At 34.9% G+C, this 72,089-nt stretch overlaps 6 protein-coding genes across 7 annotated transcripts; 4 read left to right on the plus strand and 2 right to left on the minus strand.

Moving 5' to 3' along the window:
- Positions 1 to 1,615: 1,615 nt before the first annotated feature.
- On the minus strand, positions 1,616 to 3,562 carry LOC133297581 (uncharacterized). Its single transcript, XM_061496748.1, has 2 exons — positions 3,307 to 3,562; positions 1,616 to 3,255 (listed from the first exon to the last, which is right to left on the minus strand). Exons 1-2 carry the CDS (start codon positions 3,560 to 3,562, stop codon positions 1,616 to 1,618), a joined length of 1,896 nt encoding a protein of 631 aa, XP_061352732.1.
- A 12,525-nt stretch (positions 3,563 to 16,087) lies between these two features.
- Positions 16,088 to 17,382, plus strand: LOC133297583 (uncharacterized). The gene is made up of 3 exons (XM_061496749.1): positions 16,088 to 16,309; positions 16,446 to 16,499; positions 16,717 to 17,382. The coding sequence occupies exons 1-3, from the start codon at positions 16,088 to 16,090 to the stop codon at positions 17,380 to 17,382; spliced, it is 942 nt and encodes a 313-aa protein (XP_061352733.1).
- Positions 17,383 to 25,587: 8,205 nt separating this feature from the next.
- Positions 25,588 to 26,775, minus strand: LOC133297584 (uncharacterized). Its single transcript, XM_061496750.1, has one exon. It carries the CDS (start codon positions 26,773 to 26,775, stop codon positions 25,588 to 25,590), a length of 1,188 nt encoding a protein of 395 aa, XP_061352734.1.
- Positions 26,776 to 29,604: 2,829 nt separating this feature from the next.
- Positions 29,605 to 30,350, plus strand: LOC133297579 (small ribosomal subunit protein eS17-like). The gene has a single exon (XM_061496746.1). It carries the CDS (start codon positions 29,690 to 29,692, stop codon positions 30,116 to 30,118), a length of 429 nt encoding a protein of 142 aa, XP_061352730.1. The 5' UTR covers positions 29,605 to 29,689; the 3' UTR covers positions 30,119 to 30,350.
- A 4,667-nt stretch (positions 30,351 to 35,017) lies between these two features.
- Positions 35,018 to 37,496, plus strand: LOC133297586 (uncharacterized). Of its 2 annotated transcripts, none has more exons than XM_061496753.1 (3): positions 35,018 to 35,182; positions 35,503 to 35,775; positions 37,161 to 37,496. In XM_061496753.1, the coding sequence occupies exons 2-3, from the start codon at positions 35,617 to 35,619 to the stop codon at positions 37,326 to 37,328; spliced, it is 327 nt and encodes a 108-aa protein (XP_061352737.1). In that variant the 5' UTR covers positions 35,018 to 35,182; positions 35,503 to 35,616; the 3' UTR covers positions 37,329 to 37,496. The 2 variants fall into 2 exon arrangements, with proteins under 2 accessions (XP_061352737.1, XP_061352738.1); XM_061496754.1 differs by having other exon boundaries at positions 35,587 to 35,775.
- Positions 37,497 to 55,172: 17,676 nt separating this feature from the next.
- Positions 55,173 to 57,311, plus strand: LOC133297578 (elongation factor 1-delta-like). Its single transcript, XM_061496745.1, has 8 exons — positions 55,173 to 55,214; positions 55,436 to 55,546; positions 55,642 to 55,758; positions 55,987 to 56,080; positions 56,169 to 56,295; positions 56,398 to 56,511; positions 56,802 to 56,963; positions 57,101 to 57,311. Coding segments are annotated over exons 2-8 (702 nt in total). The 5' UTR covers positions 55,173 to 55,214; positions 55,436 to 55,460; the 3' UTR covers positions 57,103 to 57,311.
- Positions 57,312 to 72,089: the final 14,778 nt, after the last annotated feature.

Genomic DNA, 72,089 nt, shown 5'->3' on the forward strand with positions numbered 1-72,089 from the left:
GGAAAATTGAGTCTCTGTCTGTGATGATTGATCTTGGAAGACCATGAAGTTTACAGACCATAATTGCAAAAAGATTTTCCATTTTAGATGTTGTGTACAGCTGGGGCAGTGGGCCAAAATGAGCCTGTTTGGATAAGCGGTCCACAACTACAAAAAAAGTAGTAAAGCCATGTGAAACCAGTAGGCCTACTATGAAGTCCATTGACAAATCTTCCCATATTCTTTTGGGAATGGGAATTGGTTGTAACAACCTGGCAGGTGCTTGTGTCTAATATTTAACTTGTTGGCATACCATGCAGGAACTAACTAAGGCTTTGACATAAGCTCTCCAATTGGGCCAAGTGAAACTAGCAGATACTCTGGTCATTGTCTTTTGTATTCCTATATGTCCACTCATGAAGGTTGAGTGATTCTCTTGTAAAACTTGCTGAATTAGTGGGGATGAAGGATCCAATAATAGCTTCCCTTTATAAAATAGCAGTCCTTCATGTACTTTATACTTTGCATTATTACTAGGATCTTATTCAATGTTCTTATAAATTTGCTGAAAGAAGGTTGAAGACTGATTCTCTCTTCTTAGTGTTTCCAACAGTTCAACCTGTACTGTTGCAGCTGCCATCAGTGACATGAGGACAAGATATCTAGATAAAACATCTGCAGCTTGATTTTCTTTCCCTGGCTTGTAAACAATGGAATATTCGAAACCCAATAGCTTGGTCAAATAATATTGTTGCTCAGGTGTTTGAATCACCTGATCTAAAAGACTCCTCAAGCTTTTCTGGTCAGTTCTTATAGTGAATCTCCTTCCTAACAAATATTGTCTCCACTTTTTCACTGCTTCTGTAATTACATAAAGCTCTCTAACGTAGGTCGAAGACTTTTGCATCCTCAATGCTAGCTTTTTGCTGAAATACGATATAGGGTGTTCCTGTTGGAGAAGAACTGCACCCACTGCCAAGTCGGATGCACCAGTTTCTACAATGAATTCTTGATTGAAATCGGGCATAATCAGTACAGGTGCAGTTGTCATTGCAACCTTGAGATTTTCAAAAGCCTTTTGAGCTGCTGCACTCCAAAGAAATGAATCCCATTTCAATAATTCAATGAGGGATGTTGCAATGGCTGCATAATTACAAATGAATTGTCTGTAGTAGCCTGTTAATCCTAAAAAGCCTCTTAGTTCTTTAAGGTTCTTTGGAGTAGGCCAATCCAGCATGACTTGTATTTTGTTAGGGTCCATCCTTATTCCCTCTGCTGATACCACATGGCCTAGATAGTCCACCTCTTTTTTTGCAAAAGAACATTTACTCCTTTTGATGAAGAACTTGTGCTGCTGTAAAGTAGTTAGGACAATCCTAAGTTGCTGCAGGTGTAGTTCAAATGTTGGACTGTATACTAATATATCATCAAAGAATACAGCCACGAATTTGCGAAGATAAGGTTGCAAAATCAGGTTCATGGTTGCTTGAAATGTAGAAGGAGCATTGGTTAAGCCAAAAGGCATTACCAAAAACTCATAGTGACCTTGATGAGTTCGAAAGACTGTTTTGTGCACATCAGCAGGGTGAACATGGATTTGGTGATAACCATCTCGCAAATCCAACTTTGAAAAGTATTATGAACCACCTAACTCATCCATCAACGCATCTGTTGTTCGAATAGGGAAGCGATCCTTGATGGTGATGTTATTCAAGGCTCTATAGTCAATGCAAAATCTCCAAGTCCCATCTTTTTTTTTAACTGATAGCACTGGAGATGAAAAAAGACTAGTGCTTAGCCTTATGAATCCAGAATCAAGCATCTGTTGGACTTGCTTTTCAATTTCAACATTTTGATAGTGAGGGTATCTATATGGCCTCACATTAATTGGAGAAACCTGTGGTTGTAAATGAATCTCATGATCCAATACTCTATAAGGTGGAATTTCCTTCGGTTCATTGAATAACTCTTCAAAATCTGAGAGTATGAGTTGAACTTCAGGACAATTATCAGGAGGTGGTTCTGATATAACCGAATCCAACAGTGTTAGTTGAAACAGAGAAGCTACCTGTCCTCTGTGCTGTAATTTTCGAAATTGATTTAAGGATATAGGACCTGCATGTTTATCTCCTTGCAGTTTGATTGTCTCTCCTGCCCATGCAAACTCCATGGTTAGTTTGCTATAGTCTAGCACCACTGGTCCCAGAATTTGGAGCCATTGAACTCCCAACACCATGTCTGCCCCGTGAATTGGAAGAACATAAAAAACCACTAAGAAGATGTGTTGTTGTATTTGAACAGGTACACCTTGCCAAAAACCTTCACATTTGAGGGTTTGGCCATTTCCAACCATGACATCAAATTTTCGATCAGAAGACATAGGAAAATTGAGGGCTGATACTACCTTTGGTTGTAAGAAGTTATGAGTGCTGCCACTATCAACTAGCAAGCTCATTTTTGATTCGCCAATGTAGCTAAGGAAGCGTAGTGTTTGAGGTACCATAATCCCAGATAATGCATGGAGGCTAATTTGTGGTGTTATTGATTCACTGCAATCAGTTTCAATGCAAACATTGGGGTTTGGGTCTTCTGTTATGATATCAGAAGAACAATGAGAAATATCTTCATCTGGAACAATCAGAATATGGGCAGAGGCTTTACATTTGTGGCCAAAGAAATATTTTTCACCACATGTAAAACAAAGATTTTTGTCTCTAGGTTCTTGTATTTGGCTTTGGGTTAGTTTCTGGGTATATGGTTTCGGTAGATAAGTAGTATTAACAGTGGTAGTGGTTTTAGGATTGAATTGATTTAGTGAGGTTTTTGGAGTTGGTAGCAAAGGTGGGTATGGAGAGTGCAATTTAGGTGGGTATGGGGAGTACGGTTTAGGTGGTACCTCTTTGAGTGACAGTTTTGCTTCTTGAATCTTGGCTAAGGATATGGCTCTAGTCATTATCGATGGACGAAATGAAGCCACTTCTTGTTGAATTACTGGTTTCAATCCTGATACAAAGCAACTAAGTAAGAAGGATTTAGATAAGCCATGTACCTTATTTGAAAGTGTCTCAAATTTCTCTTGATATTCCAGAACAGATCCTTTTTGCATGAGCTTGGATAACTGTCCTTGGTAGTCTTCTAATTCTGACGGACCAAATAGTACTTGAAGTGCTTGTAGAAAAGATTCCCACGATGCAATATTGGTGTTCTTGCATAGCCATTGATACCAGGCCAGAGCTTTTCCATCAAAATAGATTGGAGCAATCCGAAGCTTCTGATCTTCATCAATGTTGTAAAATTAAAAGAATTGTTCTATCTTGAAGATCCAACCATGAGGATCGCATGACCCATCGAACTTGGGTACTTTGAGACGTAAATTATGTGCTGCTTGGTTATCTTTCAGATTGGAGTGATTGGATGTTGAACCTGAAGTTGCCGTGTGTTCTCTGTGGTTATCAAAAATGGCATCTAGCTTGCATGCGATTTCCTGAAATTTCTTTGTCATTTGTTCCTTCAAAACCTCAATTTTTGCTTGTGTGTGATCCAATCTGTCATCAAACGATCGTGATCTAGTTTCAGGAGCCATGTTCAAAGCTCAATGAAAGCACCGATTGATAGGTTGAACCTATCCGAGATACATATTTGAACAGGGAAGAGAGAAGGGAACTCAAGAGAATGAGATGAGAAAAGAAAACAATCTTTATTTCAGAGAAAAGTTTATTCAACAACCGATCTTAGTTACAAAGACTCTTATTTATACATGTTCTATTTTTGGCCCAATGTGGGTGACACTAACTACTAAACTAACATGGTCTCCTTTGACTATCTTTGACCCACAACCAATTACACCTCAGTTCATGTGAACCTCTTGGGTTTTCTTATCACCCTTCTAGCTCTCCTTCCAGCAATGCTGTCATCTGTTACATTCTTATTCTCCTCTTCTCTTTGTTGGGCCTTAATTCCTGTTTCAGCCAATGGCCCAACTCCTACTTCTTGTATTTCACTCGTATCATAGTATCTCTTTCATAGTTAGTGTAGAGACAAGAGTTAGCATTCCAAGTGCAAACAATGGCGAGAAAAAGATACCTGTAGTGGATAGCATTGTTCGAGATCCCTCTTCGATATTGATCACATTGTTAACAGGTTTGAGACCACATATGTGTAATGGTCGTGTTATACAAATACAAATCAGGTAAAGTTAAAATCAGTTTACGATTCGGGTTATGCATAGCTATTTTTCAAGGCCAATATGTTTTATTTTGTCTTTGTTTAATAATTGTTCATGAAAATTTTAGTCAAGTAGAAGCTCTAAAATTTAGTGGGATCAAAATATTTACAGAAGAAGATGTGAACGGATAGTGCATGGATTTTCTTTTGACTTCAAATAGGAGAACTTTTTTTTTTTTTGGAAACACAAATAGGAGAATTTTAGTGTTGAAGTCAAAAGTTAACGGGCATTAAACTCTCTTGATTCATGTTATTAGAAAATTGATTAACTCCATTGATTGGCTCCATTATGATTAATAATGGAAAATTGACTGACTCCGTTATTAATCGAAATAATGATAAATTTATTGGCTCTACTATTCACTACAAGAAAATGGGTAAACTTCGACAGCCTTTCTAAGGCGGTTTCGTTTTAACCGCCTCAAATGTCCAATTAGAGGCGGTTCTTCTAGCGTCTTCGTTGGACCGAGGTAGTTAGATAATAATTGTATTTAAACAATAATTAAGGGCAATTATTTTAACCATCTCTATTATACATTTGGAATCAGTTACGATAAAACTGACTCAAAATTGAGCAAATAGAGGCAGATATGCAAGCGCTTTTGAGTTTCGCCTGAAATTTATTTTATATCTAAGATGGTTCCCTAAAAAATGCCTCCAATCGTAAACCTAAGGCGGTTGTAGTAACGTACCCCAATGAACATTTTTTGGCGGTTTGGTAGGAATTTTTGAAGGTAGCCTCAAATTTATGTGATTCCTGGGGCGATTATACATTAATCGCCCCAACATGTATATTAGATGTGGTCATAATAATCGCCTTCAATGGACAATTCTAAGCAATTCCTTAGGCATTTTTGAAGTTCGCCTCAATATTATGTTAATTCTGAATTGGTTACGATAACCACCTCCAAATAGAGCATTTTAAGGCGGTTATATAAGAATTTTGAGGTCGTTTATATTTATTATTTGTTTGTAAAAAAATAAATATTTAATTTTCATGTTTAAATTGTAATTATATACCCATTTCATATTTTACCATGTTTGTCTCGTTTCGTATTTAAATATTTGATAATTGATACAAACTAATTATATCCTGTTATTAAATCATAATTTACTTATTTTGATAGTTAATGATTGATAAAAAAAAATTACCATGTTTCAAGTTATAAAATTAATTTGAAAAAAAATGTGAAATTACAATTTAAATTAAAGTTCGAGATTGTAAATCAAACAACTCTGAAAACCCAAAAAATGCGGGGGCTGCCTATAACACCTCATAGTTTTAAAACATATATTTATAGTTTGAATAAGGATTAAAGGGAAGGATTAGTGAAAATCCTGAATTCTGGGTCAAAATATGTAAAAAGGGTAAAACAGTAAATTGACAAAACACGTAACTCTAAATAGTGAAATGTGAGTAGAAGCTCTCAAATGAGAAAACTAACCCTGGAAATGGATTCAGAATAAAAAATGAGTGGTTAGGCAGGTTTCTGAAAATTTGATAAATAGTATTTTTACCAGGTAAAAATACAGCGGTATAGTTGCACCGAAAAGCGTGCAGAGTGAAATTTGAACTCTAGGTTTGAATATAAGTTGAAAAAGGTACATGGGACTAAGATTTATTTATTTTTATTTTTTTTGTAATAAAGAGGGGCAAAAGCCCCAAACAAAACAAAAATTACACGACGCGAGAACTTAAAAGATCTACAGAAGCATCCTGAAGAAGGAGCTCTAACAAAGGAGGAGGAGGAGAATGATAAACAATAAGATTATTATCATCCTCAAAATGGCTAGAAGCAAACCAGTGAGCACATCTGTTATTTTCTCGAAAGGTGTGGACCCAACGAACATCCCAATCTTCAGCAAGCCATTTGTGAATACGGGAAACAACCTGAGAGTTTCTGTGATTGTTGCTCCCTTCTTGGATAGTGCTAAGAGCAATTTCTGAGTCACATTCCAACTCCACTCTCCTAGCACCAGTACCCCAGGCCAACTCTAAACCTTTGAGGATACCCCAGAGTTCTGCATCAAGAGGATTACAGAAACCTAATCTGAAAGAGAAACCACCCAGAAAAGCACCATTGTGATCTCTAGCAAGGCCTCCACAGCTAGCATGCTGCCTAGATAGGGAAGAAGCACCATCTGTGTTAATCTTCAACTGACCAGGTTCAGGACGACACCATTTAGTAGGCTGATGGGCATTAGGGAAGCTGCCAAGAATGCTTCTATTCTTACCTCTAGCTTCAATTAAATGCGCAATAAAATCAGAAATGACACGCTTATCATTGCTTGGCCTTCGAAAACTATCATCATGAATATGATGATTACGCCAATTCCAAAGATTCCAGCAAGTAGTATAGAAAACATCTCTCCAATCAACATGAATTTGATAATTCCAACCCTTACTCACTTATTTATGAATTTTGATTAAAATTAGGGTTTTTGGGGAAACGTGTCCACAGTACACATATCAGTTTAAAACTGTGATTTCACTGAATTACCGAAAATCTCCGGATTCATCTGCTCAATGGCAATTATAGGACTTTGGTGAATGTTAAATTTTGGAGTATATAAATAATTTAGGAATTATTTGGAGATTGGTGGTTTAAGTAGGAGATTTGAAATAATTTGAAATGAGTGATGTGGCGGCTTTTTGACCATTATAGTCTTTATTTAATAATTAATTATCAAATTGACCTTGATTATAAACTATTTCAAAAATTTAACCTTGTTTAAAAACATAACACCAATATACCCATGTTTGACCGTTGACCATCAAGCCTACCCGGGTATCCCCTCTCTACCTTGGTATTTTTTGAAAATTTTAAAATACCCGGGTAGAAATGGGACTACCCGAGTATATTTCAAAAAACTTTGAATTATTTACCCGGGTAGGGAAGCGGCTACCCGGGTAAACATCTTGCAAAAATTGTAATATACATGTTTCATTTCCAATTGTGTTTGACTTACTACGAAAGCTGAACGGATTAGCTCCTCAACATAATCCATCTGTGAAAATCAACTGGTAAGAGGTAATACCTATCGTTTGAGTTGATTATGTCATCCAGATCAAAAGCATACTGAAATCCAGAACATCCACCAGTTTCTACACTCAAACGAAGCATTTTTCCATCCATTGATGATTCAGTGGTTCCGAGTTCCTTCATTCTCTGTTACATAATTAATAAGTTGGAGAAATTATATATAGCTTCTGAGCTATATGTAAGATAATTACAAGCACAGGGAAGGACATCCATTAACCAAACCTAATGTAAATTTGACGATTTTTTTTCTCCATAATGAACCATTCTAGACACAGCAGATTTTGGAATGCATTTGCTGCAAAACATGTTTACCCGGGTAGCTGCCACCCTACCCGGGTAAATAATTCAAACATTCTTCAGTTTTTTGAAATATACCCGGGTAGCTCCATCCCTACTCGGGTATTTTAAAATTTTTAAAAAATACTCGGGTAGAGAGGGAGATACCTGGGTAGACTTGATAGTCAACGGTCAAACATGGGCAGATTGGTGTTATATTTTTAAACAAGGTTAAATTTTTGAAATAGTTTATAATCAAGATCAATTTGGTAATTAATTATTAGATAAGGGCTACAGTGGTAAAAAAGTCGTGATGTGGCAAGTGGGACTTACCCCACTTAAAATGACTTAAGACACATGTGGGTGCATTATTCACTCATATTCCCCCCTCTCTCTCACTCTCTCTCATGAACCCGAGGCCTTCCCCTTTTGGCTAGAAAATTTTCTTCCTTGATTTTCATCATCAAATCTCCATCAAAACTCAACTTCCACTATATGAAATTTTAAGTAAATCAATATCCAAACCCAACCAAACTATTGGTAGTCCTTGAAACCTTCTACATTTTGAGAAATCCTCTACCCATGCCACGAATTTTTGGAGGAAAAGTGGTGTTCTTGGAGTTGTTTGCTGGAGCTATTGCTTGAGTATTACTTGAAGAAGTCCCAAGCCTTGATCCTTGATAAGTTTCTCTACCTATTGTTGAGTATTTTGGTGGATCAAAATTTGAAAACCTAAGATATTTGTGGTTGAATTGATGTGGTTGGGGACCTCAAATTGAAATTGTGCATTAGATAAATGTGTCTTAGAATGATGTTTTATGATGATTAAGCTCATAAAATTTATTGAGGAAAAGTTTGATAAATCAGGAAATTTTGGATGATGAACTTAAGACTTTGTGAAAATGGATTGTTGTGTGATTGGGAAATTGAGTTTTGGGTTAGTTGTAGTAGTTAATTATATGATGTATGGTGTGCTTGAGGTATGAAAATGGGTTGAAAATCCATTGGTGTCATTGCATGTAGATTTCAGCCAAGGAGGGAAAAGTGGGAAAAGATGGTTCAAAAATTGTGTAATTGATTGTGTGATGATTTGAACCAAGTTTATATAGGTTGTGTGATTGTGTAATGCATGTGAATTGGAAGCAAAATCATTGGATGTTCCTTGGTGTTGTATCCGGCCATAAAGAGGAAAAATTAGGGGAAATGGTGTGAGTTATGATTAAGGAAAAATATTTTCTCATGTTGCATAAGAATTCAATTCTCATGTTGTGACTCTTCGATTTGCGTGCAAAGCTTTTTTTTTAATAAATGTGGAGCCCACCACTAGTTGAGTCACAACATAAAAATTGAATTCTCATGTAACATGAGAAAATCAAACCCCTATTATTAAAAGCAATTAAGGACTTGAATTGGGGTTGTGATGGGATAAGGAAACCATTGGGAGGATATGATAAAATTAACAACATGGTTGAGTAATTATGGCCTTAATGGCCGAAACCTACGTGTGGGTGAAATGATGTAATTGTTTTGCATTTTAATTTGTGTAACAAGTTGGTTAATGATCCAATGTGATTATTGTAGGTTGCCTCTCACGGACGTGATCCTTGAGGATTGAGCTTGGTGGATTTCCTTTGGTCTTTGACCAAATGGATTTGGGTAAGTAATTATGTAACATTTGCATGATTGAGTTTATGACCAATTAAGTGGTCTTTGTGGTGTTAACGTATATGGGAATGACCTTTGTGTAGGCATTTCTGGTTGGAATAAGTTACGTGGTAACTTGCATTTCAAGCTACCTAGCTTGGGAGCTTCAAGAAGGTAATCTCTTGGTATTGGGGTTAATCCTCGTGTGTGCTCCATCATACCCATTGGGGTAGTGGTTGAAAGTTGTTTGTATAATGGTGTGATTATAACATGTTCATGCATATGTAAATGTTTGGTACATAGAGTTGTACCGTATCTCTGGCCAATAGATAGTTGTCGTATGGCGTTAGGGACTTCCACTGGATAGGTCTCTGTAGGGAGATCTTGGCCTGGGGTCATGAAGATGTTATCTGTTGAGGAGAACTCTAGGAATGTCTTGGGTGTTATGAATGGGGGCGCCTTGAATGATGTTCCGGGAACACATTCTTGGATAAGAGCCTGTAGGCTATATGCCGAGGCCAGTAGGTCGGATGGTGCATGGTTTTGGCTCTGACCATTCCAGCTCCATCGTATGTCTTTGTCTTTTATGTCCCTATCTCTCTAAATCTCTTTATGTATCCCTCTCTTTGTTATATCCCTATATCTCTAAATTCCTTGCTATATCCCTATGTTGTTATAATTCATTATTGTATGTTACATCTGAGTGAGCCCTTGGACGAAGTGATATTCTAGAACCTTTGGATTACTGAGATATATTCGTATATCTCACCCCACGTTATGGGACTATATCTCACCCCGCGCAAGAGGCCCATGGGTTGATCCTGTGGAGTGCTTGGAGTTAGAGGGCTATTTTTCATTTTGGATCATATTTGGCATAGGCTAGACTTAGAGATGAACATTGTATATTACATTAGTGATATATATCATGCCTTATTTGTTCATGCTATATTTTGGCCAAGTCTAGTGTGGTATATTTATTGTTGTATTTTAAGGTACTCTATTGTAGTTATATTTGACATTTGGATAATTTAAATTTAATGCTTTATGGACATTGTGTAAATTGTAAAGAATGTATGTGATGGAAAGGCAATAGGCCTATTTTAAGTTGTGATTTTATATGTCAATTGTTACGAATGTATGAAATGGAATTATGTGATTGTAATGAGTTTAAGTTTCAATGAAGTTAAGTAATGGATTGTAAAGTTAATGAAAATGATGTCAATTGTATGGGTTGGAAGTGCACCAAGCCATTGTTGATCCTTGTGTGCCACCCTTGTCAATTAGGTACCATTTGAGGTTTAAAACACATTTTTGATAAAGTGGGAGATGTTAAATAAACAAAGGAGATGCCAGCAAAATTTATAATAAATGAACAATTTTTAGGCTGATTTTAAGAGAGAATATCTCCCTCCACAGAGGTCCAATAGGGACGTTCCATATATCATTTTGAAGCTTGAGATGTCAGCTATGTTGTGTCAAAATTTGGTACCATTTGAAGCTGTGTAGCGCCCTATAGGTTCGATTGAGTAGAGAAAGCCCAAAGAGGCCATGTGCAGGGGGTTGTCGGGTCTGCACTTTCCAGGAATTGTTTCTTCCTCAATTCTTACTCAAAATAGGCTCATGATATATAAAATTAAAGCTCAAGGTGTCTATTCTATATAAAAATTTGAGAGAAATTGGTTTAGTGGTTTTTCCAGCAGAAATGGTGACGGATGTTTGTGTCCTATTTTGGGTTGGCTGGCAATTTTGCTTGTCCAACTTCAAACGGTGATAACTGTAGCTAGAGAACACCAAATAAGGCATATGATACCTTTTTGGGAAAGTAATTTAGTCTAGATTAACATAATAAAAGATAATAGCTTATAGTTTGGGGGTTGCGCACAGTGACCAGAAAAAAGAAGCATGTTCAATTATAGAAAAACTGTAAAAGTGAGAATTATGCTAAGTGGAATTGTCTATACTGCAAAAAACAAACTTGCAACCGAGAGCAATGTAACTAAGCAAGATGGTGAAATTGTCACATGACTCAAAAATGAAGAATGAACTTAGAAAGAATCCAAAAAATTTAAAAATAAATTAAACCGAGATATATAACTGTAATGAAATTTCCTTCAAGAATGTAACCAAAAATCAAAAATAATTTCTTCAAGAAACTATTTTTTGAAGCAGGAGGAGCCAAGATAATGCATGGCCTCTGTCGAATAGGTTCTGAAATACACATATCCAATGACATGAAACGATGCCTGTTCAAAAACTTCAACAAACCAGATTAGGAAAAAAGTGCAGAGATGTATGAGGAACAAGTACAACTACTGTAAAGTTGAAAGGTACCCTTTTCTCATAAGCATTCATTCAACACCAAACTTGCAAAGAAATAAAAAAAAAAGTTTAGAAATTTCAACCAACCCAAGATTTGAAAAAACCACAGCAACTGGTATTTTATAATATTGTGGGAAGATGGAGTAAAATATTAACATGATATGAAGATAAGGAGGAGAAACCAGTTTTGTAGGATCTTTGGTTCATACTTCATGGGTAATCGTAGGACCTCTCCAAATCTAGAGAAAGGGATCGTTAGTACCACAAGTTCTGGTTCAATGGTCGGATTTGCCTTTGGAAGATTCGACATGGGAAGATAAAGATGCGATTTTGACAATAGGGACAAGTAGTTTAACCCAAAACTAAGCAGAGACACCATTTTTCTCTACGGGTGTTTGTCGGACTAACACCTCTGTGACCATGCCAAACTTAGCTGACAACAAAGGAGATATTTTTATAGAAAGCGAGCTAGGTGTTCCAAAGACTGGCCATAGCAACACAAAGACTAAGAAGCAGTGCTTTAATTTGGCTGAGCAAGCAAGGTGTGATAAAAGTAGAGGAAAAAGGAGGGAGAAAATTGCTACAAGCCAAGACACAAAAGAAAGAAAACTACGAAATTGGATAAGGGCAAAGCATCGGAAGCGGAGGCAACAAAGACTTGGAGGTTTCTAAAAAATTGAACCCATTTTACTACAATCAGATAAGCCATGTGATTTTACTAAACCCGAGGAATAACTAGTTTCTATTAACAATCAACGTTCAACGGTGCAAATCAGCCCTCCTATGTCGGCAAATTATGGGCCGCAAGATTTACAAAGTGGATTATAGTTGGCACCTACTTTTTCTTGGAAATCAACAGCTGCAATGTCGACAATACCAGCACCTCCCATCATTAAACCCAACTTTCTAAGAAATCCAACAAGTTCTAAGTTCATTCCTATGCCAACAGCACCTACATCGTTGGATCAAAAATTGGCAGAGCATAAAACAGCAATTGGGCTAAAAATGCTAGTAAAATTGGGCTGGTCAATAAGAGAAAAGGAAAGATACTAGCCCACTTTAAAGACTTTGTATTAGGTTAGGCAAAAACACCTTTCGATAATCCTGAATTCCTAGATAGGCAAAACTATCAGTTCTAAGAACAATAAATCTACTAAAACAAAATAATAAAATTGAGTATTTACCAATAATAATAATAATAATAATAAAATTGAATGACACAATTGGTCAAACTTTTAGTCCACTTTAAACATAGCATGAGCTATTTACCCAAAAACAATTATAGCATGAGCTCGTTTGTTAAGTTTTTGTGATTTCTTAATCCAAACATACTTATATTAAAAAGAAAATAAAACGAAAATATCATAGAGATATTGTCTAACTTTTGTTTCAAAATTTCATAAAATCCACAATCAGTGAATTTATTAATGACAATTACATAATAAGCGAAACATTTAATCATTTATTTTGTAAAAAAAAACTTTTCATCGCATAAATCAATGTCTCAATCTTGGTAACCAATAGTAATAGGAAACCACCCCTGATAAATCTCTAAAGCATTTGTGAGGGAATAAACAGTGATGGTGGACTGGTGGAAGAGGCAAAAGGCATAAATATTGACCAAGAGAGGAGCATTCAAGAATAATAAAAGAAAATAAGATCCAGACAAAGCTTTAATCTCTTACTTAGTTATTAGTTAAAGAATATAAACATGTTATTTTAAGTTTTAAAAAATTAAATTTTTTAATTAATTATGCATACTTTTTATTTTCAATTTAATTTAAATTTCATTAAAATTAATTATCTATGTTTCTCTTATAATTAAAATTCATGAATTAATTTACTTTGTTAATTACAAAATAAATATGAAGAAAACAATGAGAAAATGAAAATGAAAATTCCACAAACAGCATCTTGTGCTTTCCTGCTTCTCAAACAGTTAAGGCAGGTTAAATGTCTTAAATTTAAGGTAACCTCCCATCGTTATTCAGTTTTTGACACTCACTGAATATGAAGAAGCCTAACCTTCAATACTTTATAATGCCTAATTTGCATTAATTGAATACACTAGTAGTATGTATATTAGAAGAAAGTTTTGGACTAAAGTAGTAGGGTTTATATTCGCATAGCTAGGATTAGGAGATATCTATATTTTAACACAAGTTTGTTCTCCACAGTGATAACACCTCGTAATCCACAATCAGTTTTCCCTCGCTCTCTCGCTTCTTCGTACCCCCTCACACATCAACACCAAACCATCACTGGCCTTCAACATATCAGCAGACCACAACCCTCCTTCATCGCAGAAGTTCTTTCGTTTCCTTCCCTCTCTCTTTCGCATTCCCACTTGCACGTCAATGTAAGTTTGTTCTTGATTCAGTCTCTTAAACTTAGCCATGATTTAATTGTGACACTTCCTGTATATACTCCTCTAGAACAATCATTCAATGCGAATTCATTTGCTTCTCATCATTTCTCTTCTTTCTCTCTATCCTTGCTTTGCTGATACCTTTCAAGTATTCTGCATAATTGCATATGAATCCTCCCATGATTATAATTCTGATTTGTTTCATATGGGACCTGGACTAACTAATTAGTAGGGTTGGGCTTCGCTTAAAGGGGCAATTAAAGTATTGTTTTTTATCTCCTCTATATTTCAAATCCATAACTTTTTTAGCATTTGTTGTAAAAAAATTACACAATAAAATATTATAATTTTTTAGATAATTTTTTTAAATATGAAATGTTGTCATTTTAATTAAAATCTATTGCAATTTGTTATTTTATACAAGTGATGAAATTTGTAAACAAAAAGTAAAGAAATAGATTTATACGGAATTTTGATTCTCAGAATAAAAAATAAAACGTGTTATCAAACACAATTCTCATTCTCAGAATAAAAATAGAACATGTTATCAAACACGTTTTTTTTTCTTAGAAATTGTTCCAAGGCACAGAAATAGAAAAGAATTGTTTCTTTTCAGAAACAGTGCCAGGGAAGAGAATGGTTGCCATGCACACCCTTAGCTTGAGCACTTGCCTCTGCAACTTGTATATCTATTAAAAACATGATTTGAGCTTTCAAAAAGGTGCTTGTGCTTTTTCTTCTTTTTTATTCGACTGGTACAGTGGTATAGTATGTCTCTTAATCGAAGAGCTTTGGCCTTTGTGCTTTTTTTGTTGAGGTTATTGAATATTGATTATTTTATTTGGTAATTGCCTCTGCAGTGAGACAAGTAAATAGTAAAGAAAGAGAACATTTATAGCTGCACAACAGAGGAGGTATCTATTATTCTATTCTCCTGCATTTTTTTTCTCTAAAAAAGTATAAATGAAGGCATTTACAAATCACAATCGCATTTATTGGTTTCGTATGTAATTATGAGCAACCTGTATGATACAAGAAAAGTGTAAAGAGTATGAGTTAAACTTGATTGCATATTAGTTGATAGTAATAGGCATTTGTTGTATAGTCAATAGCTTGATGGAAAGTTATAAGAGGTTGTCCATTATTTTTTTATATGAACTATGAAGATTACAATAATGCAGTAGGTGTTACGAAATGAAAAGATAGAAGAATCAAACAAAAATATATTTTGTAAATAAAAAGTATAATGAAAGAGAATCCCTTTGACTCTAAATGTTGTCTATATGCTTTAATTTATAGTTAATATCTCAATTGTAAAGTTGATGTCTTCCTTGATATCTTAATTTATAGCAAGGCTTTTTTTATTTAGTATTTAGTATTCTATTTTTATTTATTTATTTGCTACGCTAGTTTTTATTTGTTATTTTTATTGTCACTAGAGAATGGTCTTTTCTTTTCTCATTGCAGTTCTTATCTTGTTATTCTGAAACTTGGGGACTTCTAAAGTATGGGCAAGGATAAACAGGGAAGTATAGATGTGTTCTTTAAAAAGAAAGTAGTATCTGAAAGTGAATTAAGTAATGCTCCTTCTCATAAGTAACCTTCTTCCAAGTGTCGTAGAATTGAACGTATTGATGACATTATTACAATCAAAAATAAAAAATTTGAACGTGATCCAGGAAAACGTAAGCCAATTTGGGAATATTCAGCTAATGAAGTCGATGAGATACGAAGAGCTTATTTAATAGCTGGGCCATATCAACCTCATTGCTCCTATCCAAAGGAGAAGCATCCTCGATATTTTCAAGCTTCTTGGTTCAAAGAGTTTTCTTTGTGGCTTAAGTATTCACCTTATATAGATGCCTTATTTTGTTTACCATGCTATCTTTTCACTACAAAAGTCGGTGGGCGACATGGTTGGGATGCATTCACAATCAAGGGTTTTAATAGTTGGCATAAAGCTCATTGTGGAAAGTATCGTACTTTTCCAAGTCACATGGGAGATGATCCTTGTTCACAACATAATAATGTACTCATCTCATGTGCAACCTTAATGAATCAGCCTTGTCATATTGACAAAGTTATACATACTCAAAGCTCCCAACAAATTGAAAAAAATAAGTTGAGTGTTAAGACTTTAATTGATGTTGCTCGGTGGCTTTCTTTTCAAGGATGTGCTTTCAGAGGGCATAACGAGACTATTATTTCAAGAAATAGTGGTAATTTTATTAAAATGATCAAACTTTTGGCATCTTACAATGAAAATGTTTTAGATGTTCTTCTACAGAATGCTCCATTGACAGCCAAGTATATCCCACCTCAAATACAAAAGGAGATTTTATATGTTCTAGCAAACAAAGTGCGAAAACAGATTCGCAAAGATATTGAGGTCTCTAAGTTTTGTATTACTGTGGATGAAGCACGTGATGAATCCAAAAGGGAACAAATGGCTCTTGTCTTGAGATTTGTTGACAAAGATGGTTTCACAAAAGAAAGATTTTTTTTTATCTTTATCATGTTCAAGATACACATCTATGACACTTAAAAATGCTATTAGTGAAATATTCTCACATCATTGCCTTGATATCCAGAATATTCGTGGCCAAGGATATGATGGTGCTAGTAACATGCGTGGTGAATGGAATGTATTGCAGGCATTATTTCTTAATGAATGTCCTTGTGCTTATTATGTGCATTGTTTTGCTTATCGATTACAATTAGCCTTGATTACTGCTGCCTCTAAGGAAATTTCTTCTATTTATCAATTCTTTCAGAATTTGAATTCATCATTATATCACTGCTTCTTCTAAGCGCCATGATCAATTCCAAGCTGCCCAAATTTCTGAATTTGAACATTTGCAGGCTATTGGTGAGCTTGAAACTGATACAGGTTCTAACCAAGTAGGTACATCAAAGAGGGCTAGTGATACTAGATGGGATTCTCATTTTTATTCTATATGCAGTCTTCAACGAAGGTATAATGAATCATGTTCAGTACTTGAAATAATTCGTAATGAAGGCTCAAATTACTCTCAAAGAGAAAATGCTACTGCAGCTTATAAGATGATCACTTCCTTTGAGTTTATCTTTAATTTATTTTTGATGAAAGAGATAATGAGAATCACTGAAATTCTTTGTCAAGCATTACAACAAAAATCTCAAGATATTTTGAATACTATACAATTAGTTTCAAGTACAAAGGAGCTTATTCAAGAATTACGAGATGATGATTGGAAAATAGTACTTCAAATTGTTGTTAATTTTTCCAAGCTTCATAAAATAGATGTTTCAGATTTTGATGCTCAATATACTGAAGGTCGCGGTCGTCGACAATTTGATCAAATAACTATTGAACATCACTATCATTTTGATATCTTTAATTCAACCATTGACTTTCAATTACAAGGTTTAGATAGAAAGTTTAATGAGCAATCGATGGAACTTTTATCACTTAGCTCTTCATTAGATCCGAAGGATGGTTACAAAGCATTTAATGTTGATGATATTTGTAGTCTTGCAGAGAAATAATATCCTCTTGATTTTTCTAAGCATGAGAGAATTAATTTGAATTGTCAATTGAAGCATTTCCACAAGGACATCCCAAAACATTAATGTTAAGTACTTAAAGTTAGAGTCTTGGGAGTTTCCGGGTAAAAAATTTGACGACGGAGTAGTTAAAAATTACACCGGGTTTCACTAAAGGACGAGTGCCACTAAAGTGACATGGCACCCCTAATTAGGACACCTTCCTCCCATTTTTCTGATCAGATTTGCAGCCCCCATTTCTCCTTCTCTCTCTAAATTTCAAACTTCAAACTTTGCTCTCACTTCTCTCTAAGATTTCATCTCCAAAACCTCACCAAATCACCAAACTTCCTTCACAAAGATTGTTTCCCTCACTCTCCTCTTCACAACCATACCATTTTCATTGTGTGAATCAAAAATTTTGTGTCCCTTATCATCTCAAATAGCCACGGTTTTGTGAAGAGCAAAGGCTATGGAGTTGTGTTCTTGAGCTTTCTTGAAGAACCACACTTGTTTGCTTTTTTCCTTTGATTTTTGGGTAAGTGTTCTTGATTTTTTCATGTAAAACCTCATCTTTTCTTCTTGTGTTCTTGAGCCTAACTCATGAGCATGTTCATGAAGGTTTGTTCTTGCTTAAAGGAGGGTTCTTGGTGGAAAAAGGTGGAGACTTGAGCTAAAGGAGGAACCTTGAAGATGTAAGCTCCCACTTGGGAAATATGAACCAAAAAGCCTCCTCTTTTCTTGTTGAGTGCCTCAGTTTTGATATGTTCATGAGGAGAATGTTGTTTAAAATTTTGTAAAGTAATGGTTTGATGAAGATCTTTAAGGGGGTGTGTGTTTTGAACCATGGAATCATGGATTTGATGAGTAAAGGTGCCACCTTTGGACCTTTGTGTGTTGTTCATGTGAAAAGATGAACATGAACCCTATATGGACCCTTGATGATTTCAGCCATGTCATGTAATAATAAGGTTTGATGATAAAAAAATTTGATTAAGTTGTTAAGTGTGGAAAAATGATTAGAAAGATTAACTAGGTGGGTTAACTCTAAGTAAAACTCAATAATCATGATTAATAATGGCTAAAAACTCTAATTAAAATAGCTCATCAAATCTGCCCCATAAAGTATATAAGGGTTTAGTTGTTTTAAAATTAAGGAGATGATGAATTAGGTGATTAATTAAGGGTAGGGATTAATTAACAAAAGTAATTAAGGATTTAACTCTAAAATTGGACTAAAGTAGGGTTTAGGTACACTAATTAAATAATTAGTAAAATTTAAGTATCATGACCTAATGGGACTAAGGATATTTCATAATGTGACTTAATAATAGAAAAATCCAAGAATTAATGTGAATTAGGATTTATAATCAAAAGTAATTAAGGTTTGTTAAGTAAACACATTTAAGGCTAAATAACCAGTTTTTAGGGAAAATTGGGGAGAGCATATCTCCCTCCACAGAGGTCATATAGGGTTGTGCCTTATATCAAATTGAATCTTGAGATGTTATCTATGTGGTGTCAAAATTTGGTATCAATTGAAGATGTATTCCGTTCTGTATGTTCGTTTGAGTGAGGACTGCACAGGGAGGCCATGTGCAGGAGCTGTACATAGCTGCAACTTCCACGAATTTGTTCTTCTTATGTGCTTACTCAAATTAGGCTCATAATATGTCGAATTAAAGATAAATGTGTCTAGTTGTCTACATAAAAATTTAAGAGCAATTGATTTAGTAGATTGTCCAGAATCGCAGAAATGGTAAAGGATGTTTAGGGCCCTGTTCGGAGTTGGCAAACAACTTTGCTTGTCCAACTTCAAATGGTGATAACCGGAGCTAGGAAACTCCAAATGAGGCATGTGATACCTTTTTGGAAAGGTAATTGAGTCTAGATTAACATACTAAAAGATGAGAATTTTATAACAAGTGAGTTACGCTCAGTGACTAGAAAACAGAAGCGTGTAAAGTTATGGGAAAACCGTGAAAGTGATATTTAGGCTAATTGGGCTTAAGGGAACCCTTAGCAATTTATAATAATTAATGTTCAAGGTTATGAAGGATATATTTTGATGGTAAATTTTGTGATTAGTTGTAAGTTAAGTGAAAAATGCCTTAATCTAAGAGAGTTTATTAATGGACTAAGGGTCTAATGAGTTATTGTGGACTTAGTGAACAATTCCTTATGAACTAAAATCATGTAATTAAGTAATAAATGGTCTAGACTTGTAATGGGCATATTATTGGCATATAAGTATGGAAAGTGGGATCATTAAATGGTTAAGTCTTGTATATGACTTGATTAATTACTATGTAATTAATGATGTGAATGGTTCATACTCTAGGTGTACCTAGAGAACCTTGCACATGAGGATTTATTGGAGCATACGTGTTTTACTGTTGGAGTTGGGCTTGTGATAAGCTCATGGAGGTAAGCTCCTAGTTCTAGTTGACTCTTCTATCTTGTGGCCCCACCATGATGGTGCACATTATGGTTGTATTGTATGAAAGTAAATGGTATAATGTATATGTGCATTCATTCACATTCATATAGATGTTATATGATCTTGATGTTATGATGATGCACTGATGATATATGTTATGAGGATCCTGGCCAGTGATCATGGTATGTAGGTTGCCTATAACTTGACTCTGGGAGCTATTTCATACTGAGGTTGTGTTGACTGTCTGTGGCTTGACCCTGGAAGTCACACGTGTAACCGTCTATGACTTTGACCCTGAGGTTACACAAGGATGATATGATGATGCTATGTTTATGTTGTATGTCTGTATTATATGCTTTATATCTGACTTGTCATGCAGGAAGTGGGCTCAGGGGTTAGAAGATCCTCTATGAACCTTGAGCTTACTGAGATGTTGTTATCTCACCCCGTTTGGGGACATCATTTTAGGTACCCAGAGTAGTGGTGATGCTTCTAGGGGCAAGGCCCCCGCATTGGAGTAGTTGATGATGCAGCTGATGATTTTATATTATGTTTAGATTTGATGTTGGCATGTAGACTTGTTTACATGCTTAATTATTTTATGGAGATTATTATATGTATTTATTTAGGCTCATGATTGTATTCTTAGAGCCATGGATTATTTACTGATGCTTTTATACTTTGAATTAATATAGACTTGATGCATGTATTCAGTTAATTTGGGCATGGAGCCTTATTATTTGTATTGACCCATTGAGGGGATTGCAATCCGTGTGGGATTTGCAAGCTATCTTTTAAATTATTGTATCAATTAGGTGATCTGTATGTGTGGGACCATATTCCTAGTTATCCGAAATACAGCCGTTATACTGTTCGTGAGACTCGGTTAGGAATGACACTTGATGTCATATCTTGATGGTCAATGGGGCCACTAATACTGGCTAATAGGAGTAATTAGTGGATGTATGTATAGATTTACGCTTTTGCAGTATCTTACGTGAACGTTTTTAGAAATGTTTTTATAAAATGTTTTGGAAAAAGTTTACTCGTATTTTTCTAAAACGTGTTAGTATTCTTTTAAAATAAAGCCTTCCGCTGTGAATGTTAAATATCATGTATGTTAAAAACCGGATTACTACGGGGTGTTACAATGATATTTGTAGTCTTGCAGTGAAATAATATCCTCTTGATTTTTCTAAGCATGAGAGAATTAATTTGAATTGTCAATTGAAGCATTTCCACAAGGACATCCCAAAACATCCAATACTTCAAAATTTATCTTCAATTTCTGAGTTGTGTCAAGAATTAGCTAAGACAGGAAAGTCAAATTCCTATAATTTGGTTGATAGGCTAATTCGTCTTATTTTAACACTACCAGTTTCAATAACAAGTGGTGAACGTGCATTCTCAGCAATGAAAATTGTGAAAACAAGGCTTCGAAACAAAATGGAGATTTTCTTGCAAATAATTTGATTGTGTATATTGAAATAGAGGTTGCTGAAACTTTTACTACATATTCTATCCTTGAAGATTTCGTCAGTTTAAAAGAGCGTCGTTTACAATTTTAGGTATGCATTTTTTTTATTATATTTTAAATTATTTATTAAATGTTATTATGCATATATTTATTATATTTGTGTGTTTTCATATCCTTAGGACAATGCTTGGTTCATTACTTATTATGTTGTGGGAGGAAAGTGAAATTCTTATGTTTGAAATGCTTATCGAAAATGTTAGTGCTTTTTTATATGTTTGCTTTGATATATAATCATTGATAATTGTTTATTTGAATTTTCAATGTTATGTGACATTATTTAATACACAATTTAAATAACTATGCTAGAATTCATAGTAAATTTATTTCCTGATTAATTTGTGTAATTACAATAATATTTTGATAATTTAATATGTCAAAATTTTTTAGCACCACCTAAATTTTTGGTCTGGTTCTGCCACTGAGTATAATCCTTGGGAGGACTTTAAACTTTAAAGCCTTATGTCTGGACTAGCTTTGAGCAGAATTGTCGCCCTTGGAGGAGGATACCTGTAGTTTATAAAAAAAAAAAAAAAAAAAAAAAACACTCCATATTAAGGATGTGCATGACAACCTTTCCAAAATGAGTTTTTTTTTTTTTTTTTTAATTCCTGTTTTCAAAAACATCAATGGATAGAAATAATGTTTGGTTAAATTGATTTATTTTTTTATTCCCAGAATAAACTGATTTAATTTTTGTGCTAAAAAATATAAAAAAAAAGAATAATTTTTTTTTACTTTTCCGTTTCGGTACACTGAAAGAAAATTAATTCTCTCTCTCACTTCTTCATGCCCACTCACATACCAACACCAAATCATTACCGGTCTTCAACCATATCACCATACCACCACCCCTCCCTTCACCGTGTCACACGAAAATTAAAAAACAAACAAAAAAAATCCAACTTAAGTAACGTTTTTTTAAAAATAATTTCAATTTTGTTCTCATTTCGTAAATTCCACCTCTTCCACCATGTTTGTTCACAAACTAGTTTTGTATTGGTAAATGGTATTTTATTCATTTCATTTTTTTATATTTTCAGGTGTAAATAAATATTATTAAATTTTATTAATAATTACACAATCAATTATGTAATTTTTTTAAATGTATAAGAGATGTGATAGAAATATATTCCATTCTTTCCTTCCTATAATCAATCTCACAAACCCTGATCTCGATTTTCAAAGAATAATTTTAAAAATGAAATATTTTTCCAATTTTTACGAATTTAACTAAAATTAGTGGTACTCTATTATAATATTTATTTTAATAAATTTTAGTTGCATTCCCGTAGCATTCTCGGTTGTGAGTTGTGACACTTCTAATTTGTGTATATCTCTTGATAGATCATTTGATGGCCTAAACAAATGAAATGCCTGGTTCTTATTGGGGGAATTTTCATCCGTTACAAAAAAAAAATGATTAACCAAAAGAAAATTCTTTGCCTCTATAGTTTCTAATATACCTGATCTGGAACATGATGATATGCTGTGAGCGCCAAGTACTTGCAATACAGGGAGTGGTGACAGCTCCCTTGTGGATGCCCTTACAAATTGAGTAACTATATAATTTGACACATGTACTAATAGTTCCATGTGGTTGCTGAAAGGTTAATCCAATTGCTTCATGATATGGAAATACAATATTTATGCTGAAAATAATTACAACATGCACATAAAGTTAATATATATGTTGTACCGTTAGGTTCTGTGAGCCCACTATGTACCCTATAGGATAACGTTACTATATGGATTATACCACTAGGCGAGGTAATGACCAGACTAGTAGGTATAGTTCCAAGAGGCAAGAAAGCTAATAGCAATGGCAGATTAATAACAGGAGTATGACTTGGAAGTAAATGGACATAACAACAGTACATAAAAGATGCCTCTAAGGTGTGCCCAGGAGGGCTATTTATAAGGGAAATGGAGCGGGTTGGTGAGGGAGAGGTCAACTCTCCTTGGGATTTACTCCCATGATGCAGTGTTAGGCGTGCTGGCGCTGTCATTGTGGCAGTGTTGCGCCCTCTGCACTCTGGCGGTGTCAGCGCCGGGCAAAGGGGGAGTTTCCCTTTGTGGTGCGCCTTCAACGGTTAGCGTTCCAAGATGGGACATTTTGGTGTATGCCTTGGGCCTGCTGCTACGTTGGGGGTTGATGGGGTCCATGTCAGCCCTAAGGGCTGACGTGGGGCAAGGCTGAGGCTGGGCTTGAGTGATTGGGCCAGCTGAGGGTTGGGCCTGTGTAGTTGGGCCACCCCAGTACTTGGGCCATCCAGAACAGGAGCCCCCCCAGCTTGGTAGCAGCCGTGGGGTGGTGCCAAGTTAAAGACTCCGGACGTTCTCGTCAGGGCGGTATGCGTCCTTCAAGGGGAAGTTACTGGCGCTTTATGGGTATAAGTTGGCGCCTTGGTAGATAGGATTCGGCGACCCATCGTTTGGCGATGTGAAATGCTTGAGCACGGGCGATTGCTTTTGGTGATAACTGTCCTACGGTCATTGATGACGGGGATTGGTAGGTGACGGAAACGAAAAGTTGCCTCTTAAAGGTACTTTAAGAGGCTTTTCGGTTTCCGAGGAGCCGTAATGATGAGTTATCCCATCATTACTATTTACTGCAGGTATCCAAGCGTCATAGGGTTCGGCGCATTAATGCGACGCGACTGGTGATTTGTCCCTTTGAAGTGACCGTTTTGCCCCCTCTCCTTAACCGCTCATCACACGATGAGCATGCCATCGTACGGTTAAGTGAGGGTTACTTACACGTGTCTGTGTGAGACTAGTGTGACTTGCGTAACCGCTCATCCCATGATGAGCATGCCATCGAACGGTTAAGTGAGGGTTACTTACACGTGTCTGTGTGAGACTAGTGTGACTTGCGTAACCGCTCATCCCACGATGAGCATGCCATCGTACGGTTAAGTGAGGTCTCTCTTTCCCCCCCCCCCCCCTTTTTTTTATAAAAAGGGGGAGCCCCCTTGTTAGGGCTCTTTCTTACGCGAAACCTACACTCTTGCGCATTGCTCAGAGCCTTTGTTCCCTATCCTCAGTTTGGTGTGATAGTGTCGGTCTTCTTTCTCTTCTTTCCTGCGATTCTCAAGTATAGTCCTTCTTCTCTTATCGTTTCTATTCTCATTTCTGGTTGTCTTCTACTCTTTTTTCTGATGTGCCGATGGTTAGGTTTACAGAACCTATCCCAGGCCTCATACTCCCTGAATTGGAAGTAGAAATCAAGGAAGAGGAGTTTGACGAGACTTTTGAGGCAGTGGGGGATAGTGCGGTGGGGCCAGCGATGCGATAGTGTCTTGCTAGTTGCGCCCCAAGTCGTCCCTTAGTTCCTGGGGTTGAGAAGTTTCCCCACGGGAAGGTGCCCGAACTTCTGGGTTTTAGCGAAAAGGAGATTCAAAATCTCCTTCCCGAGAGAGCTTTAGGTCCTATCCTACCGTATGCTGGTGAGGCGTCATGTTCAATTCCCCGTAGTGGGCGCCGCAGAGGGCGCCACGATTTGGTTGGTGATAAGAGCTCCAGATCTGCTGGGCGTTCGCATGCCGCCTCTAGGAGGCAGATGCTCGCTTCACGCCGTCCCGTTTCTCGGCGTTCTGATCTTGGAGTTGGGCGATTAATTCGACCCGTATCGTCAACCGCCTGCGTCAAAACCGTCCCTTAGAGTATTATTTCCACCCTCGCCCTTCTCTTGTCGCCCTTCGTTCCTCTCATGGTAAGTGGCCCCAGCGTTTTTTAGACCGAAAGGCATCATTGTATAACAGTAATTGGCGTTCTGAGTGATGAACGCCGTTTTGTCTTGGTCTTCTAGAAGTGGGATCTGATTATAACCAGAGTATACGTCCATGAATGATAGCATTTTGAATCCGGACGCGTTGTCAACCAACTGATCGATGCTAGGAAAAGGGTAAGCATCCTTTGGACAGACTTTGTTTAGGTCGGTGTAGTCAACGCACATTCGCCATGCGCCGTTTGGCTTTTTAACCAAAACTGGGTTCGATAACCAAGTTGTGTACTTGATTTCCCTGATGAACCTGGCGGTGTGGAGCCTTTTGACTTCTTCAGCAATCACCCTCTGGCGGTCGGGACCGAATTTCCTCTTTTTCTGGGCGACTGGCTTGGCTTTGGGATCCACCGACAAACGGTGGCAGCAAACGTCTGGATTGATACCTGGCATGTCAGAGGGCTTCCATGCAAACAAATCTTTGTTTTCCTTGAGCAACTTGATTAACTTTCATTTCATCTCTAGGTCGATGGTGACCCCGATGGTTGTTGTTTGATGATCTGCATCTCCTAAGACAACATGTTCCAACGCTCCATCAGGCGTGGGTCTGTCATGTTCCACGCGGGGATCGTCTCTAGCATCAAATTCTACCAAAAAACATTGGTCACGCTCCTTTGTCTTCTCGCCTGGATTTCTTTTTGCTGGCGACGTCATCCCCTGCTTGAGCGCCCTTTCATCGTTGAAACTAGCTTTGGCTATTGGCCGTAAGGATATGTTGTAGCAGCTTCGAGCTATCGTCTGGTCTCCTCGCACTGTGGCGACTTTGTTGTCCCGGGCAACGAACTTCATTGCCAAGTGGGGGTGTAAAATGCTTGCCTCGAAGGCAGCAAACATCCTTCTACCAAGAATGGCGTTGTAAGCTGATGGGGTGTCGAGCACCAAAAACTGGATGTCTGCGGATCGTGAGGTGGGTGGTGTTCCAAGGGAAAGCCGCAAGGTAATCACTCCCAGTGGCTTTGTGGTGGTAGCATTGAAACCTGAGAGTTCACCTGTAACAGGAGTTAAACTATCAACAGTGAACCCTAACGCTTTAAAGCATGGTAAAAACAAAATGTCGGCTGAGCTGCCGTGGTCAATAAAAACGCGATTAACGCCGAAGTTGGCGATTATAGCTTGAATGACGAGCGGATCATCATGTCCTGGGAGGACATCGCCTAAATCGCTGGCGTCCCAAACAATTTGAGGCCTTGTTGGACCAGGACTGTGCTTTGCTTTGCTGATCACTTTGCCAGCGACCGCCAGACACTGCTTCAAGTGTTTCTTTCTGGCGTTCGCAGTCTCTCCTCCTCCGCTCAGCCCGCCTGAAATCATGTTTATCACTCTGTGCTTCACCGCGGCTGAATCTTCGTCTACTTCTTCTCGCATTCCTCTGCGGTTTGGACTTGCTTGCGCTCTGTGATTCCTGGGGGAATCTTCTCTCCTGTCACGATTGTAGGTGGTTCTGGATCCAGATTGACGCGTTCTCCTTCTTTCAGGCGATTTGTTGCGCTCCCGATATCGCCTCCCTGCTCCCGAAGGGCGTGAGCCGTCTCCTCCTCGCCTCTGCACTCCGTTTTTGATGAGTTCATCGATTTCATCTTTGAGGTGCCTGCACTGCTCAGTGTTATGACCGTTGCTACGATGGAACTTGCAGTACATGGTGTTTTCTTTAGGCGGGTTCTGAGACTGTTGGGTGTTCTTGGATTCTTCCTTATACTCCGTTTGCAGGACGGCGTGTGTCTGACGTCATGATGTATCACGCCCGGGAGGGCGGTTTGAATATTTGGCTGGTTTGTTTCCTTTCTTACTTTCTTCCATTTGGTTTTTTTGTTTACTGAGTGCCTTTTCTTGACCGTGGGCGTCATCGACTCGACTTCCTTTGTACTCTTCGATTCGCATGTACTCCTGGGCCACCCTCTTGACTTCTTCCAGGTCAGTGATCTCGTGGCGGGCGAGCTCGTACGCGAACGCACCTTGCCGCAAACCCGAAAGAAGTATATATACCTGTACTTTTGGGTCCAGGCCTTGCACTTGTAGGGCCTCCTTATCAAAGCGGTCTAAAAAGGACCTGATGGACTCGCCTTGTTGTTGGCGTACTGTTTCTAGAGAGTGGACGGATTTCGGCACAGGGCGACTGGTTGCAAAGTGAGACTGAAACTTGCTCGCCAACTCATCACATGAAGTGATACTACCAGTCGGTAGAGTGGTGTACCATGTTAAGGCTCGTCCCCCAAGTAGTGTGGGGAAGGTCTTGCACATGAGGAGGTCAGTTTCACCATGGAGAGTCATGGCCGCCTCAAACTTCTGGATCCATTCAAAAGGATCGGCATCTCCGACATATGTGGTGATATTGGAGGGTCCTTTGAAACCAAGGGGTATGGGAGTTAACCGGAGGATATCAGTCAGGGGTTTGTTGCGCCCTGACGTATGGGCTGGCGTGACTCGTAGGTTGTTGTTTCGGCGGGGCCGGTCATTTTGCGGTTGAGGAGCTTCAACGGAGTAGGAGAGGGCTGGGGCGTGATTGAAAGGCTGTTGGGCGGCGTATGGTTGCTGACCCTGGTTTTGATAGGACACTTGGTGTAGTGGAACGGCCGGATTTTGGGGTTGGGCAACGTAACCTTGGAAAGGAAAACCAGTTGGGTAAAGCTGAGGGAAAGGGGCGTATGGTCCCATAGGGAACGGGGTGACCATCGGTGCTCGGTAATCGTTGTGCATGGCTACTGGTAGACTTTGGGCTCGTAGTGGACGATGGGCTCGTGGGACGGGAATGACTGGTGTGGCAAAAGTGTGAAGAGGCATTCCAAAACGAACTCCTGGGGGCGGGGGTTGGTCTTGTATCAAGTTTTCTCCTTGCATTTCACGCATAGGTGCGTGATAGTTCAACTGTGCTATCCTGGGTTCAACTGCTTGCATTTGTGGACCGACGGATTGTAGTACTGGCTGGAGCATCTCGCCGGGGGGTCTCTCGGCTGGGGCTAAATGCATCGATGGCGGGGAGTTTGAATGTATTGTTTGTACATGACCGTCAGGAGTAACAGCCCTGGTTTGTTCTGCTCTTCTGGTTGTGACAACCATGTTTGTTACCAAAACGTAAAACACGTCTTGTGGATCTTTGGTAGGAGAATGAGAATAGAAGTTTATAGTTTTTCCACAGACGGCGCCAATGTACCGTTAGGTTCTGTGAGCCCACTATGTACCCTATAGGGTAACGTTACTATATGGATTATACCACTAGGCGTGGTAATGACCAGACTAGTAGGTATAGTTCCAAGAGGCAAGAAAGCTAATAGCAATGGTAGATTAATAACATGAGTATGACTTGGAAGTAAATGGGCATAACAACAGTACATAAAAGATACCTCTAAGGTGTGCCCAGGAGGGCTATTTATAAGGGAAATGGAGCGGGTTGGTGAGGGAGAGGTCAACTCTCCTTGGGATTTATCCCATGATGCAGTGTTAGGCGTGCTGGCGCTATCATTGTGGCAGTGCTGCGCCCTCTGCACTCTAGGTGTGTCAGCGCCGGGCAAAGGGGGAGTTTCCCTTTGTGGTGTCTGTCGTAGTCGCTTTCAACGGTTAGCGTTCCAAGATGGGACATTTTGGTGTATGCCTTGGGCCTGCTGCTACGTTGGGGGTTGAGGGGATCCATGTCAGCCCTAAGGGCTGACGTAGAGCAAGGCTGAGGCTGGGCTTGAGTGATTGGGTCAGATGAGGGTTGGGCCTATGTAGTTGGGCCACCCCAGTACTTGGGCCATCCAGAACAGATACTTTGTTCTTCTTGTTTTTATGTGTGTAGAAATCTGTCCCTCTGGTGTTTAACTTAAAGACGCATACATAATGCCGCATGATATTTGAATAAACTTTCGAGAGCTTAAATTTTTTGAACTATAATATGTGTGCATAAATGTACCAACTAGGATAATCCAAACTCTAAATTATTTATTTTTAACAAAGTTTACAATATTCACAATATGAATTTCAAAACAAACTGAACAAAAATTGAGCAAATCGAAAAAAAGAAAAAAAGAAAGACACTGAGAATCATCCCAAAACAACACACTTTACACCCCTAATTCCAAAATAACAATAAATTGTAACAATTTCTATTACCAAGGAAGGAGCCACGTTACCGAAAGAAATTATATTTTCAATCATCCAATTTCTTCCTGAGATGATTCCTTATAGCTTCACTGCGAGCTTTTGCGTGAGCCTGTTGAGGAGCTATGTTAACGAAAGACAGATAAGCTCCGAAACCAATCAACGAAGCTCCGAACACAAAGACGCCGGCGGTGACCGCCACTTGCCTCGCCGTCGGCGGGTACGACCAAAACACCATCGCGATTGGCAACTCCAGCTCCTTTTCCCCTTCTCAACAATAGAACATAAATGTGTGATTAATGGGCTTATCAAATCTGGGCCTAGCCCATACCCATTATAAAAAAACAGGCCCAATCTTATTCACTAAAATCTACAAAACCCTAGTTTCCTTCATTCACCTTATATTCCGTAACCCTTATCTCACAATCTCTGTGTCTTCAAGCCGCGGATTCGTAGATTCACTGTTTCCGTTGCAAGAATGGGACGCGTTCGCACGAAGACGGTGAAGAAATCATCAAGGCAAGTGATAGAGAGGTACTATTCTCGAATGACGCTGGATTTCCATACCAACAAGAAGATCCTTGAGGAGGTGGCGTTGATACCATCGAAGAGGCTCCGAAACAAGATTGCGGGTTTTTCGACCCATCTCATGAAACGGATCCAGAAGGGTCCGGTTCGCGGAATTTCGCTGAAGCTGCAGGAGGAGGAGAGGGAGCGGCGCATGGACTTCGTCCCCGACGTCTCCGCCGTAGGAACCGATCACATCGAGGTTGATAAGGAGACACTCGACATGCTCGCCGCCCTTGGAATGGGCGAAATCCCTGGTGTTGTTCAGGTTGACCCTGTCCCCGTTCAGCAGCAGATTCCCTTTGGTCGCGGCGGCGGCGGACCTGGGAGGAGGTTTTAAGCTTCTTCTTTTTTTCCGGTGATGCTTTGTTTTAGAGGAATTGTTATGTTTTGAATTTTGTTTTACTTAATTTCGGTTTCTGTGATAGGGTTTTGGATTATTGAACTCTGTTAAAGTGGTGGTTGTTACCGGAATTTAATTTTGTTTTGTCTTTAGTAATTCCTATGATATGGTATCTAAAGAGTACTTGATGTTGTTTTGTTCCGCTAATATTAGAACTTTGAAGGGTTAAGATATTGTGTAATGAGGAAATAGAATGGTTGAATTTGTGTACTCAAATCCCATCTAGTGGATTTCAGCTATTTCTCTCTACCTTGGTGTTAAGAGCGCCATGTTGCGGTTTATTTTGTTATTTATCACACATTTTATGTTTGGGCTGGATTTCAGATTTTAGATTAAACTTAATTAACTAAATTTTTCGTTTAATTGCGTTTAGTATATGTGGAAAACCAACACAGATTGCCTTATGATATCTGTGGATTGAGATTTACACAAAACACTCATTGTATGGGGTTCAATGGTGTTTGTATAGTTTGCAGCTTAACATCTGCATTGCTTCCGATTTTGTTGATCATTCCCTATTGACTTTCTTTGTTTTTGTGACTACAAATTGGCTATCTTAGCCTATGAAATGGTCTTTTAGTTTGGCTGGACGATGAAGTGATCTTAGTCATATTTGGATTCTCATTGACATTTCAAAGGATTTTGCCTTTTCCATTTTTTCATGTCTGGTTTTGATTATTTTTGGAAAAGGTATAGCTATTATTTTTTCCTCCGAGAACTAGTTTAAAATAATTTTGATTATAAATTATTTTTGTTGTAATATAAGTCAATTCGAATATATGGTTGCTCTTGGAGAGGTTGGGGGATACCCAATGTTGAATGAGAAAATGTGTGCCCTTGATCAAAGTTGGCCGAGAGAAATAGACCAAAGTGAGTAACTCATATTTGAAAACCATTGCCATTTGGTATGTCCTCTCACATAAATGAAATATGAAAACTTTGTGATGGACCAGCGAATGGTTATTAAATCAACTGAACATCTCATGCCAGATGTAGAATGAGATCACTAATTCACTATGCTACCTGTGGAATTGGGATCTTAACTCTTTCAAATCTTCCTTTACAATTCGTAATCATTGAACGGCCATACAATTATCGCATTCATGTTTGTGAAACATAAAGATCAACCTCCTTCTATAACTAGGTTTCAATTTCATTCATGTTTCAAACCCTTGTTAAAACAATAAAGGGAGAAGTTCAAATACCCTATTGGTTTTCCTTTGAATTGTTACCCTCTTATTCTTTCTTTTTTTTTAATCACTTGGCCCCCAAAATAGTTTTTTCCATCCAAATTCATCATTAGCACTATTAGAAACTTCACAAACATGTTTATTTTACCCTTATTACAAAAATACTTCAGTTATCTGGTGTATCATGTTGTTTCCCCAAGAATAAAATTTCTCAAGTTTCATTATTTAATTTTATTTTACGTCCCACGTTATTTAATTTAGTTTATAATTTATAGCTTGAAACTTAGATATAGAAGTATTAGGTCTTTTATTTTAATCTATGAGTGATAAAAAAAAATTATGGAAGGTTAGTATTTATGATTTTTTAATATTTTTATATATATAAATATGAAGTATTATATGCCTGCAAAAGTAATAAAAACAAGTATGACGTTATCGCTTCTGTATAGCTTTTTGTGTAGTTGGGTTATTTGTTGAATGAGTCCTGTGTTTTTTCTATTATAGTTTTGATTGGACTAGAATTTTTCGATGAGCTATGATATTTATTTTAGCTACACCAATAAAAGTTAAAAGCAATCCATTGTAGACAAAAATTTTTAAATAAACCAACAACCATTAATTACATTGGTTCCATTTTCAATTTGTTAGACATGTATTAATTTGTTAGACAGAATTTTTAAATTTTTTCGTTCTTTTTGTAAAAATATAAAGATTTAAAAAAAAGATATTGTAAGTGGCACTTAGATATCCAGTTTTTCGGTGTGGTCTTGAGCTTACTATATGTAATGTTTTATTAATTAGAAATTAATTTAATGAAGTTGTTTAAATTTTAAATTTTCTAGTATAGTTTGGAATAATTTGTAATAGTGTGGGCTGAAAAATGAATTTAAATAAAAGAAATTGGAACAAAAAATTAGATATTGTAGAAAAAAGAAATTTTATTATATCTAATATTCTCAATTTATTAAATACAATAAATGTTGGCTCTGTAGAAGTAGATTAATTATTTATAAAAATCTTGAAAATAATTGTAAAAGGTGTATACCTGTATCAAATTCACAACAAATGGAGGATAACAAGTTCTAAGAAGGATAGAATAGATATATTAATTAAATTTTTATTAAAGATGGATTTGGATGAAAAAAAATAAAATAAGGAAAGAAGTGATAAAAAAAAAAAGGTATAAAGAGATACATGATTAAAGGGAAACCATAGGAGCTTGCTTACCAAAAAAAAAAAAAAAAGAACGGAAACCATAGGGATTTTTTTGAACTTTTCCCAACAATAAACTAGTTTTAATTCAATAAATTGATGCCAAATTCAAACAACTTCTTACATTTCGTATTGAGACAACAGCAAATTATTGCTACAAGTAGGTTAGAAATGAAGCACCGAGAATTTTAGGTGCATCTTACACTTATAGACTTGATTAAAGTATTAGTAATGTCATTTTCAAAAACCAAAAAATAAAAACAAACTCACATATAACAGAACTTTCGTCTTACCTTGTTTTTCTTTTCTATCAATAGCCTGCCCCTCCCTACCTTCAATAAACTTTGTGAGATTATTGTAATTTTCAACAATACCTATATTGATATTGAAAATCTTCAAATGTGTTTTTTCCTTTATAAAAAAATGATATTTCTGAGAAATTTAACTCTTTGTGTCACTTCATTGTAACTTTGAAAAATATTTAACGATATTTTGCTAATTACAGTCAAGTTGTTACAAGAAATAAGTATCAAAAACACTCTATGTGCGAGTAAAGTTTATCCACATATAATTACCAAAAACATATACATATAATAATAACAAAGGATTGAAAATACTATACGGTAATTTTATTATGTTTCAACTTGTATGTAGAGTTATAGAAATTTCACAAATGTAAAACGAAAAAATAAAAGTTGGAAACTGATTTGAGCTTTTTGTTCAACACAAAAAAAAAAAAAAATAATAATAAATAAAAAGTGTGTGTCATTTTAAAGAAGATAAAATTGTATCATTTTAAGAGAGAAAAAAATAGATAAATGAGGAAAGAGTTGACAAAAAAAAAGTGTGAGTCATATCTCTTTGTGAGAGTTAAAGAATATAAGTGAGGCAAAAAAATTTATTTATTGCAATTTAATTAAATAATTACGCAAATATCACAGTTTGGAAAATATTTACGCATCTATTGCACACTGTGACGTTTCTTTTGGGCGTCACATGTGACGCTCCACTGGGGCGTCTCTCATGAAGAGGAAGACGCCCAAATGAGGCGTCTTTCATGAGGTGGTGACACGTGTCACTTGTTTTTCCAAAAAAAATTAATTTAATCATAAAACTTCTAAAGGCCATAACTTTTGACTCGAGTATCCAAATCAGGTAATTTTTTTTTTTGATTCCACATAACTTTTCGAGATATACGCAATGGTATCTCATTTGACATATTTTATTTCTCACAAACATAATTTTAATTTGCAAGAATGGTATTATAAGAGCGGTTAAACCCAGAAGCCTCTGAGTTCTGGATTTGTGATTTAATATAAAAAATTTGATTTGTGATTTAAATTTTTTTATAATAATTTTCTTTATTATAACAAAATTTTGGTTTGTGATTTAAATTCAAAATAAAAAAATTATTATTAATAAGGAAAACAAAATAAAGATTTGATTTGTGATTTAAACTAAAAAATCAATTTGAAAAATCTGCAGAAATGAAGAAAATAATTAAATAAATATTCTAAATTTCTAAGGAAGAAGGATATTATTTTTAAAATTAATGATTAATGCTATAAGCTTCTGGGTTATTATTCGTGGTCTAAAATTAATGATGGCTTATGAATGTTTTTCAAAAATAAAATTACCTAAATTAGGCGTGATTTCCTCTTGATTGAAACTCAATTTAGACGTGATTGGTGATGTGTTAGGTTTTGACAAGTGTTGACACATGTCACATTTTTAAACTCAGAAGCCTCTGAGTTCTGCGTTTGTGATTTAATACAAAAAATTAATCAAGATTTGACGTGTGATTTAAATTTAAAAAAAATAATTTTTATTATTTTTAATATAAAAATTTTAGTTTGTGATTTAAATTAAAAGTAACAATTATTATTAATAAGGAAAACAAAATAAAGATTTGATTTGCGATTTAAACTCAAAAATCAATTTAAAAAATTTGTATTAATAAAGGAAATAATTAAATAAATATTCTAAATATCTAAAGAAGAAGGATTACCTGATTTAAATTTAAATTATGTTGGTGAGAAATAAAATATATCAAATGAGATGTCATTGTGTAGATCTCGAAAAGTTATGTGGAATCAAAAAAAGAATTACCTGATTTGGATATTCGAGTCAAAAGTTATGGCCTTTAGAAGTTTTATGATTAAATTAAATTTTTTTTAAAAAAAAAAAAACAAGTGACACGTGTCACCACCTCATGAGAGACGCCCCATTTGACATCTTCACCTTCATAAGAGACGCCCCACTGGGGCGTCTGACGCCCAAAAAAAGTGTCACAGTATTCAATAAATGCGTAAATATTTTCCAAACGGTCATATTTACGTAATTATTTAATTAAATTACAATAAATAAATTTTTTTTGCCATATAAGTGATGTCAATCGTAAACTTTTTTTCCATAAATAAGTAAACTACGAGGATAGAAAACCATGGAAGAGAGAGTAACCAACCACCGCACACGCGAATTGAAATAAAACGGAAACCTGAAATTGGGAGAAGCCATAGCACATAGCCACAGAGCAGAGAGAAATTGCCTATGAGGTAAAACGGAATGTGTTATTGTTCTCCTCGCAGCACTTCACCTCGTAAGTTATGCTTCACTTCCCAAACCAAATTATGCGTTTTTTTTTTTTTTTCTGATTAAAGTCCAAGTCTTTGTGTTTTCTTCTTCCTCTGTGTTCTGTTCTCGAACTTGCCAATTTACGCTTCTATGTAAAAAAATTTAATAGCTTTAAGGGTTTTTTTCTTCCTTCATATGCCGTTTTGTTTTGGGTGTGTAAGAAACTTGGAAAAAAGAGAGCTTGATCTAGTAGATAAAGCTAATTAACACAAATGCAGTGCATATATTTCTGTTTATTACAAGAGTTTGTAACTTTTTGTGCTTTTCACTTTACCTTTTCGACAGTGCTCATAACCTGCTGAATCAGATGCAAAAAAAAAAAAAAAATGTCATGAAGTTTGGTGTGTATTACTGCTGTTAATTGTGTAGGAGGTTGTTGTTTGAGAGTTGTTTATTGCAATGTCTAGACCTTGGGCCCTGGTTTGTCTTCTGTTGTTGTTTGTGCTCACATCACAGTTTGAGTGGAAGCAGCAATATCATAGTGAACTTGAAGGGATTCGTACCACCTCTCAGAAAATGAAAAACATATCTCAAAGGGAAAAATCTTTGAAAGAAAAGGTGAGTTCTCGTTTTATTTTTCTTTGCTCTTCATTTAAGAGACTTCTTTTGAAAACCAAATAGAGACCAACAAAACTTTAATGTTGGGCATTGCATCAGAAATTCAGAATGAACTAGGCTACATTGACATTACAAGTTTCCTTTTTTCCCCTTTATTGCAGTTCTCATGTATTTTGGTTATTGTATTGATATAGGTAGAATAGACAACCTTAGTGTTCTTAATTTATTAAATGTAATAAAAAGGGAGCCCTTTTACATCTATCTCCTTCAATTTTTGTTATTTGGTGGCCAGTTTCTTTCGCCTCTGCTCAGGGATCACTCTCTTCAGTAGGAAATGTGAAGTCTATTTGTCATCAAACTCATCACTATTATTCATTCTGATGCATTGCTAACGATCACTCTCTTTAGAGTTTACTTAAACTTTTGAAGTCCTTAGTTATTTTTTTAACATACTTTCTTGCCTTAACACACAGCTCAAGACGTCATGAGTTTAAGAATAAGTTGAAATCCTCCTAATATAGAAAGTATTGAATGCTTTTTATGTTCCTTAGATATTAAATTCATCTAGTCTTTCATTTAATACTTTCTTCATTAAGTATTAGGAGGATATAGCAACACTCTGATTTTGATTCTGGCTGTTTGAATTAACTGAAATTTTCAAGTCTTGAATTCCCAACAATGTGTAATGTGTAATGTGAACCTGGTAAACAATATGTCTATAGCTTCTTATTTTCTACTACTAATAAGGAGAACACTCTAGGAGTTTCCATATTCATACTCTATTAAAAGAATTCCAAAATAAACCTTAAACCTTTCATGTTACTATCGTCTAAATAGGTTTGAATTAAACATTGATATGTCATTTCACCATTTATTATTTATAAAGAAACCAAAAAAATAAAATGATTAAATGCATGCTATTGTCTATGTACTTTCATTATTTTCCCCCTTGTTCCCTCCATTATGATATTCTCTCTTCACTATCCTCACCTTTCTCCTTTTTCTCTCCTATCACTTTTCTATTTTTAGAATATAAATTTTTTAATTTTTCTTCAACTTTTTTTATGCATGCATCTGTGTGTTTTCCCTTTTTCTTTTATCTATCATCCAATTCTCAGCCTAATCTGAAACTGGATTGCCTTTTGTTCGGCACTTTTAATTTCTGTTATATTATACTTTTCCAGCATCTTATCTGTTTGTCGTGGCATCTTATATGTCTTTTAGTTCTCAAGCATCATCTGTGTTCTTATCTTTTAAATATAATGTTCATATGAGCATATTGTAATGGTATGCAACAATTGTGGCTTCTTTTAAGGATTTAAAATTCCAAAATACAGTTCTGTGGTATGAATCAAGTTTCTTGGTGTTATCTTACTTCTGTGCAGATTATTCTCTCTCAAGAGAAGAATATTCAAAGACTTAATGAGCTTGTTCGGAGTCTTCGTGAGCAGTTGCTACAATGTAAGGCTGATTCTGAGGTTTCTAATATCACCTCCACCCCTTTTGCAGAATTCATATCTGAGCTTGAGCAACAGCCAGTCTTAGAGGACTAGTTGTGAATCACACATGTTGAATAACCTATATGTAAGTTTAAAGACCTTGTTACGTTTTCTAAGGAGTTTCTTGAAGAGGTTGTGTGTACATAAATAGCATAAATTAGAAACATAATAGTACATTTGATCTATATATTATGATATATTTTTGTTGAGTAAAGTTTTGTTGTTGGGATATTCAAGTGTGATAAGTCTCACATAATGTGTGTTATTGCATTGTCCCCTAATATGTTTCTGTCTTTGTTGTGATAAAATCTTAAAGTACTCGAGCATTTGTAGTATGTTACATGTGAGGATAGCAAGCCTATTAGGAAGAGAAAGGAACCTATATGGACTAAAGACTGTGTCTTGTAGAGTCAGTGAAAGGTCCAATTAATAGTAGAAACGATTGTGTACGGTCAGTAGCATAGTCTGATGTATAGTTGAGTCATTGAGGTGGGTATTAACCACTATATAATACAATGGGTTGTATGTACAATGGGTATGATGAATAAAGAACTCTTTTCTGTTTTTTGTTAAATCTCTCTCTCTAGTCAGATACAAGTCTGCGTCTTGTATCAAATTGTGCTTTCATTTTGACCCATCAACCATGAGGGTTCAAGATTTGGCCGAAGAATTCACCGCTCACCGTGATCAAGTTCATCAGCGGTTGGATCAAGTGAATGAATCGATTGAAGCACGATTTGTAGTGATGGAGGCACAACTTAGTGAATTTATGTCTCGTTTTCCTCAGTCACAAGCAACAATTCAACAATCGCCATTTACCCAGCCACCACCAACAATGGGTTCTGATGATCGAGGGTCTCTGCGTTTTGTGAAAATGGAGATTCTTTCATTTGAGGGTCAAAACCCTAACAATTGGATCTTCAAATCCGAACTGTTCTTTCGTCTACAACAGACTCCAGATCATCTCAAGGTCCAAATCGCAGGGTTGAAGATGGACGGTGCTGCAGGGGACTGGTTTCAATGGATCTTTAATAGTGGTACGGTGCAAACGTGGGAGGAGTTCACTAAGGCAGTGAGACAATGTTTCGGTTCGTAACATTACAGAGATGTCAGAGGAGTTCTTGCAAAATTGACCCAAATTGGTTCCTTGGCGGATTATATGTGAGAATTTCAAAGATTGATGAACCAGGTACATGATCTCAGTGTTAATCTTTTAATGATTCTTTTCATTTCAGGATTGCAACCTGATCTTCAGGGAGAAATTCAGTTGCATTGGCCCACTAGCTTGCATTAAGCTATGCAACTAGCTTTAGATTATGATAGCCATCATTCTGAGCTTCGTTCCTCTTTCACCAAGCATACCAAGAAATCCTTTCATCGTCCCCACTCACCCACCAAAACTGAGAAAGCTACCCCTTTAGCTATTCAATCATCCCAAACACTAGCCTTACCAGCCCCACCTACACCACCTGTTAGAAAATTATCATCCGAAGAAATACAAAAGAAAAGAGAACTGGGTATGTGTTTCACATGTGATGAAAAGTGGACAACTAGACATAGATGCAAGGCCAAGATGATGCTCCTTATAGGAGAAGTAGAAGACTCGGGTGAAGAGCAAGAAGAAGAGATAGTTTGGGGTTTAGAAGAACCCAAGGGAACCAGGATTGATGCAGCTTTGAATTCTCTGTCAGGGAGTAATAATCCGAGATCAATACAATTGCAGGCCAGTATATTGAATCAAGGAGTGAAGGTGTTAGTAGACTCTGGAAGCTCTCACAACTTTATTAGAAGAAGGCTAGCAGAAGAACTTCGGTTGCCTATGACAAAGTCTTCTAAAATGAGAGTCTTTATGGGCAGTGGAGAATTTCTACTTTGTGACAAAAAGTGTCCCAATGTCAAACTCCAAATCCAAGGCCATGGATTCACTACAGATCTGTGGGTTATTGAGTTGAGTGAACTAAATGTCATTCTAGGAATGCATTGGTTAACTCAACTAGGCAAGGTCACCCATGACTACAATAATTTGTCCATGGAATTTGTATGGTAGGGAATACCAATAAAATTGAGTGGTTGTCAGCAACAAGGAGAAGAGTTATCAACAGAGAGTATAGAAGGTGAATGTAATGCTCTCTAATTGCAACCTGTTGAGGAGGCTCAAGCAAAGGTAATTTCAGAATTACATGCCTTAAAAGATAAGGTTAATCTTGCTTTATGGTCAGTTTTAATCAACTGCAGTATAGTATTTTCCATTCCAAACTCGTTGCCACCATTCAGAGACATGACTCATGCCATTCAATTAGTGGAAAATTCGAAACCAATTGCTGTAAAACCATATAGATATCCTCATCACCAAAAAGAGGAGATTGAGAAACAGGTTAATGACCTGTTAGGCTCGGGATTCATCCAGTACAGCCATAGTTCTTTTTCCTCACCAGTCTTGTTGGTGAGAAAACAGGATAATAGTTGGCGCATGTGTATAGATTACCGTGCTCTTAATTCCATAACAGTCAAGGATGTTTTTCCAATTCCAACCATAGATGAGTTGTTGGATGAGCTATTTGGAGCTTCAGTCTTCAGCAAATTGGATTTGAGATTGGGATATCATCAAATTCGCATGAAGTCTGAAGATATTCACAAGACCGCTTTTAGAACACATGAAGGGCACTACGAATTTTGTGTCATGCCATTTGGATTAACAAATGCACTAGCCACTTTTCAAGCGGCAATGAACAAAATTTTCAAACCTTGCACAAGTTTATAGTAGTTTTCTTTGATGATGTGTTGATTTACAGCTCTTCAATGGATGAACATGTCCAACACTTGGAAATCACCCTTGGTGCCTATTACAACATTCTTTTTTTTGTTAAACTCAACAATTGTGAGTTTGGTGTGCAGGAGATAGCTTATTTGGGCCATGTAGTGACTGTTTCTGGTGTTAAAGCTGATCCAAGGAAGCTATCAGCAATAACAGACTGGCCTACCCCTCACTCTATCAAGCAACTAAGGGCTTTTCTTGGTCTAACAGGATATTATAGGAGATTTGTACAACATTATGCTTCAATAGCCCATCCACTAACCGAGCTGTTGAAACAGGATAGGTTCTCGTGGACTCCTGAAGCTGATGTGTCTTTCCAGAAGTTGAAGGTAGCCATGTCCACAACACCTGTGTTGAATCTTCCAGATTTTAGCTCTTCTTTTGTCATTGAATCGGATGCATCAAACTTTGGAATAGGGGCTGTATTATTACAAAATGGTAAACCTATTTCATTTTTTAGTAAGAAGTTGGGGGTTAAAATGGCAGTAGCTTATGCCTATGTCCGTGAGTTATATGCATTAACCGAGGATATTAAGAGGTGGAGACACTACCTACTAGGTTCTCATTTTGTGATAACGACAGATCATCAAAGTTTGAGGCAATTGCTTACTCAAACTATTCAGACTCCTGAACAACAGAAGTACATGTCTAAGCTTCTTGGATATAGTTTCAGCATTGAGTATAAAACAGGACTTTCCAATGTGGTGGCAGATTCACTATCTAGACAACATGATGACATGGTGCACGGTACAACTCTAGCTTTGATGTCTGAACCTAAATTTGACATTATTAATCAGATTAAGTCAGAAAATTCTGCAGACCAGGACTTATTGGCTATACAATAGTCATTGGTAAATGGTACAAACAAGGACCCCTTTATTACGTGTAAGGATGGCCTGTTGTTTTACAAAGACAGATTCATCTTGGGCACACAATCCCAGCTTAAAGCCATTCTGATTACTGAAGCTCATTGCACACCTTTGGGAGGCCATGCAGGTGTATTGAGGACATTCCTTCGACTCTCTGCTTCCTTCTTTTGGAAAAATATGCGCAAGGAGGTCAAAGATTTTATCACTCAATGCACCATTTGTCAACAGGTGAAAACTTCTACTCAAGCTCCAATGGGTTTGTTAAATCCATTGCCTATTCCAGAAGTTGTCTTTGATGATTTAACCTTGGATTTTATTATAGCCTTGCCAAAGTCACAAGGATTTACCACCATTTTAGTAGTGGTTGATAGACTCACGAAATATGGACATTTTGGTCAATTGCCTGCATCTTACACAGCTTCAACAGTGGCTCAATTGTTTTGTAACATTATTGTGAAACTTCATAGGTTTCCAAGGTCCTTGGTTTCAGATCGTGACCCAATATTCTTGAGCAATTTTTGGAGGAAATTATTTCAATTGAGTGGTACAAAACTCCATGCAACATCGGCTTATCACCCTCAATCAGATGGTCAAACTGAGGTGACCAACCGATATATTGAACAGTACCTTAGAGCTTTTTGCTCAGAACAAAATATGCTTGGTCTTCCTATCTTTGTTGGGCAGAATTGCATTATAGTACCTCTTTTCACTCTTCAATTAATACATCACCAATTCAGGCATTGTATGGGAGAGCACCAATGATGTTACCTATGTACCCAAGGGGTTTGATCAAAATAGAAGCCTTAGACACAATACTTCAGAAGCGCAATGAAGTCTTAGCAAGTCTCAAGCTAAACTTGCAACGTGCTCAACATCGAATGAAACTTCAAGCAGATAGGCACCGTCGAGATCATACATTTCAAGTGGGTGATCTAGTCCTAGTTCGTCTTCAACCTTATAGACAACTATCAGTAGCAAGGAGAGCTAATCACAAGCTTGCTAAGAGGTATTTTGGCCTTTTTCCAATTCAGAAGGTTATTAGCTCTGTTGCTTATCAGTTAAAGTTACCTGAAGGCAGCCAAATCCATCCTACTTCCCATATTTCAAGCTTGAAACCTTTTCATGGCTCAGCAAATCTTAGTGCTTCACCTCTGCCTATAGAAAGCGTGGATAACAAACCTGTCCAAGTGCCCATTGCAGTATTGAGTTCCCGCACAGTGCCGATCAGAGGAAGAACTCAGCAGCAAGTTTTGGTCCAATGGTCTCAAACGGTACCTGAAGATGCATCATGGGAATCAGTTGGAGAGCTTAAAAGAGTTTACCCTTCCCTGCACCTTGAGGATAAGGTTGCTTTTGAAGAAGGGGCAGTTGTTACATGTGAGGATAGCAGGCTTATTAGGAAGAGAAAGGAACCTATATGGACTAAAGACTATGTCTTATAGATCAGTGAAAGGTCCAATTAATAGTAGAAAGGATTGTGTACGGTCAGTAGCATAGTCTGATGTATAGTTGATTCATTGAGGTGGGTATTAACCACTATATAATACAATGGGTTGTATGTACAATGGATATGATGAATAAAGAACTCTTTTATGTTTTATGTTAAATCTCTCTCTCTAGTCAGATACAAGTTCGCGTCTTGTATCATAGCATATAGGATTATAGGTTTACTGGAGGAGGATACGGCAGAAATGATATAAAAATAGAAGTATATCATGATCCGGATACATAGGTGATATAAAAATATAAAAAATAAAAAATTGAGTAAACCATGAACATGTCTGTAAAGTGATTGATGGGTTCATGAGTAGATCTATACATTGCTTGTCCTTATTCTCGCAAGCTTTCTCAAGTCTTTGTCAAAAAACTTATATTTTGAATAAATTCGTGAATTAATTACTGAAGCTAAAAGCAGTTGAAACTGTCTTCTATTCATATGACACAAATTCTTATTCTGTGTCTTTTTATTTATTTATTTTCTCTTTTATTGTCTCTATTGTCTGCTATAACAACAACCTAATAACAACTTGGGGGTGTATTGGATTAGGATTGTAAAAGACTTTTTTGAGATAAAAAATCCTACAGATTTTAAAAGACATTTTAGAATTGGAGAGACTTTATAGACTTTTTTTACAATCAAGATTTCATAGGATTGGATTTTAAAGGATTTTAATAGAATTCATAAGATTTGAAAGGACAATATGGATTTATAAGATTTTAAAAAACTATATGAATTTTTAACGAATATTCAAAATTACAAGAGTCAATAAAAATAAATAACAAAGAAATGCAATGATATTAATAAAAAAAAAGTAAACTTAACAACGCGTTGAAAATTATCTCAAAAATTACTAAGCAACAACTCTCCACATATCAATAACATCTAATATAATTTTCTCAATGAACTTGAGTTTGATTTGCGAAAATAATAACCATATATCAACGGTTAACTTCCAAATTAAATATTAATTAATGAGTTTGATTTGCGAAAATAATAACCATTGATTGACGGAAATCAACGGTTAAGATATGGTTGTAAAAGGTTGTAAACAAAAATAGGTTGTAAGTATAATATTTCCCATAAAAAATAACAAAGAAATGCAATGAAATTAATAAAAAAAGTAAAACCTAATATAATTTTCTCAATCAGTAAAACATAATTTTTAACAAACATTCAAAATTACTAAACAACAGCTTTTCACATATCTAATAAGTTAAAAATTATCTTCTTCATTTGTTATCAAAGTTATGCATATATGATTATAAGACCCAATTTTTTTTAATTATAAAAATAATTATAAATTTGCATATAGAACCTAAAGTTCATGATAAAATTTCGTTTGGAATTTTTTGCAATTGATCTTGAAAACCTTAGGATTTTTGTTTTACGTGATGAGAGTTTTCTAACCATATATCATATGCATATTTTCATTGAATATTCTAAGAAAATTTTGAATCTGAAATTTTTGGTTTAATTACATGAAAGTTTAGAAAATTTCTCAAATTTTTTTCAATCGATAAGAAACAAGTTTTTAGTTATGTATTGACACAAAAATTGTTTGAAAACATTTCCTATAGTGAAGGAATTTCGTTTATGAATGTATTGTTACGAAATATAGGGTTCATATTATGAAAGTTTCAATCTTTCTTTAAATTGATATTGTTTCATTGATGTAAAATGAAAAATTGGTTTGAGGATTTTAGTTCTCCTGTTATTTTTTCACTGTTTTATTTTGTTTTTAATACAAAAATCACACGTTTTTGTTCCAAGAAAAACCGCGACCCATAGCTTGAAAAATTACTTTTTAAACTTTCAAAATTTCTCAAAAAATGGCTCAAAAATATGTTATTTTTGAGATAGATTATATTAAAATCTCGTTGGTTTGTTGTTTCTGGATTGTTTTGTGATGAAAATCGCTCAGAAATATGTTTTTTTTAGGGATTAGGGTGAGATTGTGCACAATATTATAGAAGCTCCCATGGCGGAACCCAATAAGGAAGAAGAAAACACTGCAATAGAAGAATATCAAGAAATCCTAGGGGTTAGGGTGAAATTGTGAGAGAGACATCCTATTTATATTTTTCACTAAAAAGTCTCACGAAATCCACACCAATAGAAAATCCATTAAAATCGTCGGATTTTTGAATACAACGAGATTGTGATTCCATTGTTTAAAATCCTGATTGAATACTAACGAATTTGGACGGATTTTAAAATAATCCTTTAAAATCCTAATTGAATACCACGTGACTTTTTTTCAATCCATTAAAATCCTAATCGAATACCAACGGAATTTTTTATCCGAAAACAATCCATTAAAATACTTTCAAATCCAAATCCAAATCCAAATCCAATACACCCCCTTAGCTTTTCTAAATTTTCTATTAGCTTTGCAACTTCAATTCTTTGTAAGAATTTTAATTACATTTGATATCTAATGCCATTTCCGGAATCTCATGTTTATTGGTAGTTTGTTACACCATGTCTATTCTAAGTATTAACACATAATTTAGCTTTTCGCCGTGTTATTTTCAAATTGAATGTTACTAATGACTTTACTTGGTAAGTGTTCTGTTCTTAGGTTAAGGTTATTTACGAAGGATTGCTTGTTTGCTCGAGTATGGGCTGTGTTACCTGTGTAGATCCCTGATTGGGAGTCCCAATTTGAGTTTCTGTCTGTGTGCGACATGAAGTTCGTGTATTATTGAAACTATTGAAACTGCAATATATTATTGAAACTAGGCTTCATTGCAAGTTACACTCAGGTAGAACAAGAAGTTCGTCTTATATTGTGTCAGATTCTTAAATATTTTCCACAACAAATTAAAGACCCTAAGCCATTTAGCCTAACAAAAACGGAGGGGACATGATTTTAGTTAGAGGTAGAATATTATAACAATAAATTAGGGTTACTACCAATGTTACTTCCAATCAATTTCACCGTTAGATCGATTATGTTGATCTAACGGTTATATTTATTTTCAATACTTTATATTTATTTTTACCTTTGTATAGTTATGATTGTTACAATATCCTATCCCTTTTATTTTATTTTTCAATGGGGATTAAAAACCAGTGTTTTAAAACTCGGACCGATCATCGAACCGATCGAGGTACTGGGACTGGTTCAACCAGTTTCAACCGGGTTGAACCGGATTTACTGTTCACATATTAAAAATATAAAAATATTACTTATATTAATAAAAATTCACATGAGAAAACTACCAATGAGCTTTAAAAAATAAATTGATTTTCAATGATAGCAAATATTATATACTTTTAAGCTTCTAGCTCAAGACCATATCCTAACATTGGATTAAAATTGCAATATAAGTTAAATGCACCTTTTGTGCTTGACATGATACGGATAAATTAAATCATGATAACAAATAGTATGCATGAAATATACACTAAGAAAAAAGTGTCGCTGTTATCATGATAACAAAAAGTATGCATGAAATATACACTACAAAAAAGTGTCCACCGTTGAGATTAGATCATGAGACCATCAGTGTTTATCACCACTTAACTTCATGAGATTATTATAAGATGCAACTAAATTACATAAACGAACTTCACTAATCTAAAATGCCTTATTATTTTCACCTTACTTTTAATCATATTTCTTATCAACAAAAAAAAAAAATTACCAAAAAAAAAAGAAAAAAAAAGGAATAACCGGTCTAACCCGGGTCAACCGGGTCACCGGGTTTCGGTCGGGTCAACCGGTCCAATCCAGGTTAACTGCAGAAGCAGTCCAACTATCCGCTCGGAGCAGAAAACCCACCAGGTCACCGAGTCCCGGGTCAACTCAGCCGGTCCGAGCCGAGTTTTAAAACACTGTTAAAAACTGCAGGTCCGTTCATAAATAATTAACTATGCCTCCAAGGGCCAAAGCATATTGGCAAGTTAAGGGGGTTAGAGCACTGTTTGGGAGGTTGTGACTGAATAACTGAGTTGTAAAGTGATTCGAAGTTAGTTTTTAATCTCAAATATTCCCAAGTTCCTTCATTTTCCTAGGTAGTTTTCCACTCCATGGAACTTGGCACATGTGGTTAGATATTTGAAAGGCATACCGCTCGATCAAATTTTATTTGTTGTTTATAATATTTCTAATTTTATATTTATTACTTTATACTATATAAATTCAATTCTCATGATTTCATTAACACATTCATATAGTATTATTACCACTCTGAGTTTGATAATATTGATAAAAACTTTAACTAATAAAATTATGATATATCAAAATTAAATTCTTATAATATTTCACTTAAACAATAAACATCACATTGAACAAGAATTCAATGTACTCATAAACTAGATGAATTCATAAATGAAAAATTAAAACTAAACTGAAGTGATTGTTTTCATGAAAATAAAATAAAATAATATGAGATTTAATAATTTTGTTTGGTTTTAAGTTTTGTAGTCTGATATTTTTTAAATTCAAAAAACAAAATAATATCATGTATATATTATGCATTACACATGTTGGTAATGTTTTTCAAGTTTCAACACACTAAAATCATAATCACAGTATATAATATACTGTGAAGAGTAAACATCTATCATTATAATAACAACATTCTAAATTGAGAATATTGTAACCTCTTATTTTTAATTTCTTTTCTCCTTATAAGTAGAAGCTTAGCCAAATATAATTTACAAAAACTCTTATCATAATTTTTTTTATATAATTAAAAAAAATTAAAAGCTAAAACTTTTTAGGATGACATTTTTTAAGTTTTATTCCGCTTTTTGGAATTCTCATATTTATTTTTTAATTATGCTCTTATTCCAAATTTTTATTTATAAATTTTTTCATTTTTACTTTTATAATTTTTCCTAATAATAAATGATTTCAACTTCCTCCATTCAAAACCCTAAAAACAACTTTATATAATTATCAAATAATTTTAATTTTAATTTTTAAGCTCTTTTTCTAATTTTAACTTAAAAGTAACTTTTAAGTTTATATATATATATATATATATATCAAACAAAATTTGAATTACTTTAACCTTATAAATTATGAGAATTAGGCATCTCTCCGACAACATGGTAACTATGTCCCGAATTAAATTAAGTTGGATGGGAATGTTTTAACCATTTCAGTCTTTTTTTTTAATGCAACTCAAATCTAGTCTCTTGGTTCCACAAGACATTTTGTTAAAAAAAACAATGTGATTTTTTTTTATGTAATTCAAACTGTTTTTTTTTTTTTTTGTATCCTAGTTGTGGAATGTCCCCAAGCAGGCAAGAAAGAAGAAAACCAAGGAGTTCTACCAAAATCACCTAAATCAGCTAAATACAGTAAATGAATACCAAAGGGGGGACAAGAAAGTACAATAGTGATTCCCGCTGAATGCATTCTTGGGGAGGGGCTGAACCTTTAGCCATCACTGTTCCCCGCACTCCGGATTAGTCCCATAGCCGGCTCAAAGAGTCGAAGCTCGTGGGGATACCAGAGGGAGCCAACTCGTCTCAAAGAGATAATTAGGGTTGGGTAACTCCAACAAAAAAAAAAAAAGTACAATTCCCTTTTCTATATGTGTGGTTTACCTTCACTAGCCTTGATCCAAATTCTTAAAAGAGAGGTTTGAGAGTCAGTCCACATAGCAATTCCCTTTTCTATATGTGTGGTTTACCTTCACTAGCCAATTTCTAGCCATTCATGCCTGTATACAAGTCAAAAGATGAGACTAATAGGCTGAGTCACCTCTCTCTGCCACTTCAGAGTTACTTTCAATAACTCTCATCCAACCTCCTTCTCATGCCAACTGAATCCCTTCAAGATTCCCCAAAGCTCAGCCACATAAGCATTACAAATGCCAACCCGGTAAGATAACCCATTCAACCACTGACCAGAGCAATCTCTAATCACTCCCGCACACGCTGCCATTCCCAGATTTCCCTGGGCAGCTCCATCAGTGTTGACTTTCACCCATCCCACTTCAGGAAATTTTATAGGAAATTAAAAACTCCTATTTTATTGTGTTACGGTCTGCAATCCCTTTCCTATTTTGCGACCGTCCAGACCTCATGTGCATGTCGAAGGATACAATTGTGATTGTATTCGGTTTGATGCCCCTAGACTCTATGTATCCTTTCATTTCTCCACTGCCAAACTTTCCTAACATCCACTACAAATATTGTCTGCCAAGGCGCACCATGATTAGGGTAAACAAAACGGCCCAACCCATTTGCAATCCAAAAAAATGAGCCGGGTTAGGGGTTAGCAAAAAAAAAACGAGCCAGAAAATCCAATCCAACCCGACCCGAGCCAGGTTAGGGTTAGCTTGCGGGTTGGCTCGAAAAAATGGCTAGCGGTTCAAACCAAGAAGATGCATTATTTGGTTTAAACCAACAAATTCACAAAAGAAAAAATAAGCATATATTGATCAGGTTTAAAGCACCAATATATTTATTAGGCGTGATACACATTATTGTACTTACTGTAGTGAGAATGATGTTGCAACTAAAGCAAAGAGAAAATAACCAAAAAGCTAACATAGGAGACAAACGCATTACAAATTGTCCTATGATAGTCTCCTATGGCCAAACCAGCTAAATGAGTCACTTCATACTCCTTATCATAACTCTAAACAACAAATAGTACAATATCAAAAACTAAACGTCAAAAGTACAATATTTAGTTTTTGAGTACAAGACCAAAACAACAATTCAAAATACATCACAAAAGGTCTAATACTTCGTTAAAAGTTTACAAACAAAATATTCCAAGTCCAACAAGACATAATGCTAAACCAAATCAAGTTTCATGACTATTAGATCCTAGTGAAGAAGAGCAACCCAATATATGGGAAATACCATAATCATCATCATCATCTACAAAACACAAACCAAAAAATGTAAATAATCAATTTAGGTTACAATGACAAATTAAAATGAAATTTTAATTTCATTGAAAATAAATAAATTACCATTGACAACAAAATCAGCCAACCAATTGTGGGTACATACCAAAGCTTCAACATTCTTTGACAACAACTTATTTCTATATTTGTTAAGCACACGTGATCTAATGTTAAAGGCATATTCAGATGCCACAATGGTAAAAGGAATGCTTAACAAGTCACGAGTCAATAATGATAGATCCAAAAAATAACAACTATTATCCTTCCACCATTGCAATGTATCTAAACTATTCCAATTGTCAATAACCAATATAGGCTCCTCTAAATAAACATCAAGTTCAGACTTTCCAGCATTTATTGCAAGGTGCTGATTGTGCAATCTCAATTCCTATCATATTTGAGAAGTTAAAAAATATGATAATTGAAGTAAGATAAAAATATATATTAAAGCTTAAAAAAAATGAATATGATATAAGATAATTAAAATTACTAAAAATAAAATTACATCAAAGAATTCATCAGTCCATCCTCTCATTTCCATTGACCCTTGACTTGAAGAGTGAGTGTTATCTTAACTTTGATCAGTGGTAGTTGAAGCATTATTGTTTACATAATTCTCAAAGAGCTTATACAAGTTTGTCTTTATATGCTCCATCTTTTGATCATGTGTATAAACATCAATCTTTTTATGATAAAAAGACAATGTAGTAAACTTAATGCGAGGATCAAGAACCGCTCCTAGTGAAAGCACATTACTATATTCTTCCCAATATTTTTGAAACTTCTCCATCATCTTATTAGCCATATTTTTTACAACCACATCTTCATCATTACTCGTACGAATGAGAACACGTTCAATTTTACAAACTTATAGAAAATACAAGTTAGAAGTAGGATAGGAAGTGTCAGACATCAAATTAGTGATCTCACAAAATGGTTGCAAAAACTGACAAAGAATTTCCAACCTATTTCACTCTTCTTCTGAAGAACAATACTTGTAATTTTCATCACTCAATTGGAGAATTGCTAACTCACGCCTGAATTTGAGAGCACGATCAAGCATTTCATAAGTGGAATTCCATTTAGTGGGTACATCTGCTATCAAAGTAGGTGTAGCGTTCTCACCACCAACTTGTTCAATGCACTCTTTAAATTTAATACGTCTTGATTTTGAGCCTTTTATATATTTAACACTTTATCTAATCCTAGACAAGGCATCATTTGCAACTTTTACTCCATCTTGAACAATCAAATTCAATATGTGTGCAGAACAACGCACATGAAAAAAGTTCCCATCACATAACAATAATTTTTGCATATTCAATTGCTTCTCAAAGTACCAACTATAGAGTCATTTGCAGATGCATTATCCAAAGTAATGGTAAAAATCTTCTTCTCTATGTCCCATTCCTTTAACAAACCAAGTATTTTATGAGTCAATTCAAATCCAGTATGAAGAGGAGGCACATGACGGAAGATGATAATTTTATTATTCAGCTTCCAATTTACATCAATGAAATGGCCAGTTAAACAAACGTAACACTCAGTATTACAAGATGTCCACAAATTTGAAGTTAAGCATATCCTACTTTGAATGCTTCCCAATAACTTTTTCAGCTTCACCTTGTCTCTCATGTGCACATTTAAAACATCTTGTTTAAGAGTATTTCTAGAAATGCCAGTCCAATATGGATTCAAGTAATTATGAAAACGCCTAAACTTTCTATACTCAGCAAAGTTAAAGGGTTGGTCATGTTCAATAACAACTTCAGCAAACATCTCACGTGTTATCTTGATATCTATTTTTATAGCCTCTATTTTACCTTTCATGTCTAACATGACTTGACCAAGATCTTCATGTTTAATTTGTGTTCATTTGTCAATGTGACGATTTAAAGTATACATATTGCAAGTCTTACTGTCAATCTTGTACCGTATCTTGCAACCATTGCATCTTGCCTTTTCATTCCCTTTTTCTCTTATTATTGTGAAATGTTTCCAGCAATGCGCTTGTCTTTTCCTAGGCTTTTTAAAAGCAGGTCCTTCTTCAACCTCCAATTCATCGCTTTTTGCATCAGCATCATTGCCCTCTTCAAGCAATGCCAAGCTTTTCCTACATCAAAGTTTAATATAAAATTATTATAGCGAAAATGGAAAATATAATTTAAAATAAAAATTAGGGAACAAAATAGCTTTTAAAAAAATAGAAGAATATTTACCTATTCGAATCAGCCATTTCAGGGACTTGAAGAGATGTCAGAGATGAGAAGATTGCATTTTTAATTCAAAAAGAACAATTAAAAAACTTCAGACATAAGAGGCAAAAGGTCCTTTACATCTAAGAAGAATGGAACTTGTAGAAGGAAAAAAAGTATTTAGAAGAGGTAGGAGGAGCATAAAGAAACACAAACAGAGGCAACAACAAAAATTGTTCTGTATATACGCTGCCTGTTTAGCAACCGAGAAAACAGAGGAAAAGCTAGAGAAAGTTGGAAACTTTCTAACATCGGATCAAAATATTTTCACAACTTTAAAGTTAAAAGGGTAGAATTTCATGGTCACTTGCTGCATTGACAGCATTGGCTATTAGGTGTGATGCGCTTGGAGATGGCCAAGATAACACCATAGGATTTGAGAACATAAATTTACATAATGAGGACAATGATTATTGTGGAAAATACTTATCTAAAAAGTAAATTGACTTTTTGTGGTTTAGGCTACTAATGGAAAACATTTTGTTTATTGCATTATATGGGAAACAAATGTAATCAGAATGACATATTCAGTAATAGCAACTTAATTAAATGCAACAATAGGCATTTAAGCTCACTTAAATGCAATAACAATATGATGAACATTTTAGAGGCGAGGATTTCTTAAATCAACAACTAGACAAACACAAATATAGTGTTCCAAAGCCATCCCAAAGCCGGAATAGATGAGATGCAACACTAAAAACATTCAGCAGTAACAATCATACCTATTTTGCACATTTTATCTTCAACATAAAGAAAAAGGAAAGTAAAAAGGAAAGACATTCAGCCAGGCAACCCAACAAGGACTCCGATAAGCACTGAGGCTTAACATGCACACTTGCACAGCTACAACTAGGTTGAAATCCAAAGCAAAAGAAAATAAGTGGTTCGGTGAAAAACCTGAAATTACGCTTGACCAGCGCGTGTGGGTGATACTCGAACCAAAAAATTGCAAGAGGTGTGCAGGGCAGGAGTTGATGTCAAGCTAAATAGCCTACCTTGAAAGTGTCTCTGTCGATGGTGGTGGTGCCCAATTACTTAAGGGTGGAAGGCGGTGGAAGCTCCAAGTGAAATGATGTGATCAAACACAATGGATGTGAGGGAAATTAACGGATACACAATGGGTTGGATGGAAGATAAAAGGGTTTGAGCGAAATTGTTAGTTTGAAGCAAGCTGCAACGTCGACTAAGAAGACTTATAATAGAGAATAGGAGCTGGATTGCAGTGGTGACCGATGGAGTAGATAGTGTGAGAAACGAAACCCATATAGTGGCTAAGGTTTTACCGAACCCTGGTTATGTGAGAAGTGTGGTTTTATTGTTTGTGAAGAATTTAAGAAAGCGTGCAAAGAAGGAAGAAAGAAAGTGACAGCAGCATGGGTCATTAATATTATTTTTAAAAAATTTTTAATTAAAAAAATCCTAAACCATGAGCTGACTCGTTTGACCCGCGGGTTGTTTCAATTTTTTTCGAGCTGGCTCGGGTTGTCAGCTCATTGTTGCCAACCCAACCCGACTCATTTTTTACGGGTTACGAGGCAACCTGACAAGTTGGCTCATTTTTGCCATCCCTAACCATGATTACCTCTATAGTTACCTGCATATTGGAGATAATCCAATTCTGAACTTCTAATGTGAGGAAATTTGCGTAGAATCTTTGAGCCTCTAGCATGTCCCATAAAGCTCGAGCATAGTGGCAGTCCCTTAGAACATGCATTAGAGTCTCGTTTGCATTGTTGCACAGATTGCACCTAGGGTCTCCTAGTTGCAAGAATGCCATCCTTTTCTTCGTTAGGAGCCTTCCATGAGTCACTTTCTATAAAAATAGTTGAAGTACGTGAGCTATTTTACACTTCCATATAACTTTCCAAATTATTGAGCTCTCACTCATGGTCGTTGTATGATTATATAGCAGCTTATAAATCCATCAAACTGAGACATCGCCTTGGCCTGGTACATTTCACTTTATTTTATCAATGCCATCCAGGGGTGGGGAGGAAGGCAACTACTAATTGTTTGAATTTCTTCTTTTGGCAGCCACCTAGATAGTTCTTCAATGTTCCATCTGCCAGATTCAGTAACATAGTCAACTACCTTGTTCATTGCTTCTTACCATGGGATTGGCCCAAGGAATCTATCCATGAGTCTTCCATTTTAATTGCCCACCTGTCTTGCCAAAACATGACATTTTTTTCATTTACTATCTCCCAACTAGTATGTTCATTTATTTTCCTCCACACTAAGCATATATTCTTCCATAACATAGAGTCCTCACTTTTGAAAGTGAAGGTCTCCATTCCTGTTCGGGTGTCAGCATATGTAGCTCTTAATATTCTTGCTCATTGAGTTTTAGGATTAGTAAAAATATTCCACGCCAAATTAGCTAAGAAAGCATAATTAAATAAGGCCATTTTCTTTAAATCCAGACCCTTTTCGATCTTGGGTGTGGCCAAAGTATCCGAGCTTATGAGGTGCATTTTCTTCTAGCCTTCCTTATCCGCCCATATAACATGTCTTTGAATTTTCTCCAACTCATTGCACACTCCAATTAGCAACTTACCACACTGCATTTAGAATGAAGGAATGGTAGCTAATACCGATTATGCAAGTGTGATTTTTCCAAACTGCGAAATGCAATTTGCTTGCCATCCAGATAGTCTTTGACAAGCTCTATCTATAATATCCCTATAATGTTGTTTAGTCACCCTACTATGTTGTATCCAAGCCCCCAGGTACCTCCCAACATTTTTCACTCTCTTAAAATCACAAAGCTCCGTGATTCTAGATGCTACAACTTCTTATGTGTTTTTTGAGAAGAAGATGCTGCTCTTTTGGGCAATAATTTTTTGCCCCAATGCTTCCTCAAATAAACTTGAGCATTTCATCATGTTTATAATCTGGCCTTCGCTTAAGCAAACAACACTAGAAAATCAGCAAACATAAGGTGGAATATTAGGGGGCCTTCCTTCCCAACTCGAATTGGTAACCAAAGGTCTCCTTTGATTGCACTATCAATAATGTGGGTCAACTTCTCCATTCCCAATCAATGTTGGGTTGACCACTGAAAACAAGCCCATGACTTTGTGTATTAAGAAGTAACTTTTTTCAAAATAAAAGTTATTTTTATTTAATGTATATATTTAGATGCAATATTTTTAAAAATTAAAATCAAAAAAGTATAAGATAATACTTTTTTTCTTAAGATATATTTCTGACTTATGAAAAAATAGAACTTAAAATTGAATTATTTTTCTCAAAATTCAATTTTGTCCATATCCTATCTCCACCATTATTACCCCACCATTACATTACCACTACCATATTATTCTTTTTAATAATTTTATACAAAAAAATATTTAATAATTTTATAATTCAAATAAATTTTTTTACTAAAAAATGTATTTCAAATATAAAATAATTTCAAAAAACAATGCATAATTTTTTTTTCTAAAAATAATTTCAAACATGGTTGGACGATGATCCAATTAGGGCTCCAATGACCCAATTGGCAATTCGGGTCAGGGTTCCCTTCTGAGCCAATAAAAAGGAAGAAGCTACTTTTTCTCACTCTCAGTCCATTTGTATCTGTTGTTGCTGCCGTCGTTTGCATCTTGCACTGGTAAGTTCCTTCGATCGATCTCTTCTTCTATAATGAGAATTGCCATAACCCATGCCAATTTGTAATATTAATCAATAAAATCTCTTCATAACTTTGTAATTTTTTTTTTTTTTTAAATTAACTTTCCCAGTTTCTGGTAATGGGTTTCGATCGAAGATCTGGTTTTTTTGGAGAATTCTTATTGTTGTTATTGTAATCCATGTAATGCATATTTTTTGCAGAAGCATTAGCATATATTTAGCAAACATGGCAGTTACATTATACAACCCTAGCTCTGCATCTGGGTTGAAGAAGCTTGATGAGTACCTTCTCTCACGCAGTTATATCACTGGGTTAGTCACTTTTTGTACGCTCCTTTGTTTCTTTCCTTTTAATTTTAATTGTTTGGTTTTTTTTATACATTTGTCTATTTACATGTTCCTTTTAGGTACCAAGCTTCAAAGGATGATGTTACTGTCTATGCTGCTTTGTCATCTGTTCCATCAGATGAATATGTGAATGTGTCGAGGTGGTACAAGCACATTGATGCTTTGTTGAGAATCTCGTAAGTTTCCTTCCCATGACTTATCATGACAATTATGTGTTGATTAATGAAAAAAATTATTTATGTAATGATGTTATAGTTCATGGTGGTGTGTTATTAAGATGTTTATTCTGTGCTGGTGTAGTATGATGAGTTGGTAATTCAAGTGACTTGTGTTAAAGCATTCACACTTCTTGGCAATTTTTTTTAGAACTTTTTATATTTTAATTTCATTTTTTGTGTCTTTAGTGGTGTTTCTGGTGAGGGATGTGGTGTCACTGTGGGGGGATCTTCTCTTGTAGCTGATGAGACTGTTGCCACTCCCCCACCTGCCGACTCAAAGGCAAGCATTTTCCTAATGATAGATGTCCGAACTGTGGTTGGTTTTGTGTTTAACCTTTGACTGAAACTGAACGTAACATGTTACTCAGGCTACTGCAACTGCAGATGAGGATGATGATGATGATGTGGATTTGTTTGGTGAAGAGACCGAGGAAGAAAAGAAGGCAGCTGAGCAACGGGCAGCTGCTATGAAAGCATCTGGAAAAAAGAAAGAGTGTAAGCTTTTGTCTTGTCATAAACTAACAGAAGGTTTTCCCCTCTCCCCTTTTCTTAGACCTGTTTGTAAGAGCATTGGTTTTCTGGTGATTTAATTCACAGCTGGGAAATCATCTGTTCTGCTGGATGTAAAGCCGTGGGATGATGAAACCGACATGAAAAAGCTTGAAGAAGCAGTCAGATCTGTTCAGATGGAAGGATTGCTTTGGGGTGCATGTATGTTATGTTTCTTTTCATGTTTGTTATTTTTGCATTGGTTATAATATTTTTACATGTTATGTTTGATCTTTGTTAACTGTTTACTTTCTGATCTATTTTATAGGATATGCTAATCTGAAGTTTTAGTCTATTGTATGTTAAAATGCTAAAAATATTACTCACTAATCTTTGATTTGGAGAAAAGTTTTAATCTCCATTACGATTATGTTTGCATTTCAAAGGTATATTATTGTTTATCATGGCTATTCCTCTTTTGCGATTCCGATATTAGTTTATTAATGTCACAGCCAAACTTGTTGCTGTTGGGTACGGTATCAAGAAACTGCAAATTATGCTTTCTATTGTGGATGACCTAGTCTCTGTCGACACTCTCATTGAGGAACGTCTTACAGTTGAGCCCATCAATGAATATGTCCAGAGTTGTGACATTGTAGCCTTTAATAAAATATGTAAGTATATTCCAGATGTCCTTTTGTTTGTCTATTAATTCCAAAGTTGGTTTTTATTTGATGTTAATACGTGTGTCTTTATGTTATATTGATGCGTATCTCGTTCTAATCGTGCTATTCCATAACCTTTGTTGCAGAATTTACAATCCATGAGACTTGGAGATCATGGTAATGGGAGAAATTGCAAGTTTTAGAAATTATGTTCTAAGGATACTACTATCCTAGGTTGAGATTTTGTTTCAAGAAACCTGCTTGTTATCGTTGTCGTATGATGTTGGTCTGTCTCTGTGATGTCTTGGGATTACTTGGATAGTCTTAATATTTTGGCTTTAAGCCTTTAAGGTGTGATATGTTTTTTGAAATCCTAGTTGTTGATTTGAGAAAGTACTCAACTGAGAATACTTTTCTAATTTTAATTTATCTCCGTGATAGGTGATAGGCGATAGGCGAATTCTTCTTCCAAACTTTCTAGACAAAATTCACCACTGTTGCTCACCACCTGCCAATCATTCTGATAAAATAGCCTAGGTAACCCATCTTATCTATAGGAGCTTTCAGGGGGTTGATGCCAGACATGTTACTCTTGATTTCATAGTAAGATTTTGTTAGAGATATATAAAATAATTAATTTAGCCTAATCCAATGCTTTAAGGTTTTGGGTTGAAGTGACGCTTATCATGGTATTGGAGTTTTAGTGACTACGAGGTCACGAGTTCTCACCGCTCCCACTTTTAGGTAGAATTAAGATAAGCACAAGGCAGATAAAAAAAATAGGCTTGTACAGCACAAAGCAGATTAATAATAGGCTTGTGTCATATTCATGCTTCAAGCTTAAAGGGCTCTTCTGTGATCAAACTTTCTTATCCAGCTCCAGCATCTTAAGGCTTTGTCTGGGAGTTTGGAGAAGGGAAGGAAGGGGATCCGAGGGGGAGGGAGGGGAAGGAAGGGGAGGAAATTGGAGGGCATCCCCTTCCCTTGTTTGGGAGTCAAAAAAAAGGAATGGGAGGATAATGGAGGGTCAATGGGATATTTTTATCATTTTACCTTTTTTTTTAGAATTAATAAAATTATTATACTTTACAAATTAAATTAAATTAAATTTAAAATTTCTAAAAAATATTATTTATGTACTTTTCACAACACTAAAAAAGATCATATTTTTGATGAAATTTCTACGTTGCAAACGATGAATCGTTGAAATACTTTTCGTCGAAAAGCGATGGAATTTTTCAACCGAGGAAAGTTTTTACAGAAATAAATTTTCTATCGAAATTTTTGACGAAATTTAGTTTTCGTCAAAAGTTTTGACGAAATTTAGTTTTCGTCAAAAGTTTTGACGAAAATGATTTCCTCCATCAGATATTTTAAATGAAAAAAGAATTCTTTCAAACATTTTGACAGGACATTTTTTGTTCAAAATTTCGTTGGAAATGTGTTCTGATGAAAATTTTGACAGAAATTGTTTTGTTATAAATTTTGAGGAAAATGTTTCATTCAAACTTTTGACGAAATTTAGATTTTGTAAAGAATTTTGACAGAATATTTTTTCCGTCAAAATTTTTTATCGAAATATTTTTCGTCAAAAAATTTTACGAATATTTTCGTAAAATTTTTTGACAGAAATGTGTTCTGTTGAAAATTTTGATGGAAATATTTTTTATCAAATAACATGTTTCCGTCGAAAATTTTCGATGGAAATGTATTTCGTTAAAAATTTCAACAGAAATTTTTTTTGCCTAAAAGTTTAATGAAATATTTCTGTCGAAAACTTTTGGCGAAATTAAATTCTGTCAAGAATTTTGATGAAATTTTTTTTCGTCAAAATTGTGTAGAGAAACATTTTCTGTCAAAATTTGATGGAAATATTTTCATTAAAAAATTTTGACGTAATTTTTTTACGTCGATGGAAATGTGTTTCATCAAAATTTTGGACGGAAATATTTTCGTTAAAAATTTCGACGCAATTTAGATTCTATCAATAATTTTGACAGAATTTTTTTTTTCGTACAAAATTTATGTTAGTGATTATGACAAATTTTTTTTTGACGTATGTGATTTTCATAAAAAAATTTATCACTATTTTTGAAGAAATATTTTTCGTCAATAAATTTTGTCGGTATTTGAGACTTTTCTAATAGTATCGTGTTTAAAAATGATTCACAGTTTTGTAGTTTTAACATTTTAATGATAAGGGTAGATAAATAATTTTTAATATTTTTTTCCCTCAAATCCTCCAAATTGGGGGAACTTTAATTTTAAGAAGAAGAAAGGTTTTGGAGGGTTTAGTAAAAATCACCAAACTCTTTCCCTCCTTTTTTTAAACTCAGAAACAAGGGAAGAGCTTACTAAAACTCTCCATTCCCTTCCCTTCTCCTCCTAAAACTAACTCTCAAACACAGCCTAGCTCTGTTTGGGAGTTTGGAGGGGAGGGGAAGGAAGGGGATCCAAGGGAGAGGAAAGGGAAGGAATGGGAGGAAATTGGAAGGTATTTCCTTCCCTTGTTTGGGAGTTAAAAAAATGGAATGAGAGGATAATGGAGGGTCAATGAGATATTTTTACCATTTTATCCTTATTTTTAAAATTAATATAATTATTATATTTTTTAAATTAAATTTAGAATTTCTAACAAAATTATGTATGTACTTTATACAACACCAAAAAAGATCATATTTTCGATGAAATTTTTACGTTGCAAACGATGAAAATTTCATTACAAATTTATTTTTTTCGTCAGAATACTTTTCGTCGAAAAGCGACAGAATTTTTCAACTGATGAAATTTTTTACAAAAACAAATTTTCTATCGAAATTTTTGACGAAATTTATTTTCCATCAAATGTATTAAACAAAAAACGAATTCTGTCAAAAATTTTGACGGAACGTTTTCCGTTCAAAATTTCGATGGAAATGTGTTTTGACGAAAATTACAACATAAATTGTTTTTTTAGAAATTTTAAGGGAAATGTTCCGACGTAATTTAGATTCTATAAAGAATTTTGACAGAATATTTTTCCCGTCAAAATATTTTTCGTCAAAATTTTTTACGAAAAATATTTTTTTTCGAAATTTTTTGACAGAAATGCGTTTCGTTGAAAATTTTGATAGAAATGTTTTTATCAAAAAACATGACGAAAATATTTTTCGTCGAAAATTTTCGATGGACATGTGTTTCGTTAAAAATTTTGACATTTTTTTGCCAAAAAGTTTAACGAAAATATTTCCGTCGAAAACTTTCGGCGGAATTTAAATTCTGTTACAAATTTTGATGAAATTTTTTTTCGTCAACAATTTTCGATAGAAATGTGTTTCGTCGAAATTTTTCGTCAAAAATTTCGATGAATATATGTTTTTTTGTGAAATATTTTGGCAAAATTTAGATTCCGTAAAGAATTTTGATGAAAAAAAATTTCGTCAAATTGTTTTACAAAAATATTTTTTGTCAAAATTTTGATGGAAATATTTTTCGTAAAAAATTTTGACGTAATTGTTTTACGTCAAAACTTTTCGATGGAAATGTGTTTCATCAAAATTTTGGACGAAAATATTTTCCTTAAAAGTTTCGACGCAATTTAGATTCTATCAATAATTTTGGTTGAATTTTTTTTCGTACAAAATTTATGTTAGTGATTATGGCAAAATCTGATTCCGTCTCTAATTTTGTCTTTAATTTTGACGGAAATTTTTTGATGTATATGATTTTCGTAAAAAATTTCATCACTATTTTTGACGAAATATTTTTCGTCAATAAATTATGTCGGTATTTGAGACTTTTCTAATAATATCGTGTTTAAAAATGATTCACAATTATGTAATTTTAACATTTTAATGCTAATGGTAAATAAGTAATTTTTAATATTTTTTTCTCAAACCCTCAAATTGGGGGAACTTTAATTTTAAGAAGAATGAGAGTTTTGGAAGGTTTAGTAAAAACTCCCAAACTCTTTCCCTCCTTTTTTTAAACTCACAAACAAGGGAAGAACTTCCTAAAACCCTCCCTTCCATTCCCTTCCCCTCCAAAACCATCTCCCAAACAGAGCCTAAGTGTTTGGGTTAGGAAAAAGTACTGAGTCTTAATTAAAACCTCATCTCCTCATAATGAAACAGAACCTCAGAATTGCTTTGCCATAGATTGTAAGTGATATTGATTGTAGACGTATTTTCTCTGTTGATAGAGGAGGGAATTTCATTCTTCTGATAGTGTGATAGAACCTACTATTACGGACACTATCTTTGAACCATTGACTTATAATAGACTTTTGGAGCCTCTTGAGCTAGCACGTCCTCTAATTCTTCTTGAAGTCTATTTTCCTGATCAATGAAAGGATTCTTCCCATAACTCGACGTTTTGACTACTATTAAGGCGTGCCATAAGTAATTTTTATAAAATATATATAAATTCTCATTTCTTACTATTAATTCATGTTAAATTTATTAAAAAATATTTTTATTATATTTTTATTTGAATTGTTCAGATATGTCTTAAATTAAGTATTTAACAGCTCTACCGGTGAATAACATTACTAAACAAAGTAGTGAATATTGTTTTTTGGTGGGCATAAAAAAAGGAGAATTTCATGAAAGACATGTACATGTGATTGGGTAATGTATTTATATTATAGTTACGTGTTGGTTGTATAACTATGCCTTGTAAGTTGTAAGCTTACCGAAGCATGTGCATTTTCAAACCTTGGTGCCTTCAATCAAAATCAAGCGCAATTCTCATCGAAAGCTTATTCATCCACCTCTCATATTCCCAGTTGATGCATTTTGTCCAGACTTGCTTATATGTTACAATCAAAATTTGAGCTGTTACAACATTCCACCACTTAATGGCTCAAGCATCCGCAGTTCACTATGTTCAGCATCAGCTTAATTTTTTTTTTTTAATCTCAAATCATTTTTTGGAAAACAAAATTGCACTCTTTACGGGTACGAGTGTTCCATGAAAAATAAAACTTGGTTTTTATTCTTACCCGACAATGCGATATCTGCAATTTACATTTGACCAGAAGAAGTTTGTTTATATTTGTGTCAGATCCTTAAAATATTGTCCACAACAAATTAAATACCCTTAGCCAGTTATACTTACAAGTTACAACAACGAAAAGGACTTTAAAAAAATAAAAATAAAAATTAAAGGGACTTAAAAACTGGAGGTCCATTCATAACTAAGTTTCCAATACATATGTCCTAGAAAAAATGGTCCACGCCAAGGTTTTCTACTCATGCACATGAAGCATTGCGGTTGACCCCCCCAAACAGTACTGTTTAATATTTTTTATTTTTTATTTTATTTTTTTAAAGGGTTTAGACCGACGGATAGGAATCCAAAAACATAACTAAAAGGGATAGAGAACTCCTTGCATACTTGTGGCAGAATATGCACCCACTTTAGAGATCTATGTAAACACCAGATTTTTGTCATGACTCATGAGCATGATAAACCAACCAGTCTACTATTATGTTAATTTCTTTGTGAGTGTATGACAAATTCCCCCAACCGTGCTCATTTTAACATAAAATAAAGTTGAAAATGTTATTGAAATGTACTATTACCATGTATCATATTGGCCAAAATATTGTAAATGTTAATAGCATGGCATAGCTACTATCATCATAATAATAAAAAGAAACATTAAAATCAACCATTTTCCATTAAAAAATTTCATTTATTATCTTTTACATGCATGTCAGAATAATATGGGTAAATCAACAATGATCGGTTTTAGTGGTAAGGAATTTGTTTATAGTTCGAGTCTTAAAAATAGAGAAAACAGTTTAGGAAAAATCATCCCCTATACGGAACCGATTATGCTGAAATTGGATTAATTCAAATATTCAATGAACCAGTATAGAATAGTAAAAAAAAATACAATTAAAGTATTAGTGATTTTAATTGGAAAAATTAATTAAATTTAAAATTAATTGCATACTGATCAGGATAAAATATGATAGGCCCATCAGAGGCCCAAATACATAGAACAAAGGCCCAAACCCACAAGGCCCAGAATGGGGCGCAATGGCTTACATCGCGCATAACATGGCGCGATGCCACCATCGCACATGTAACCGCTCTTTAATATAACTTCAGAGATAAGGAAGCAAACTCAGAAACTAATAAAGGTCCACCGCGCCTTTGAACAAGTAAACAGAAGACAGCTCCAGCTTGCCACCACTCTATCAAGGTAGCCTGACATCAAGAGATAAGGCTATTAAAGCACTATCAGAACCTGCAGCCCTTGAACAGCCAATCAGAGGCCATACTATCTTCCTAAGGCAGCATCAGAATCACTATATAAACAGAGGGTACATACCCAGGTATGATCATCTAATTCAGTAAGAATACACATAAACCTAACATTGATACTGACTTGAGGTCAGAATGTCATTGCAGGTACCCCCAACTAGGCTCACCGCGCTGAAGGAGAACCAAAGTCTTACCATCATCGTTAACATCCACCAGCCCAAAAGACAGATTACACAAAAGCCTTCTCACTTCAACCGTATGTGATTTTGTCCAGTACACTTTGGCAAACCCATATTGTATTTGGTCTGATCACATACATCTCGTGATCAATGTGATCTTAACTTGGGCAGGTTGGGTAGGGCAAGTCGGCAAGAAATTAGCATGATGTGTATTATATTATATATTTACTTTGTTCACATTGTGAAGGTTTTTATTTACTATTACTCAAAATAAATACTTGCAAAAGTTAGTGCACTCAATTGAGTTGGATATACTAAGTCAATTACATAATTAACTATTAATTAATCATGATAGTCATTTATTAATTATGTACATTAGATTTATGCAAATATTTTTCATTATTCAATCATGTGTTAACATATTATTCAATTAAGTTCGAGTCCTAAAGACGATAGAAATTGATAGAAAAATTCTCATATATATATATAGAGGTAAGATCTTTTGACACTGGTGTCAAATTTGAAATTTGACACTTCGTATGAGAGCTGTTAGATCAAAAAAGATCAATGGTATCACATGCTTACAAATTCGAGTCGTTGATCTTTTTTGATTTAACGGCTCTTAGATGAGGTGTCAAACTTTAAATTTGACATTGGTGTCAAATGATCATATATATATATATATATATATATATATATATATATATATGTAAAAAAACTTTTCAACTAATTGATATCGAAGTATATATGATAGAATAACGATACAATAACTTGTACTCTGACAAAGTGATGATATATCAAAATTAAATTCTTATAATATTTCACCTACACACCATATATGACAACATGAATTCGATGTACTCATAAACTTGGAAGCAACCTTAAAGGCTAAGCGCAGTTAATTTTGTAGCCTGTAAGTTGTCTATTAACTATCTCTGCAAAGTGGAGAATTTTTTGTTGCTTACAGTGTTTAATGGGAGCATTCAAGGATTTCTCATTGAGAAGAGCAATTTGATTCAACATACGCGGTTCCTTTAATAATTCATACCCCCCAGTGGCTCAGCAAATGCCAAAAGACCAATTAGTCAGTGTCAAAATTGTATTATTTTTAAAAATTCAATCAATGCCTCCTCCATATTTGTTTAAAAAAACCTATATCATGTTTTAAAATTAATTGGTGCCTTTGCACCACCTGACTACCAAATGGCTCTGTCACTGTCTTCTTCCCCTAATTTTTTTTTTTTTTTTAAAAACACTATACCATTTTTAAAAATTAATTGGTATCTTGGCACCATCTAACTACCAAGTAACTCCGTCAATGCCTCCTCCCCTAAAAAAATTTGAAAGTGTTATGTGTCTTCCTTCGTACACAATAAATTATAATTTAAACAATTAAGTATATGAATCAACTGGCACTCAGTTATAGCTTAATCAACGATTTTGAGTTTGAATTTCGGATACTAGCTATGTTCAGGAATTTAATAGGACGAATTTTGCCCCTTTTATAATCCCGTCAAAATTGAACCAAATTAGTAGAGTAAATGACAATCAGTGGAAAAAACTAAAAAAAAAAATATTTACAATTGTAGAAAGATAGACGCATACTTTGAAGAGTTAACCAAGGGGAACTTGAATGGTGTCTTAATACATTGCAGAGGCATCTAGTTATGTTGAGAAGTTTTTGGCGAGGTTGGTAGACTCATGAAATGGACCCGTTAATGGCGTTTGAATGCTTCACTCTTCTCAGCAAGTGTAATCAAAGCAAAAGCAACAGAGTACGTACTCTCTCTCTCTCTCCCCCCGGTGCAGTCAGTCTCCGCCGTTTGTGAGAAAAGATATTGTGTACCTTGAGAATGATATATTATTTTAGAAAGCAAGTTTGATATATATATATATATATATATATATATATATATAATAAAATTATTTCTGCAGCTGCTATCTATGATGCACGGACACGGGACACGGAACATGACACGACACGATATTCCGACACGTTAATTCTAAAAAATGCTAAATTTGAACACGTTGGGACACGTTTTGATATTAAATAATATTTTTAATATATAAAATATAATTTACATTTAATGCTTTATTTTTCAGAAAAAAAAAATATTTTTAAAAAAATGATAAAATAAGTATGTACTCGTTGTTATTTATTTTAAAATATATCGTAACTGCAATTAAGTAAAATTTAAAATAAATATAATGTTGTTTTATTTCAAATAAAAACTCATTTTTGAATATAATATTACATTATTACCCCCCAGTTGCTTGGGAGGATTAGATAAGGAAATCTCGAGTTGGCAAATCCTGATTTGCCACATCGACCTAGTGCAGTGGATATTCTAAAATTGTGCATCGAATAAGACCTGTGTCAGAGTTCCAATGGGTTGTAGACACATGTCCCTTGTTCTTAGGTACCATCGCTTTTCAATAAGAAAAAATTCCAACTTCATTTAGATTTTAAACTCAACGGGTAAAACAAATTACAAAGAGAAAGAAATTTACCAGAGTGAGTCTATTGAAGTTTGAGGCAGAAAAAGAAATTCAAGCACATGAGCACCACTGCATAAGGCCATAGAAAGTGGTGGTATATGGTTCCTCAGATACTGGCAGAAAGTGTTCCAATCTCGTCTCTTTTGGTTCTCATATTGGCTTGGTGTGTTGTTGTTCGCTGTAGATGAAGATGAAGATGAGGCTGTAGTGAGATCGGTGGTTGAGGATGATACAACAAGGATCTCATAATCGTAGCTACTACGGTTGTTTGCTGATTCAGAAATCAAATTCATTGGGGAATATTGAAGATCTGAAGCTTCTTCTTTAAACCCTTGTTGTAATTTTATTTCTTTTTTACAAAAATAAAATAAAAATCAAAACGTGTCCACATATGTTGACTACGTGTCGGATTTGGTCAACCTTGCGTGTCCCAAAAAGTCAACCGCGTGTCGAACGCGTGTCCAAACGTGTCCTAACATGTCCTAACGTGTCCGACACGTGTCAGACACACATTTTTTCCAAAAAAACACGTGTCCGTGTTTCACAGGCTGCTGTACGTACAACAATTATAGGTGTATGGTTATGATTCCTCACCTTTAATGTTTTCATCCTTTATATGGTTATGATTTCTTGCATTTAATGCTTTGAGTATATATATGACAAGTATTTGATTGCTTCACATACAAAACTGTAGAAATGTAAACCCCTATATATATATATATATATATGAGAAAAATATTTCTCAAGTTGTTTGAGATATATTTATCTCCGGCCAGTCCAAAACTACGTTGTTTTGTTTATTTATTTCCTTAGATTTATTGATTCACCTTTGAATGATTATTATTTTCTTTTTCTCTCTTCCTTTATCACCATTGATTCATCTTTGTACGGTTATGATTTAGTGGCCGAAGATAAAGTTATTTCAAGCAACTTGAGAAACGATAAGCCATATGTGTATATATATATATATATATATATATATATATATAAGATAGGATTCTTTGACACCTTTTTTTATGTAACTGCTATCAGATAAGGTGTCAAATTTGAAATTTGACACCTTATCTGATAGCAGTTAGATAAAAAAAGATCAATGGTGTCACATGCATACAAATCAGAGTCTTTGATATTTTTTGATCTAATGACTCTCAGATGAGGTGTCAAAGGATCATACCTATATATATATATATATATATATATATATATAGGGGATTAATTTTCTCATTTTACATGAGAATATTTTCTGATGTTACACACATAACACATGAGTGGGGTCCACAAAAAAGTGAGAAAAAAAAAATCAAAATTGATCCCACTTTTTAATTGTGAGTGTAACATAAAAAAAAATTTTCATGTAAAATGAAAAAATTATTTCCCATATATATATATGGAAAAAATATTTATTCGAAACTTTGAGATAAACTTATCTCAAGCTACCCTTTTTAACTATGTATTGTGGGTAATATATAGTTTTAATGTTAAAGTTATTTTTTTTTTGTCTCTTTCCACATTGGCAGACAAGTTATGAAAAGTGACTGGGGGGAGAGAGAAAAAAAAAGCTTTAACGTTATAATTATATACTACCCGTAGAACATAATTAAAAGGGATAGCTTGATATAAGCTTATCTCAAGTGGCAGAAGAAATGTTAACCCCTATATATATATATATATATATATATATATATATATATATATATATATATATATATATATATATATATGGGAAAACATTTCTGCAGCCACTTTAGATAAGGTTGTCTACAGCTACCCCTTTTTAACTAAATATGACCGGTTATACATTAAAATTGTATTTTCTCTCTCCATCACATCAGCTGTCATTGTCTGAGGAAAGAGAAAAAAGAACAGCTTTATTCTTATAACTAAGTATGAACGATCATACTTAGTTAAAAAAGGGTAGCTGTAGATAATCTTATCTAAAGTGGCTGTAGAAATACTTTTCCCATATATATATATATATGGGCAGGATCCTTTGACACCGATGTCAAACTTTGAAATTTGACACCAAATCCTAACCATTAATTCCAATTATAATTTATTGGAAATCAAACTTATTAATTAATTATTAATTCTCAATAAATGATAACAATTGATTGACGAAAATCAACGATTAAAATTTAGTATCAAATTTTAAAGTTTGGCATCAGTGTCAATTGATCATATCCCATATATATATATATATATATATATATATATATATATATATATATATATATAGAAGTAGGAGATTTTCTTTATTTTGCATAAAAAATACATTGGTCCAAGCTAATTCATAATCCCAGTAGTTATAACCAATTGGATCATAAGGTTGGGAAAATTTGGTAATTTTGTTTGGGTTTCCATATTCTGATGGGGTAATTACTTTCAGAATCTGGATGGTTAAGTGAGTTATAAACCCAGGGTCTGTTGGGCTTCTGTAATGTTTGATTGAAATAGAGTTTGAATCAAGTAGAACAAACTCATAGAAATTTTGGGATTTGTTTGAAGAAAGAGGTTTGAAATGGAATTGATTGCCTTTGAAGTCTTTAGGAAAAATCTTCGCAGGTACTTTGGTTGGCTTATTATCCCAGTAGGCTGGTTCCATTTGAATAACTTCCAGGAACTTGTTTTTTGGGATATATGGTGTTTGGGCTTTTGGTTTTTGGGTAAAGACTGATTTGGGTTGAATTTCTAGGGCCTTGTTTGGAAGGTTATAAATTTGTCTATTTTTTTAAGTTATCAATGAAAACAGAAAGTCGTTATTCCTGTTCATCTTTTGAGGCTATTTCAGCCTATGATTTTTTGGGTAGATGGGTCAAGCCTATATCTTGGAGGGCTTGTGGGGTTTGGATTGGCATAGCATAATCTGCTTTGGTTTGTTTAGAAGAGGAAGTATCCTCAACTCTTTGGGTGGATGACCCAATTTGGGGTTGAGTTGATGACCCAGATTGTTCCTGGGCTGGACACCCAGACTTTTCTGATTTTTTAGCTAACCCAGCAATGATTAGCTTTCCTTTCCTCTCTTTAGAAGAGATTCACAATCCTCGCAGAAAATCAATGTCCTGACTAAAGAACAAGATCTTTTATTCGAAGTCATAGATTCAATCAGTGATCCTCAAGAAAAGAGAGCTTACTTAGCAAAGTTAAAATCATCCTTAGAAACCAGTTCTTCTAAATCTAAAGAATTGTTGGTTTCTAATAAGTTTAATCTTAAAGATACTCTTAAAAAACTTGAAAAGTGGTATATATATATATATATATATATATATATATATATATATATATACCAGTTATAGATGTAAATTTGTCAGAACCCACTGGTATCAGAGCCTGATGGGAAAGTAGGAATATATGGATAGATCTAAATTATCTGTTATTTATCTAAGCTTTATGTTAACATTTTAGCATGTGTTAGAAGCATGTATGATTGTAGGAGGGGAAATGAAAGTCTTGAGAACCTATTCAGCTGTTGCAGTAAGTCCTAAATGAAGGGTAGTAAGTCAAATTTGTCGATGTTGAACAAGGAATCAAGAAGATCTCTGACAATCTTTTGTTTATTTTACGTTGAAATCTTAATCTAATGCTCAGTTGATAAAAGTTAATTTACATCTATCTCTGTATTACTATGGAACCAAATGATGGTGATGATATCTCGGGAAATACATCTGTTTTAATATCATGTTTAAATCTTTCTCCTCTAAGTTCTCTTTTAAATTATCTCAGCCATCCTCTTCTTCCATTCAGAAAGATCAAGTCAAGAATCCTTCAAAAAATATCTTTAAGGAAGAAATCTCCTTTGAAGATATCAATCAAGATTTGGATAACTGGGAAATTCTCAGAATTTCGACAAATGAATTGTACAAACCCGAAGGAAACTTCTTTCGGAAATCTGACTATATCATCAGAACAGTTGAAAGAAATATCCCTTTAAACAATGAATTTGAAGAATTTAAAATACTGTCTAACTCTTCAATACAAGCTCATAAACAAACTTATAATTATCCTCACATAGGATGTGTCCAAGTAGCTATCAAACCTTTTGGAATTGAAGGTCTTAATGCCTCTGTTCTCTTATTCCTTCGTGACACAAGGCATAACAAATTCACATATTCTATACTTGGAACTGTTGAAACAAGCCTAAGCAAAGGACCAATCTTTTTCAATTGCTATCCTAACCGTATGGTTAGTCTTCAAGATAGAAACATCTTGGATGTCTTAACATTGAACGTTGAGACAAGTGGTCTGGACATGAAATCCGAATCTATTCCAGCAGCTCTACTATTTAGGATTCAATATAAGGTATTGAATTATTCCATCTCTAGGGTTCTTAAACCCAAGAAAACTGGAGAAACTACCTTGTTCCTCACTGACATGTCTAGAGCAAATATCACTGTGCCCAAGACCATCCGGTGGACTGACATAGTCCTTCCTGAAAAATGGAGACTTGAGAAGGCAACACCTATTCAACCTAGAGCCACTACAAACTTTAGATAAATCAAGCAGTTCCCAAGTGGTGCTATTGAAATCACATTTGATAGAAGGAACTCTTTCAGCTCTGCAAATTCTTCCAGGTCTGTTCAAACTCGAGATTTTCGTTCTAAAGATTTTCAATCTGCTCTTTCGAGGAGATCTTTCTCTACAATCTCTGAACCGAGTAGGTTCAATCTCCATCTTCAAGGATTGAACACCTCTTCTTCTATTCCTAAACCTTCATATACCCAAAAAGAAGAAGAAAATGAACAAAATATTATCCAATCCCCAAAATCTATTCAATCTCCAACCTATTCCTCTATGCATGAAACTTATGATGTTATCTAAGTTCAATATAGATAAAGAAATCCTTAGGAAAGACTTTAATTCTGAGGAACGGTCTCCTGAAAAAGAATGGTTCTTCCAAAATTATAAGGGAATTAAAAGACAACTAATTCAAGAAGAATTTTATAACTTTCTTAACAAAGTAAAGTTAAACATTCCTTTCTTTGATTGGTTTCAAGCTTATTCTGTCCAACAAGACATTGATTATCCATTTAAAACTCCACAACCAGCAAACGTCATCACGGTTTGGCACCTGAAAGAAGGTGAAATCATCAAGTCTGAGTTTCCTCCTACAACTTCTTTCCATCTCCCAAATCTTCGTGATAACCAAAAAAGATCTGTTCTAGCATCACCTTTTAAATCAAAAGATGAAAATGAACAAATTTCTATAATGGATTTTAAAAATCTTATTGAACAATCCAATTACACCAACAAATATCTCCAAATTTTGGGTGAAAAACTTAACAAAACTGTTGAATCTTCATCCTCAACATCTTCTTCTAAGATCTTAGAAAAACCTTTGTTCAAACCTTTCAAAATGAGTGATCAACTTAAAAAAGAGTTTGCAAAGTTAAAACCTGCTCGATCTCAGTCTCAGGATGAATTTCTTAAGAAAATTGATGAGAAATTAAGTACATTAACCATTCCTGATACTCCGCAACATTCTGGTCAAGAGACTCAACTGTCTCATAAAGTGAACACTCGTTCAACAAAACATGTCAATATTCTGAGTCATTGTGATGAATCTCCTGAGTCAGATGACAAATCTGAAATTAAAATTAATCCTATAACTGGTATTAATAATTGGAGAAACCCATCCAAACTTTATTACCAAAAAGCAACTGCTCCTGATCCTCTACTTGAAGAAAAGAATACAAGCTTCAAAAGTTTCAACGGTAACAACGTCCATGAATGGAACATAGATGGTCAATCAGAGTATAACATACTCAATACTCTGAACCATATGACTATGGTTGCAACTGCCTATCAGACTTCTCATAACTGTTCTGAAGGAATCATTGTCAATATAATTGTCTCTAGCTTTTCTGGTCAACTCAAAGGTTGGTGGGATAATTATCTTTCTGAAGATGAAAAAAATTCAGTTCTTGATGTCGTTAAAGTTGATCTTGATGGTATTCTAATAACCTCTGATGGAAAAATTATTCCTGATACTGTTAATCAATTAATCTTCACTATTATCCAGCATTTCATTGGTGATCCATCTTTATGGAAAGATCATTCTGCTGAACTCCTATCCAATCTTAAATGTAGAACCTTAGCTGACTTTCGTTGGTATAAAGATACCTTCCTTACTAGGGTTTACACTCGGGATGATAGTCAACAACCTTTCTGGAAAGAAAAATTCTAAGCTGGTCTTCCAAAATCTTTA

Source organism: Gastrolobium bilobum, unplaced genomic scaffold, assembly GCF_033153095.1.
Source record: "Gastrolobium bilobum isolate Gb01-03AN ecotype WA unplaced genomic scaffold, APGP_CSIRO_Gbil_v1 utg6355, whole genome shotgun sequence".
Lineage (NCBI taxonomy): Eukaryota > Viridiplantae > Streptophyta > Magnoliopsida > Fabales > Fabaceae > Gastrolobium > Gastrolobium bilobum.

Excerpts from the sequence above, each read along its gene's own strand:
- LOC133297581 (XM_061496748.1), bottom strand. The coding sequence starts at position 3,562 with ATGGCTCCTGAAACTAGATCACGATCGTTTGATGACAGATTGGATCAC. Across the intron at positions 3,256-3,306 it reads TGGGTCATGCGATCCTCATG|ATCAGAAGCTTCGGATTGCT; the intron begins GTTGGATCTTCA and ends ACATTGATGAAG.
- LOC133297583 (XM_061496749.1), top strand. The coding sequence starts at position 16,088 with ATGATCAAACTTTTGGCATCTTACAATGAAAATGTTTTAGATGTTCTT. Across the intron at positions 16,310-16,445 it reads AAAGGGAACAAATGGCTCTT|AATATTCGTGGCCAAGGATA; the intron begins GTCTTGAGATTT and ends CTTGATATCCAG. Across the intron at positions 16,500-16,716 it reads ACATGCGTGGTGAATGGAAT|GCTATTGGTGAGCTTGAAAC; the intron begins GTATTGCAGGCA and ends GAACATTTGCAG.
- LOC133297584 (XM_061496750.1), bottom strand. The coding sequence starts at position 26,775 with ATGTACTGCAAGTTCCATCGTAGCAACGGTCATAACACTGAGCAGTGC.
- LOC133297579 (XM_061496746.1), top strand. The coding sequence starts at position 29,690 with ATGGGACGCGTTCGCACGAAGACGGTGAAGAAATCATCAAGGCAAGTG.
- LOC133297586 (XM_061496753.1), top strand. The coding sequence starts at position 35,617 with ATGTCTAGACCTTGGGCCCTGGTTTGTCTTCTGTTGTTGTTTGTGCTC. Across the intron at positions 35,776-37,160 it reads AAAAATCTTTGAAAGAAAAG|ATTATTCTCTCTCAAGAGAA; the intron begins GTGAGTTCTCGT and ends ACTTCTGTGCAG.
- LOC133297578 (XM_061496745.1), top strand. The coding sequence starts at position 55,461 with ATGGCAGTTACATTATACAACCCTAGCTCTGCATCTGGGTTGAAGAAG. Across the intron at positions 55,759-55,986 it reads GATGCTTTGTTGAGAATCTC|TGGTGTTTCTGGTGAGGGAT; the intron begins GTAAGTTTCCTT and ends TTGTGTCTTTAG. Across the intron at positions 56,296-56,397 it reads ATCTGGAAAAAAGAAAGAGT|CTGGGAAATCATCTGTTCTG; the intron begins GTAAGCTTTTGT and ends TTTAATTCACAG.